We start from the raw sequence: 71624 nt of genomic DNA on the forward strand, positions 1-71624 counted from the left end.
CGTTAACACACATACAGGCACGCACTGACCATCGTTACCACACGTACAGGTGCGCAGAACATCCTTACCACATGTATAGGTGCGCACATGTACATATACGCACACAGACCATAGTTACCACAGGAACAGGTACACAGACCATCGTTACCACACCTACATGCGCGCACAGACCATTGTTACCACATGTACAGGTGCACACAGACCATCGTTACCACACGTACAGGTGCACAGACCATCGTTACCACGCGTACAGACCATCGTTACCACGTGAACATGCACGCACAGACCATCGTTACCATGAGAACATGCGCACACAGACCATCGTTACCACACGTAACGGCACACAAAGACCATCGTTACCACACGTACAGGCGCGCACAGACCATCATTACCAAATGCGCGCACTGACCATCGTTAACACACATACAGGCACGCACTGACCATCGTTACCACACGTACAGGTGCGCAGAACATCCTTACCACACGTATAGGTGCGCACATGTACATATACGCACACAGACCATAGTTACCACAGGAACAGGTACACAGACCATCGTTACCACACCTACATGCGCGCACAGACCATTGTTACCACATGTACATGTGCGCACAGACCATCATTACCACATGTACAGCCGCGCACAGACCATCGTTACCACGCGTACAGACCATCGTTACCACGTGAACATGCACGCACAGACCATCGTTACCATGAGAACATGCGCACACAGACCATCGTTACCATGCGTACAGGCATGCATAAACCATCGTTACTACGCGACCATGCACGCACAGACCATCGTAACCACGCGACCATGTGCACAAAGACGATCGTTACCATGTGTACAGGCTCGCACAGACCATTGTTATCACGCGTACAGGTGAGCACAGACCATCGTTACCACACGTACAAGTGCGCGCAGACCATCATTACCAGATGCGCGCACAGACCATCGTTACTACACGTACAGGCGCACAGGCCATTGGTACCAGAGGTACAGGTGCACACAGACCATCGTTACCACACGTACAGGTGCACAGACCATCGTTACCACATGTACATGCGCTTACAGACCATCGTTACCACACGTACCGGCGCACAAAGACCATCGTTACCACACGTACAGGCGCGCACAGACCATCATTACCAAATGCGCGCACAGACCATCGTTAACACACATACAGGCACGCACTGACCATCGTTACCACACGTACAGGTGCGCAGAACATCCTTACCACACGTATAGGTGCGCACATGTACATATACGCACACAGACCATAGTTACCACAGGAACAGGTACACAGACCATCGTTACCACACCTACATGCGCGCACAGACCATTGTTACCACATGTACATGTGCGCACAGACCATCATTACCGCATGTACATGCGCGCACAGACCATCGTTAGCACATGTACAGACCATCGATACCACATGTACAGGCCCACAGACTATCGTTACCACACCTACAGGTGCATGGACTATTGTTACCACACGTACAGTTGCAATGACCATCGTTACCACGTGTACAGGTGGGGGGTATGCAGTGCCTAGGGTTGCCACCTCTCCTGGATTTTCCCTGAATTGGTGGCAACCCTCTAGGACGTTTTTGCAGTCTCCAGGATTCTGGGATTCTCCCGGAATCCGGATGACTTTGAAAGCCTCCACAGCTTCCAAACTGAGTGTGCACACTGTCAGGGGCGTAGGGATTTGTGTGTGTGTGGACGGTCAGTGTTTGGGCAGCTATGGTGTCAGGGTAAGGGGAGGATGTATGAGTTATCTCTGTGTAGGAGTTGTCAGTAGGGGAAATGTGTTATTAAATGTAACAATAGGGACTTCAAGTCTGTATTAGAGGCCACTTTTCTGAAGAGGTCACGTCCATTTTACAAAGCCACGTCCACTTTTCCAGGAGCGCGCGCGCACATGAAGATTGGAATCTCCAGGAATCAAAGATGCCTGAGGTGGCAACCCTAGCCATGCCTCAGACATACACAGAGGTAGGGGGTATGCCGTGCCTCAGACATACACAGAGCATACCTCCCAACTTTCGTCCGGAGGAAATAAAGCCGCGCGAGCGCCCGAAAAGGGGGCGGGACGTATGCAAATGAGGGTGTGGCTTATGCTAATTAGCCACGACCTCATTTTCATACGAGAATAGACGCTGTGCGCATGCGCACAGCGTCTATTCTACTAGATTGGGGGGTCTCCCAACTGCCACCCCCCGCAGCGGGACAATGCCTGCCGCGGGTGGGACGTCGGGACAGGACCCGAAAATCGGGACTGTCCCGACGGAATCGTGACAGTTGGGAGGTATGACAGAGCAAGTAGGAGGTATGCCGTGCCTCAGACATACACAGAGGTAGTAGTAGTTATTTTATTTATAAGGCGCCACAAAGTGTCCGCAGCCCCGTACATAGCAAACAGGAGGTATGCCGTGCCTCAGACATAGGGCGGGATGTTGTAACATCCGCGGCCCCCTTCGCCGGCTACCGCATTATTAATAACGGCATATGCTATAACATATGCCGTTATTCATGCAAGGGACAGCTCTTGCGGTAAGCGCTGTCCCTTGCGATGCGGTGCCGGCGCTGGACTTCCGGGTCTGTGACCCGGGAGTCCATCTGCGCATGCGCAGACCCCGGCGCCGGCCGCAGGGCACGCTGGGAGGGATCCGTGACGGATCCCTCAAACAGCGCTGCGGTAAGAAGCCCATAGGCTTCTGCAGGGATTCGCCAGCTTTAGCTGGCGATTCCCTCCGCAGCGCTGACACTGCGGAGGGGGCATATAGCATATAGAAATGCGGTAGAAACCCCGAAAACGGGGTTTTTACCGCATTTCTGCTATATAGCATCCCGCCCATACAGAGGTAGGAGGTATGCAGTGCCTCAGACATACACAGAGGTAGGAGGTATGCCGTGCCTCAGAAATACAAAGAGATAGGAGCGCAGTGCCTCAGACGATAAACAGAGGTTGGAGGTATGCCGTGCCTCTAGTCTGTACCGACTAATAAAAGGCTGTATATTATCGCTTCAGCTCAGCGGAATATGTGTGACACACTACAGTTCCCAGAGTGCTGTACGCCTGGGTCATGTGACCGGAGCGGCCGATCACGTGACCTATAATAAGCCGCATCCGCTGCCGCTGCCGAGTAGGTGAGATGTCGTGTGTGTTGCGGGGTATTGTGCTGTAATATACCCCTACAGGGTGCAGATAGTGACCGGTGGGTTCATTACACTGTAATATATCCCTACAGGGGGCAGATAGTCACCGAGCGGGTGCAACACACTGTAATATGCCCCTACAGCCGGCGGATAGTTACCGAGGGGGGTGCATCACACTGTATTATACCCCTACAGGGGGCAGATAGTCACCGGGGGGTGCATAACTCTGTAGTATACCCCTGCAAGGGGGGAGGGGGGGGGGCAAATAATCAGCGTGGACGTGCTACACACTGTAATATACCCCTACAGGGGGCGGATAGTGACCGGGGGAGGGGGCATCACAGTGTAATATACCCCTGCAGGGGGCAGGTAGTGACCAGGGTGTGCATCCCACTGTAATATATCCCTACAGGGGGCGGATAGTCAGTGGGGAGATGCATCACACTGTAATATACCCTTAAAGGGGGCAGATATTCAGCGGTGGAGGTGCATCACACTGTAATATACCCCTACAGGGGGCAGATAGTAACTGGGGGGAGGTGCTATGCATCACACTGTAATATACCCCTACAGGGGGCAGATAGTCAGCGGGAGGTGCATCACACTGTAATATACCCCTAAAGAGGGCAGGTCGTGACCAGGGGGGTGCATCACAGTGTAATATATCCCTACAGGAGGCAGATAATGACGGGGGTGGTGCATCACGTTGTAATATACCCCTACAGGGAGCGGATAGTGACTGGGGGGGGTGCATCACGCTGTAATATGCCCCTACAGCCAGCAGATAGTCACCAAGGGGGTGCATCACACTGTAATATACCCCTACAGCCAGCAGATAGTCAGCGGGGAGGTGCATCACACTGTAACATACCCCTACAGGGGGCGGAGAGTCACCGGGGGAAAGGGGGGTGCATCACTCTATTATATACCCCTGGGGGCAGATAGTCACAAGGGGGGCGCATCACACTGTAATATACCCCTGGGGGCAGATAGTCACGAGGGGGGTGCATCACACTGTTAGATACCCCTACAGGGGGCAGATAGTGACCAGGGAGTGCATCACACTGTAATAAACCTCTACAGGGGGCAGACAGTGCCAGAGGGGGTGCATCACACTTTAATATACCCCTACAGGGGACAGATAGTGACTGATGGGGGTGCATCACACTGTAATATACCCCTATAGGGGGCAGATAGTCACCGGGGGTGCATCTCACTGTAATCACCTTGGCAACAAGCATGTAATCCCCCTGTAAACAAGCTGGAACCCCTGGCCGTGAGCTGGAACCCCTGGAAACAAGCATGTAGGGAAGTGGCACCAACAATGCAATTAATTGCAGAAAAATCATGCGATTAATCGCGTTTAAAAACTGTATTCGTCACCCAGACCGTCGGTTGGGATACCGAAGGTCAGTATACCAATGTGGAACTCCTGACGTCGAAATCCCGATTGCCCGACAGTCAGGTTCCCAACCAACAGGAGCTATTCTCTCTCGTGGGATCCAAGACCATCATAGAGACAGAATAGAACCTGTGGCGAGCACATAGCCCGCAAGGGGATTTTCTCTTTCAATGGTCCTGGTGACACAGCTCAACACTGGGATGTAGGAGGGTCCGAAGGAGCCAGGCACCTATCCTAAAGCTTTTAGAGGGTAGGCTACTCCCCTACTGCATCCCGGACTCTCCAGTTCGTGTTAGGTGCCCACTGGAGTGGGTGCTATTCTAAAGGGCTGCGGGAGCAGCCGAAGAATTAGAGTAGTTAGGGGATTTTTATTGTTTTATTAACTTTCACTCTAGCTAGGTAGGCACAGTGTGAGGATTCTCATTAGTGAATCCTCACACTGCTAGCGCAGCAGGAGCTGACAGAAGCGCGTCCTGTCAGCTCACTGTGCACAAGGGAGACGCTGTCTGGCCTCCTTGTGCAGCACTTACAGCTTATTTTAAGAAGCTGCCTGGGCTCCGGAGCGCTCTGAAACCGGCTTCACGCTAGGTGGGGATCATGGGGGACAGGCGCTCCGTGATGGCGGTAGCCATTTTCTGCGGAGCTTACACACTGAGCTCCTGTTATGAGAGGACAGCAGGGTGTTACAGGCATGTTCCAAGTGGTCCCCAGCCGAGGGGGAGATACTGGAACTAGGAGATCCTACTAAGGGAGCGGCTGTCTGGGGGTGGTTGGCGCCAAAAGTCACGGACCCCGCAGCAGCAGGGACTTGGTCTCTTCCCTCACTCTGTTTTGGCGCCATTCGGAACGCTTGCAGCGGAGCTGAGCTGGCTTACAGATCCTGACAGAGTATTTGGATTTCCTGGGCATCGTTTCCCCGCATCTGAAACCGACAGACAGATAAGTGGCTGGGTGCATTGACTCTGTATAAGCACTGTTGTACATTGTATGCACTGTGTGGTTACTTTACATCATGTCTGAGCAACAAGCTGTGGTTTTGGGGGAGGGAGCCCTTAATACACTGAGCGCTTGTAATGTTTGTACACAAAAATTTGTACCTGAGCAGATGGCCAAGGGGGGTTTGTGTATTGCTTGCGCTGCTGTGAGACCCATGGGGAGTGAACCCCAGAGGGCAGAGCAGATTGAACCCGCGTGGGCTAGTGCCCTGGGCAGGTCGGTTAATGCTTTAGTGCAATTGCTGGACAGACAGGGTGATGCCTTGGTAGAATCTCAGAGACCTATGTCATCATCTCATCATTCCTCTGGCTCCTTGCCTCTTACCCAGGCAGATCCTGCCTTCATACAGGTGATGCAGGATACTGCAAAGGGGATCAACAGGTTTAGTGACTTGCTAGACAAAATTGATGTTGATGCTGTAGGGACCCCTAAAAGGTCTTACTCTGTACCTTTATTGGTAGATGAAGAGGAGGGAGCATATGCAGACATTCCCTGGGAGCAGGGTGATGATTCTGAAGATTCCTCAGCCGCAGGGGTGGAGGATTTGATTACAGCTGTTAAACAGGCTTTAAAACTTTCAGTGGAGGATAAAACTCCTGCTAAAGGTGTATTTAAACGGCAGCTTAAGGAAGCTGTTACATTTCCTTCAGATGAAGGTTTACAAGAATTGTTGGAAGGGGCTTGGAAAACCCCTGATAAAAGGCTGCAGATGCCAAAGAGATTCTTAAGTCTTTACCCCATGCCAGAGTCTCATGCGGAGCTCTGGGAAAAAGTGCCAGTAGTTGATGCTTCTGTGGCGCGTCTGTCAAAAGCTACTGTATTACCAGTGCAAGGGGGCGCAGCTTTTAAGGATCCTGTGGACAAAAAGCTGGAGGGTAATCTCAAAGCTATATTTGAAGGGGTGGGATTCACCCTACGTCCCCTTATTGTTTCAGCCCGGGTCTCTAAGGCCATGATTGAGTGGGCCAATGATTTATGCACCATTTTACATGCTGATCCTTGTGTGTTGTTGCTGGCGGAGAAGCTTAAGGCAGCAGCAGAGTATGTGTTGGAAGCGGAAGAGGAAGCTCTCAAAATGGCGACCAGAGTTTCCACAGTGTCTATCAATGCCAGGAGAGTACTCTGGCTTAAGGCCTGGGAGGCAGATGAGTCTAAGAAGGCCTTAGAAATGTTAGCTTTTAAAGGAAAGCTATTATTTGGATCTGAATTTGAAGAGATTATTAAGCAGGCCACGGGTGGCAAGAGTACCTTCCTGCCTGCCCCCGCAGCCAAGCAGACATCAAGATTTTCTGCTTTTAGGCCGTCCTTTTGGCCCTCCCGTAGAGGTAGTGCGTCCTTTCGAGGACAGTCATTTAGGGGGAAGTTTCAGTCCTCCAGGGGTAAGGCCCCAAAGTCAAAATTTGGTTCCTTTCACAAGAAACCTATCACCAAGGGAGAGGACAAACCCTCCGCATGACTGTCAGGGGATTTGCCCGGCAGTGGTAAAGGTGGGGGGTCGTCTATCACAGTTCAAGGAAGCATGGGCTTCACTAAACCAGGATTCCTGGGTGTTAGACATTATAGCCCAGGGCTACAGAATTCCCTTCAAAGGTCTTCCTCCGAGAAGATTCATTCCCACAGCTTTACCAAAGGAAGCTCGGCTCCGTACAGCTCTCTTAAGAGCAGCTCACTCTCTGTTAGAGAAGGGGGTGGTAATCCCGGTTCCCAGGGCAGAGTGGAAGAAAGGCTTTTATTCCACTCTGTTTCTGGTACCCAAACCAGACGGGTCTTTCAGACCAATACTGAATTTAAAGTCACTGAATGTCCATTTGTGGGTAGACCATTTCAAAATGGAGTCTCTACGGTCAGTGCTACTAAGCCTGGACCAGGGAGAATTTTTGGCGTCCATGGATGTCCAGGACGCGTACCTTCATGTCCCTATACACCCAGAACATCAGGCCCTGTTGAGGTTTGCGATAGGAGACCTGCACTTACAGTTCCAGGTGTTGCCCTTTGGTCTGGCCACAGCACCAAGGGTATTCACCAAAATAATGTCTGTAATGGCGGCTGTGCTTCGGCGAAGGGGAATCACAGTGATACCTTATTTGGACGACCTGCTGTTCAAAGCAGAGTCAGCAGACAGGTTGCAGAGTCACTTGGCAGAAGCCATCAGTTTTTTGCAGGCTCACGGCTGGCTTTTAAACTTACAAAAGTCTCAGTTGGTGCCGTCACAGAGACTCCAATTCTTGGGAGTCATTCTGGATACCCATCTACATCGGGTATTTTTACCGGAGGCAAAGGCCAGGGATCTGGTTGCCTTAGTCCAGGAGATTCTCAGCTCTCGGAGCACATCAGTGTGGAGGTGCCTCAAGCTGCTGGGGAAGATGGTGGCGTCTTTCGAGACGCTGCAGTTTGCCAGGTTCCACTCTCGGGTGTTTCAGTGGAACATTTTGACAGCTTGGTCAGGAAACACACAGACCATGAAGTCAGAACAGATAGTGCTGTCTTCGGAAACTCGAGCCTCCCTGAAATGGTGGACAGACGTGGATTCCCTTCAGTGGGGTCGGTCACTGCAGTCCTGGAGCTGGCTGGTAGTCACTACCGACGCCAGTCTCAGGGGCTGGGGGGCAGTAGTCTTGGACCTGCGTCTGCAGGGCTTGTGGACTCCAGAGGAGTCTGCTCTACCGATCAACATCTTGGAACTGAGAGCTGTCTGGAAGGTGATTTCTCTGGCGGGAGACAGGTTACAGAGACTCCCTTTAAGGATTCAGACCGACAACGCCACAGCTGTGGCGTATCTGAATCACCAGGGAGGCACACGCAGCAAACTGGCCATGTGGGAGGTGTCCAGAATCCTCCTGTGGGCGGAACAGAATGTTCCAGCAGTATCAGCTATATTCATACCAGGAGTGGAGAATATAGAGGCTGACTTCCTGAGCAGGGAGGAGCTGAAGGAAGGGGAATGGAGCCTAAATCCTCAAATATTTCATCAGATTACCTTGAAGTGGGGAACTCCGGATGTGGACCTGATGGCATCCAGGTTCAACCATCAGGTGCCCAGGTTTTATGCCAGGACAAGGGATCCACTGGCAGAAGCAGTGGATGCCATGACTATCCCCTGGGAGGGGAATCTCCTTTATGTTTTTCCGCCAGTTCCAATGCTGGCGAGAGTGTTGAAAAGGATACAGGCCCAGGCAATCCCAGTGATTTTTGTGGCCCCAGATTGGCCAAGGAGGTCCTGGTACTCGAGGCTTCAGAGATTGTCTGTGGACTCGTGGCGTCTACCTCTGAGGTCAGACCTGCTAAGACAAGGACCGTTCAATCATCTGGATTCAGCTCGATTAATTTTGACGGCCTGGCTGTTGAGACCGCCATTCTAAGGAATAAAGGATTCTCAGAGGCAGTGGTTAACACCATGATAAAAGCCAGAAAGTCAGTGTCTTCGGCAAATTATTATAGGGTCTGGAAGACCTATATTCGATAGTGTGAGAGACGGAAGTCACATACATCACGTTTTAAATTGACAAAAATTATGGAATTTTTGCAGGATGGTTTTTCCTCTGGGTTAAGCCTTCAATCTCTAAAGGTGCAGATCTGGCCTTGTCCATTTACTTCCAGAAAAGGATTGCATTATTGCCGGAGGTACAGACCTTCCTACAGGGGGTGTCTCGGTTGAAACCTCCCTACAAACAACCAGTAGCACCTTGGGACTTATCACTGGTTTTGGAATGCCTTCAGAAGGCACCTTTTGAACTATTAAGGTCGGCTGACCTAAAGTTTCTTACATGGAAATTGGTATTTTTGCTGGCAGCGGCATCAGCAAAGAGGGTGTCAGAGTTGGGAGCATTGTCATGCAAGTCTCCCTTCCTGATATTTCACGATGATAGGGCGGTTCTTCGGACGGTACCCCAGTTTTTACCTAAAGTAGTCTCTCCTTTCCATCTAAATCAGGAGATAGTTCTGCCTGTGTTTCAACCCCCAGAGGGTTCGAGAAAAAGGGATAAATTGAGGAATTTGGATGTTGTGCGTGCCTTACGCATTTATGTGGACAGAGTCAAGAGTGTCAGAAAGACTGATACCTTGTTAGTGTTGTATGACATACACAAAATTGGTTGGCCTGCATCTAAGCAGACCATTGCTAGGTGGTTGCGCTCTGTTATAGCGTTTGCATACACTAAAGTTGGTAGGCCTGTTCCGGCCAGGATTAATGCGCATACCACCAGGTCGGTTGCCACCTCTTGGGCGGTTCGACATGGGGCAACAGCTGAGCAGGTTTGCAGAGCTGCCAGTTGGTCATCTGTTCATACATTTGCCAAATTCTATAGGTTCCATGAGTTTGCGTCGGAGGACGCATCATTCGGGCGAGCAGTAATGAGAGCTGCAGACCTGAGCGTACCCACCCAAAGGACCGGCTCTGGAACGTCCCAGTGTTGAGCTGTGTCACCAGGACCATTAAAAGAGAAAAAGGGATTTTTGTAAGAACTTACCGTTCGAATCCCTTTCTCTGATATGGTCCTGGTGACACAGCAATCCCTCCCTTACGCTCAGTAAGTATGCCAGGTTCATGATGTTTCATGTTATTTGGTTAAAAGTTATTGTTGAAAAATGTGCATGTAATATGTGCAGGCGTTTGTACTGAGTTGATGTATTCCAGTGGCTTTGAAAGATTGAACTGAAGAGTCCGGAATGCAGTAGGGGGGGAGCCTACCCTCTAAAAGCTTTAGGATAGGTGCTGGCTACTTCGGACCCTCCTACATCCCAGTGTTGAGCTGTGTCACCAGGACCATATCAGAGAAAGGGATTCGAACGGTTAGTTCTTACAAAAATCCCTTTTTTTACGATTGCCCCTCTGTCAGAGTACCGGCGGGAAGGATTCCGATGTCTGTATACTGAAGATCGAGACACCCCTCTTTGGAAACACCCCCCCTTGCAAATCCTGCATTTGCCCCTGATTTGGGGAGTATATAATTTTGTCCAGATTCTCAGTCCCCCTCCTGTCACACGCCGCCGCGGTGGTACACGGCGGGTACTGTACTCACCCGCCCGTGTCCGCCGACGGCTGGCGTGTGTCGGCCTCCATGTCAGGTGAGACGGCAGGCAGAGGTCCGGCAGTGTTGGAAGGCAGCATGGGAATCTGCAGCATGGTCCTGCTCTAAGGCTATAGATGCCGGGAGGCCAGCTCCGCCATCTTGCTTGAGGGCAAACAGGGGATTGGGGCAGGTCAGGTATTCTCACCTGTTTTACTGTGACAGCCAATGGCAGCCGCCCTCTTTGCATAAAGGGGATCTGCCTAGGGAGCTCAGTGTCCGTGCAAAGAGTCTTCTGTGCTGTGCACTTCCTGGAAGGCCCCTGACTCATTGTGCCCTTGCTATTCCCGCTGTGCCTGTCATCTTGCTATTGGCTATTTGACCCCATCGCTCATTAATCCAGTCACGCTGGTTGCCAGCTTCTCCCTGGTACTCTTGGGTGCTCCCTCCTGGATTCCTAACTCCGGTCCCGCTCCTGGATCTTCCAAGAATCCGTCTCCAGCATCCTCAGGTCTCAGCCATTCCTCATCATTGTACTCTGGATATTCCTCATCATCTTACTCTGGATATTCCTCATCATTGTACTCTGGATATTCCTCATCATTGTACTCTGGATATTCCTCATCATTGTACTCTGGATATTCCTCATCATTGTTATCTGGACGTTCCTCATCATTGTTATCTGGACATTCTTTATCATTGCTACTCATTATTATTATTTTGCCTGCCTTTATCTCAAAGAAGTATTTGAGTCCCTGTATGACATCATTCATTAAACCCGCTCGTTTTAACCCTACTGCTACTGCCTCGTCTCCAGTCCCTGTGCATCACACGACCCCATCTGAATCTTCAACCGTGACAGTTTGCACTGACCCGATGGAGTCGGTTAAAAATCAGGGACCCTTGGGCAGGTGTGTTGCAAGGCATTATGGCTCGTCTGGAACAGTTGGAATCCTCACAGCGGCAAGTGGCGCAATTCCTACAAACACTGACACCTCCACCAGCAGTTGCTGAAGCAACATCGCAAGCCCCTTCAGGAGGTTCCCCTGCCACGCCGCCAGCCGGGTCTATTATCCCTCCTCATCTGCATTTGCCAACTCCCAGCAAATATGATGGGTCTCCTAAAGGATGTCGCGGGTTCTTGAATCAGTGCGATGTGCACTTCACCCTCCAATCGTCCAACTTCCCAACTGCCAAACCACGAGTAGCCTACATTGTCTCTCTCCTCTCTGGTCCAGCCCTGGATTGGGTTTCACCTCTATGGGAACGAGCAGACCCTCTGCTGAACAATTATGATGATTTTATCACTTCCTTTCGGCGAATATTTGACGAACCAGGTCGAGTGTCATCTGCTGCTACAGAGATTCTGAGAATTCGTCAAGGTAGCAGACCAGTGGGTCAATATGTTGTACAGTTCCAGACATTAGCATCTGAGTTAAGGTGGAATGAAGAGGCCCTCGTTTCTGCATTCTGGAATGGCCTAGCTGGTCGCCTCAAGGATGAATTGGCCAGTCGCGATACACCTACCACCCTGACAGACCTAATTTCCTTGTGCAATAAAGTTGATCTGCGGCTTCAAGAGCGCCAACTGGAGAGAGCTCGCTCTGATCGCTTTCGACCTTGTCCCACTCCTGCTGTTACACCTCCTGTAAAAAGTGGATCGTCTACTGCTTCTGCCACAGAAGAACCAATGCAAATAAATCGGTCTCGTCTCTCCCTCGAAGAGAAGAACCGACGACGTTGAGACATTCTTTGTATGTACTGTGCCTCATCTTCCCATCTCCTGGCCTCTTGTCCAATCCGTCCGGGAAACGACCGCTCCTAATCCCCACGAGGGAGGTCAGATTAGGAGTGTTATTGCCCTCTCCCTCCACCATAGACTCTACCATTTCTGTTATGCTGATTACCCCTCAGGGACAGATGTCCATCCAGGCCCTGTTGGACTCAGGCGCAGCTGGAAACTTCATTTCGGCTGATATCGCAGAACAGCTCTCCATACCCCTCCAGCCGTTAGAGCAGCCTTTGGTCCTGACAGCTGTTGACGGTAGCCACATCTCCAACGGTCATATCATCTCTCAGACTGTACCAGTACATCTTCAAGTCGGAGCTCTACACCAAGAAAGGTTAGAGTTTTTGGTCCTTCCTCAGTCTTCACACGCTGTAGTTCTGGGAATGCCATGGCTTATCAAGCACAATCCCCATGTCGACTGGCTGACCATGGAGATCAAGGCCTGGAGTAAAGACTGCTTCTCTTCTTGTTTATCTCGAGTCATACCCGTCCTTCTGAGTGAGTCACAAGTATCCTCTTCCGAACTCTGTCTCAGACATACCAGCTCCTTATTTGTCTTTTTCGGATGTCTTTAGTAAAGGAGGTGCCGATACTCTGCCGCCCCACCGGCCGTGGGACTGTCCCATCGATCTCATTCCAGGCAAGACTCCGCCACGGGGAAGAACGTATCCTTTATCGTTACCTGAGACAGAGGCCATGTCAAAATACATCCAAGAAAATCTGGAGAAGGGATTCATTCGGCCGTCCACCTCTCCTGCAGGGGCAAGTTTTTTCTTTGTCAAAAAGAAAGATGGCAGTTTGAGACCTTGCATCGATTACCGGGGGCTGAATGACATCACCATTAAAAATCGCTATCCGCTGACTCTCATCACCGAACTGTTCGATAAAGTTAAGGGGGCTATGGGCTTCTCCAAACTAGACTTGAGGGGTGCATACAACCTGATCCATATCCGCCAGGAGGATGAATGGAAGACGGCCTTCAATACCCGAGACGGTCATTATGAATATCTTGTCATGCCGTTTGGTCTATGCAATGCCCCTGCCGTTTTCCAGCAATTTGTGAACGACATCTTCCGGGACATGTTGTATGTATCTATTGTTGTTTATTTGGACGACATTCTCATCTTCTCTCCCAATCTCAGTACTCACCGGCACACTGTCCGTGAGGTGCTAAGTCGTCTTCGCCAGAACCAGCTTTTCTGCAAACTTGAAAAGCGCGTCTTTGAAGTCTCTTCGGTTCCCTTCCTTGGTCACATTCTTTCAAGTACTGGGTTGGAGATGGATCCTGAGAAGGTTTGTGCTATTCAAGATTGGACACCTCCTACCACCCTCAAAGGGGTGCAAAGATTCCTCGGCTTCTCCAATTACTATCGCCGCTTCATCCGAAATTTCTCCACCATAGCAGCACCTCTGACCGCACTCACCCGAAAGGGGGCCAATCCTGTCCAATGGCCACCCGAGGCCTCCGAGGCCTTTCCACAACTAGAACAGGCCTTTATAACCGCCCCAATCCTTCTTCAGCCAGATGTGAATAGACCCTTCATCCTGGAGGTCGATGCCTCTTCAGAAGGAGTAGGGGCAGTCCTTTCGCAAAAAGGAGACGATTCAGAGCTTCACCCTTGTGCATATTTCTCCAAGAAATTTCTTCCAGCAGAAAAGAATTACCCCATTGGAGAACAGGAGCTGTTAGCGGTTAAGTTAGCCTTTGAAGAGTGGCGGTACCTGTTGGAGGGGGCTCGTCACCAGATTACAGTCTTTTCAGATCACAAAAACCTTTCTTTCTTACATCATGTCCAGTGTCTCACTTCTCGACAAGCCCGCTGGGCTATGTTCTTTGAGCGATTTAACTTCCAAATCAAGTATCGTCCAGGGGTTTTAAACAACAAGGCTGACGCTTTATCTCGTTCCTTCGATGCCAGTTCAGACTCCGAACCTCTAAAGCAGCCCATCCTGAACCCAGTAGTCTTCGCTCATGTCACTCCTCATCCTACACCTCCTTCAGGCAAGTCCTTCGTGCCACCCAACTTACGCAAGAAGCTGTTGACCTGGGGTCACGCCTCCCGTTTTGCTGGACATTCCGGTATTCAAAAGACTTTGCAAATTCTCCTGTGTTCATATTGGTGGCCGACCATTCGGCAGGATGTGACAAACTTTGTATCATCGTGTGCCAAGTGTGCTCAGCACAAGACTTCTCGAACTCCCCCGGCTGGGGCTCTGCTACCACTGTCCATCCCAACGGAACCATGGACTCATCTTTCGATGGACTTCATATCCGAATTACCTCCATCTGGCGGTTACACTGTTATCTGGGTGATAGTCGATCGATTTTCAAAGATGGCCCACTTCGTGCCCCTAAAGTCTCTGCCTTCAGCTTCAGTACTAGCTCAACTCTTCATATCAACCATCTTCAAACTTCATGGGTTGCCTAAAGAAATTATATCCGACCGGGGTGTTCAGTTCCAAATTCTGGAGAGCACTGTGTGCGGCTGTTCAGGTGAAACTGAAATTCTCCACCGTCTTCCATCCTCAGACTAACGGGCAAACCGAACGTGTCAACCAGGATCTAGAGACATTCATTCGACTCTTCGTGTCCTCCTCTCAGGATGAATGGACGGATCTTTTGCCTTGGGCAGGGTATGCACACAACAACTCCTACCATTCCTCTTCAGGAACCACACCCTTCTTTACAGTTTACGGCAAACATCCACGCTCCCCTGACTTCACAAATCTGCCTTCTCCAGAGGTTCCTGCAGCTTCTTCCTCCCTTCATCGTTTTGCTAAAATATGGGCTGACGTCCATAAAGCTCTTCTTCAAGCTTCTGCCAGATATAAGAGTGCAGCTGACAAGAGAAGGAAAGCGGTTCCGCCATTAAAGGTAGGGGATCGAGTATGGTTGTCCACCCGCAATCTCCGTCTTCGTGTACCCTCCATGAAATTTGCCCCATGCTTTATTGGGCCATTTCCCATCACTCAAGTCATCAATCCGGTGGGTTACAGATTACAACTTCCATCTTCCATGAAGATATCCAATTCCTTCCACATATCTCTTCTTAAACCTTTAAAATTGAGCATCTTCCTAAACCTTCAAAAGTCAATACAGAGAGAGATACAGAGTTTGAAGTCAAACGAATCATAGACTATTGTTATCGTAATTCCCGACATCAATTCCTGGTGGAATGGGCTGGTTTCGGGCCAGAGGAGAATTCTTGGGTAGACCAAGCTGATTTACATGCTCCAAAACTCGTCAAACACTTCTTTCTGAAGAAGCACAAGCATCCTGAGGTTACCCGAAAAGGGGGGGTACTGTCACACGCCGCCGCGGTGGTGCACGGCGGGTACTGTACTCACCTGCCCGTGTCCGCCACCAGCTGGCGTGTGTCGGCCTCCATGTCAGGTGAGACGGCAGGCAGAGGTCCGGCAGTGTTGGAAGGCAGCATGGGAATCTGCAGCATGGTCCTGCTCTAAGGCTATAGATGCCGGGAGGCCAGCTCCGCCATCTTGCTTGAGGGCAAACAGGGGATTGGGCCAGGTCAGGTATTCTCACCTGTTTCACTGTGACAGCCAATGGCAGCCGCCCTCTTTCATAAAGGGGATCTGCCTAGGTAGCTCAGTGTCAGTGCAAAGAGTCTTCTGTGCCGTGCACTTCCTGGAAGGCCCCTGACTCATTGTGCCCTTGCTATTCCCGCTGTGCCTGTCAGCTTGCTATTGGCTATTTGACCCCATCGCTCATTCCAGTCACGCTGGTTGCCAGCTTCTCCCTGGTACTCTTGGGTGCTCCCTCCTGGATTCCTAACTCTGGTCCCGTTCCTGGATCTTCCAAGAATCCGTCTCCAGCATCCTCAGGTCTCAGCCATTCCTCATCATTGTACTCTGGATATTCCTCATCATCTTACTCTGGATATTCCTCATCATTGTACTCTGGATATTCCTCATCATTGTTATCTGGATTTTCCTCATCATTGTTATCTGGACATTCCTCATCATTGTACTCTGGATATTCCTCATCATTGTTATCTGGACATTCTTTATCATTGCTACTCATTATTATTATTTTGCCTGCCTTTATCTCAAAGAAGTATTTGAGTCCCTGTATGACATCATTCATTAAACCCGCTCGTTTAACCCTACTGCTACTGCCTCGTCTCCAGTCCCTGTGCATCACACGACCCCATCTGAATCTTCAACCGTGACACCCTCCCTCTGTCAGACATCACAGGGTGTACAGTTTTATGGTGCTGACATACCATCTGTGTGGTTTATTTTGGGAAATTGACCCCTACTCCTGCTGGCTGATATAAGTCATGCTGGAGGAGAAGTGGTTAATGAGAGGGCTACCAGTCAGCAATTTGTAGTATGGAAAAAGTCACAGGACGTAATGTACATGAGGACGGGTGTCAGTGAGGGAAGGTAATGGGTGTTAGTATGGGTATCGGGTAAGTGAGGGGAGGTTATGTGTGTGAGGATGGGTGTAAGTGGTAAGTGAGGGAAGGTAATGGATGGGTATCAGGGATAAGTGAGTGGAGGTTATGTGTGTGTGTGAGGATGGGTGTGAGCGTGAGGGGAGGGGATGGGTGTGAGCATGAGTGTCAGCTGTAAGTGAGGGGAGGGGAGGTGATGTGTGTGAGGACAGGTATCGGGTAAGTGAGGGGAGGTGATGGGTGTGAGGGCTAATTGAGGGGAGGTGAGTTGTGTGAGGATGGGTATCCGGTGAGTGAGAGGAGGTGATGTGTGTGTGTGTGTGAGGATGAGTGTGATCAGTAAGTGAGGGAAGGTAATGGTTGTGAGGACGGGTATCAGGGGTAAGTGAGGGGAGGTGATGTGTGTGCGGACCATTGTGATCGGTAAGTGAGTGGAGGTAATGGGTGTGAGGACGGGTATCAGGGATAACTGAGGGAAGGTGTGAGCGGTAAGTGAGGGAAGGCAATGGATGGGTATCAGGGGTAAGTGAGGGTTGGTGATGTGTGTGTGTGAGGATGGGTGTGAGGGGAAAGTGAGGGGAGGTAATGTGCATGAGGAGGGTGTTAGTGGTAAGTGAGGGGAGGTGATGCGTGTGTGTGAATGGGTGTCAGCAGTAAGTGAGGGAAGGTAATGGGTATGAGGACGGGTGTGTGTGGTAAGTGAGGGAAGGTAATGGGTGTGAGGCGAGGTGATGTGTGTGAGGAAGGGTGTGAGTGGTAAGTGAGGGAAGGTAATGGGTGTGACGACGGGTATCGGGTAAGTGAGGGGAGGTGATGTGTGTGAGGATTAATGTGAGCGGTAAGTGAGGGAAGGTAATGGGTGTGAGGTTGAGTGTGAGCGATAGGTGATGTGAGTGAGGATGAGTGTAAGCGGTTAGTGAGGGAAGGTAATGGATGTGAGGATGGGTATCGAGGTTAAGTGGGGGTAGGTTATGTGTGTGTGAGGATGGGTGTGAGTGGTAAGTGAGGGGAGGTGATGGGTGTGAGCATGAGTGTCAGCGGTAAGTGAGGGGAGGTGATGGGTCTGAGCATGAGTGTCAGCGGTAAGTGAGGGGAGGTGAGAATGAGTGTGAGGGGAGGTGATGTGTGTGAGGACGGGTATCGGGTAAGTGAGGGGAGGTGATGGGTGTGATCGGTAAGTGAGGGAAGGTAATGGTCGTGAGGACAGGTATCGGGTAAGTGAGGGGAGGTGATATGTGTGAAGATAGGTGTGAGCGGTATGTGAGGGAAGGTAATGGGTGTGAGGACGGGTGTGAGTGGTAAGTGAGGGGAGGTGATGTGTGTGAGGACAGGTGTGATCGGTAAGTGAGGGAAGATAATGGGTGTGAGGACGGGTATCAGGGATAAGTGTGGGGAGGTGTGAGCAGTAAGTGAGGGGAGGTTATGGGTATGAGGATGGGTATCAGGCATAAGTGAGGGGAGGTGATGTGTGTGTGTGAGAATGGGTGTGAGCAGTAAGTGAAAGGAGGTGATGGGTGTGAGGATGAGTGTCAGCTGTAAGTGAGGGGAGGTGAGGATGAGTGTGAGGGGAGGTGATGTGTGTGAGGACAGGTATCGGGTAAGTGAGGGGAGGTGATGGGTGTGAGGGCTAATTGAGGGGAGGTGAGTTGTGTGAGGATGGGTATCCGGTGAGTGAGAGGAGGTGATGTGTGTGTGAGGATGAGTGTGATCAGTAAGTGAGGGAAGGTAATGGTTGTGAGGACGGGTATCAGGGGTAAGTGAGGGGAGGTGATGTGTGTGCGGACCATTGTGATCGGTAAGTGAGTGGAGGTAATGGGTGTGAGGACGGGTATCAGGGATAACTGAGGGAAGGTGTGAGCGGTAAGTGAGGGAAGGCAATGGATGGGTATCAGGGGTAAGTGAGGGTTGGTGATGTGTGTGTGTGAGGATGGGTGTGAGGGGAAAGTGAGGGGAGGTAATGGGTGTGAGGACAAGTGTCAGTGGTAAGTGAGGGGAGGTGATGTGCATGAGGAGGGTGTTAGTGGTAAGTGAGGGGAGGTGATGCGTGTGTGTGAATGGGTGTCAGCAGTAAGTGAGGGAAGGTAATGGGTATGAGGACGGGTGTGTGTGGTAAGTGAGGGAAGGTAATGGGTGTGAGGCGAGGTGATGTGTGTGAGGAAGGGTGTGAGTGGTAAGTGAGGGAAGGTAATGGGTGTGACGACGGGTATCGGGTAAGTGAGGGGAGGTGATGTGTGTGAGGATTAATGTGAGCGGTAAGTGAGGGAAGGTAATGGGTGTGAGGTTGAGTGTGAGCGATAGGTGATGTGAGTGAGGATGAGTGTAAGCGGTTAGTGAGGGAAGGTAATGGATGTGAGGATGGGTATCGAGGTTAAGTGGGGGTAGGTTATGTGTGTGTGAGGATGGGTGTGAGTGGTAAGTGAGGGGAGGTGATGGGTGTGAGCATGAGTGTCAGCGGTAAGTGAGGGGAGGTGATGGGTCTGAGCATGAGTGTCAGCGGTAAGTGAGGGGAGGTGAGAATGAGTGTGAGGGGAGGTGATGTGTGTGAGGACGGGTATCGGGTAATGAGGGGAGGTGATGGGTGTGATCGGTAAGTGAGGGAAGGTAATGGTCGTGAGGACAGGTATCGGGTAAGTGAGGGGAGGTGATATGTGTGAAGATAGGTGTGAGCGGTATGTGAGGGAAGGTAATGGGTGTGAGGACGGGTGTGAGTGGTAAGTGAGGGGAGGTGATGTGTGTGAGGACAGGTGTGATCGGTAAGTGAGGGAAGATAATGGGTGTGAGGACGGGTATCAGGGATAAGTGTGGGGAGGTGTGAGCAGTAAGTGAGGGGAGGTTATGGGTATGAGGATGGGTATCAGGCATAAGTGAGGGGAGGTGATGTGTGTGTGTGAGAATGGGTGTGAGCAGTAAGTGAAAGGAGGTGATGGGTGTGAGGATGAGTGTCAGCTGTAAGTGAGGGGAGGTGAGGATGAGTGTGAGGGGAGGTGATGTGTGTGAGGACAGGTATCAGGGGTAAGTGAGGGGAGGTGATGGGGGTGAGGATGTGTGTGAGTGGTAAGTGAGGGAAGGTAATGGGTGTGACGACGGGTATCGGGTAAGTGAGGGAAGGTAATGGGTGTGAGGATGAGTGTGAGCGGTAGGTGATGTGTGTGAGGATGAGTGTAAGCGGTTAGTGAGGGAAGGTAATGGATGTGAGGATGGGTATCGAGGATAAGTGAGGGCAGGTTATGTGTGTGTGAGGATGGGTGTGAGCGATAAGTGAGGGGAGGTGATGGGTGTGAGCATGAGTGTCAGCGGTAAGTGAGGGGAGGTGATGGGTGTGAGGATGGGTATCGGGTAAGTGAGGGGAGGTGATGTGTGTGAGGATAGGTGTGAGTGGTATGTGAGGGAAGGTAATGGGTGTGAGGGGAGGTGATGTGTGTGAGGACGGGTGTGATCGGTAAGTGTGGGAAGGTAATGGGTGTGAGGACGGGTATCCGGGATAAGTGAGGGGAGGTGTGAGCAGTAAGTGAGGTGAGGTAATGGGTATGAGGACGGGTATCAGGCATAAGTGAGGGGAGATGATGTGTGTGTGTGAGAATGGGTGTGAGCAGTAAGTGAAAGGAGGTGATGGGTGTGAGCATGAGTGTCAGCGGTGGGAGGTGAGGTGTGTGAGGATGAGTGTCAGCTGTAAGTGAGGGGAGGTGGGGATGAGTGAGGGGAGGTGATGGGTGTGAGCATGAGTGTCAGCGGTAAGTGAGGGGAGGGGAGAATGAGTGTGAGGGGAGGTGTTGTGTGTGAGGACGGGTATCTTGTAAGTGAGGGGAGGTGAAGGGTGTGATCGGTAAGTGAGGGAAGGTAATGGTCGTAAGGACGGGTATCGGGTAAGTGACGGGAGGTGATATGTTTGAGGATAGGTGTGAGCGGTATGTGAGGGAAGGTAATGGGTGTGAGGACGGGTGTGAGTGGTAAGTGAGGGGAGGTGATGTGTGTGAGGATGGGTGTGATCGGTAAGTGAGGGAAGGTAATGGGTGTGAGGACTGGTATAAGGGATAAGTGAGGGGAGGTGTGAGCAGTAAGTGAGGGGAGGTAATGGGTATGAGGACGGGTATCAGGCATAAGTGAGGGGAGGTGATGTGTGTGTGTGTGTGAGAATGGGTGTGAGCATGAGTGTCAGTGGTGTGAGGGGAGGTGATTTGTGTGAGGATGAGTGTCAGCTGTAAGTGAGGGGAGGTGAGGATGAGTGTGAGGGAAGGTGATGTGTGTGTGAGGACAGGTATCAGGGGTAAGTGAGGGGAGGTGATGGGTGTGAGGACGGGTGTGATTGGTAAGTGAGGGAAGGTAATGGTTGTGAGGACGGGTATCAAGGGTAAGTGAGGGGAGGTGACGTGTGTGAGGATAGGTGTGAGCGGGGTGTGAGGACGGTTGTGAGTGGTAAGCGAGGGGAGGTGATGTGTGTGAGGACGGGTGTGAGCGGTAAGTGAGGGGAGGTAATGGGTGTGAGGAAGGGTATATGGTATAAGTGAGGGGAGGTGATGGGTGTGAGCATTAGTGTCAGCGGTAAGTCAGGGGAGGTAAGTTGGCGTGAGGATTGGTGTGAGTGGTGAGGGGAGGTGATGTGTGTGAGGATGGGTGTGATCGGTATGTGAGGGAAGGTAATGGTTGTGAGGACAGGTATCAGGGGTAAGTGAGGGCAGGTAATGTGTGTGAGGATAGGTGTGAGTGGTATGTGAGGGAAGGTAATGGGTGTGATCGGTAAGTGAGGGGAGGTAATGGGTGTGAGGACGGGTATCAGGGATAACTGAGGATAGGCGATGTGTGTGTGAGGACGGGTGTGAGCGGTAAGTGAGGGAAGGTAATGGGTGTGAGGATGGGTATCAGGGATAAGTGAAGGGAGGTGATGTGTGTGTTTGTGAGGATGGGTGTGAGCAGTAAGTGAAAGGAGGTGATGGGTGTGAGCATGAGTGTCAACGGTAAGTGAGGGGAGGTGATGTGTTTCAGGATGGGTGTGAGGGGAGGGTGATGTGTGTGAGGATGGGTGTTATCAGTAAGTGAGGGAAGGTAATTAGTGTGAGGATGGGTGTCAGTGGCAAGTGAGGGGAGGTGATGGGTGTGAGTGGTAAATCAGGGGAGGTGATGTGTGTGTGAGAGGTAAGTGAGGGAAGGTAATGTGTGTGAGGACGGGTATATCGCTTCCACCACCAAGTTCCTACTTAGGTCGCCTGGAATCACCGTTACCTTCTCAGGCCCAAATGCTGGCACCTGAGTACTACCTGCTGGAGTGTGTACGTCGACACGCTGCCGACTTGTGTCGGTTGGTTCCCCACTGGTCACAGGCCAGACCTCTGCTTCGGTAGCTGGCAGAGAGGAACTGGGAGGACGCTGGACCCTTGTACCCAGAACAGCTGGAGAACGGAAATTAGTGCAGCAATTCTGTTGGTCGCAAGATGAAAGTGTTTATTTGCTCATAGATCTTAAAAGGTCTCTTCTCCTATCTCTTGGAGGGATAGCATACAGATGTTACTGCATTGAAGTCAGGCAGATATACAATTTTACACAGGGCAGCAGCCCTCCTTTTATGCTACTCCAATACACATTATCACAGGGGGTAAGCCCACCCTGTTGTCTCCAACCAATCAGCTTAAGTGCCCGAGACGTGCGTGCGCTGGGCACATGCACACTCTGCATTGTTCTTATGGACAGATGGGAGGGGTTACTTTTCTGAGCCACAGCCCACCTGGGGGGCCAGGTAACACCCAGGTGCCGGTCTGTCTGGCTAGGGAGAAGGTTTCCCTCCAAAATCTACTTCCAGGAGCCTGCCAGGGGACCAGCTGAACACCTCTAGCCCAGGCTTGAGCTTCAGAGATGGGCAGCCCTGATCCCCTGCCCGGGTCTCATGCCCGTTGACGGAGAGCCCCATGGAGCTCCAAGGAACCACTCAGCTTGTTTGAAATCTGATGTTCCCTACTACCTTCCCTGCAGCTCCCAGCTTGGAGGCTGTCTGGGAAAGTATTCCGTTTTTGGGGTAAAGACTGGGGGCAACCCAGCAGCCCACACAGTACTCTGGATACCCCTGGGACACAGTAGTTCTAGTAAGTGCACTTTTCTTTTAAAATACATTTAAAGCACTCACGTGTTACACTGTGCACACTGAGCCTGTGTACTGCACAGGCTCCAAAAACCACACAACACATTTTAAATACATTGTACACTTTATACATTATCTTACACAGGCTTCATCCCCCTGCAGCACTGCAGCCTGGGACATGTAGTCCCAGCTCAGTGCCTGCACATATATTTTACAATATATGCTTTTTACTTTGTTATTGTGCCCCAGTGCTGGGCTCCTTACTAACTCCTTTACACAGGAACTACAGACACAAAGCTGTGCAGTGTTATTCCCCAGAAATTAGCAAAATGACTATTTAGCATCTCATTTCCTTGTCACAAAGACTGCTAAAATTCCTTCCTTACGGAAATTAACAATGTGCATTTTAAGTTTAGAATGCATTCCTCAATACTCAACAAAATATATAAAATCTATGGTGCAGTCCTAGCTCAGTGCTAAACATATATTTCATAAATACATATACTTTGTGCCTTGTGCCCAGCAGCAGGCTACAACTCACAGCAGCACTGCAGAAGGGGTCCTGTCCCAGCTCAGTGCTGCTCATTCAGTTTAAGACATGTCAAGTGCCCTTGTCCAGAATGACGGCGTAGCACGGAGGGTTAATCCCTTCAGTGCAGTGGCCACCATTAACCCCGTGTGCCGGGCTCTCCGGTCATGTGTGTGTGTGTGTGTGTGTGTGAGGATGGGTGTGAGCAGTAAGTGAAAGGAGGTGATGGGTGTGAGCATGAGTGTCAGCGGTGTGAGGGGAGGTGAGGATGAGTGTGAGGGGAGGTGATGTGTGAGGATGAGTGTCAGCGGTAAGTTGAAGAGAGGTTATGGATATAAGGACGGGTGTGAGTGGTAAGTGAGGGGAGGTGATGTGTGTGAGGACGGGTATAAGCGGTGAGGGGAGGCGATGTGTGTGAGGGGAAAGTGAGGGGAGGTAATGGGTGTAAGGACAAGTGTCAGTGGTAAGTGAGGGGAGGTGATGTGTGTAAGGATGGGTGTCAGGGGTAAGTGAGGGGAGGTAATTGGTGTGAGGACAAGTGTCAGTGGTAAGTGAGGGAAGGTGATGTGCGTGAGGACAGGTGTTAGTGGTAAGTGAGGGGAGGTGATGTGTGTGAAGACGGGTGTCAGCAGTAATTGAGGGAAGGTAATGGGTGAGAACGGGTGTGAGTGGTAAGTGATGGAAGGTAATGGGTGTGAGGACAAGTGTCAGTGGTAAGTGAGGGGAGATGATGTGTGTGAGGACGGGTGATAGTGGTAAGTGAGGGGTGGAGATGTGTGGATGGGTGCCAGCAGTAAGTGAGGGAAGGTTATGCGTGTGAGTAGTAAGTGAGGGGAGGTGATGTGTGTGAGGAAGGGTGTGAGCGGTAATTGAGGGAAGGTAATGGGTGTGAGGATAGGTTACAGGGGTAAGTGAGGGGAGGTAATGGGTGTGAGGATGGATGTGAGTGGTAAGTGAGGGAAGGTAATGGATGTGAGGCAGAGGGCCTTATTCTAGTTCACTCTTTCTGCCAAAATCCTTCTTAGATGGTCAAAACCATGTGCACTGCAGGGGGCAGATGTTACTTGTGCAGAGAGAATTATATTTGGGTGGGGTTTTACTTCAAAGTGATATCTATATTGCAGTGTAAAAATAAAGCAGTCAGTATTTACCCTGCACAGAAACAAAATAACTCACCCAAATCTAATTCTCTCTGCACATTTTACATCTGCCCCCTGCAGTGCATATGGTTTTGTCCATCTAAGAAGGATATTGTCAGAATGAGGCCCAATGTTCCCTCTAATTTTACGAAGGCTGTGTGCGTCAAAAGATATTGGCTCTGCAACTTTGGAAGGAAATAAAAAAAAAATGCTCGTCACTTATATATATATATATGTATATATAAAACAGGAATATGACGTTCAGCATTTGTGTTTACTTTACTTTAAACTGATATTAAACATTCAAAACATTTAAACATTCAAAACACAGGACACCATGTAGTTAATGGGTGAAACACACATTAAATGAGTCTACAACTGCAAAAAGGGGACCACTGCTGTTAACATTCTCTCCAGATTTTCTGTAAAGGTGCGCATACACTAGTAAGATTTATCTTCAGACCTGGCTGGTTGGAACAAAAACATGGTTATGGATGAGTGACAGTTTGTCAGTTTTCCAGCATTTCCAAGCTCTCATCCATAACCAGGTTTTTGTTCCAACCAGACCTGCAGATAAATCTGCGTGTGTATGGCCACCTTAAGAGTCTTAATTACCAGGGTCCATCACTCCGGCAGGTTTATGCTATATTAGCCTTTATCAAGGTGGGCGGGCGGCCTTTTTGCACTCTGTTGTAATATCTGTGTGCGCGCTCGGGGACTTGTGTGCACAGCTTAGAGGGAACACTGGTGTGAGGGGAGGCGATGTGTGTGAGGATGGATATCAAGGGATGTCACTTTTATTCTGGCTTTTGCACAGAGACTGATTGCACACTTTCTCTTCCCCATACAGGAAGAATACTCACGGATGTTGCAGTCATTCTCCCAACAAGATGTCCCTGGGGAATGTAGCGATCAATGCAGACTATTCGTGGGATGCGGGGGAACGTGCTCATCTCCTACAGAGCCCCATTGTCCCAGAGACCAGGAGACTGGCCGGAGGGACATCTTCCATCGGTGCAGTCTTCATTGTGGTAAACGCGGCTTTGGGTGCTGGGCTTTTGAATTTTCCCGCTGCCTTCAGTGCGGCCGGAGGAGTTACAGCTGGGATTGTGCTGCAGATGGTAAGTCCACATCATGCACCTCGAACTCTTCTTTTCTCAGAATGTCTTGTTTAATTTATTAGGGCAGTAATATAAAACCTTGTAATGAGATAGGGGGAGTAAGAGGGGCACTTTGTGCTGAGTAACGGGCCCTTTGTGTGGAGTGACATTTACTCATGCAGTGTCTGAAGAACACATCTAATTTGCACAGCTGGAAGCTATTAAGTAGCTCTTCACAATACTTCAGATTAACTAGGTGATTCATTCACACCGTTGTAAGGAGCTGCGCCCCATTAAAAGTAGAAATATATTTCAGTGTGATGTATGTTTGTTATTTGGTGAAGGATGTGCTTAAAGTCTATGGGCGGGATGTATTAAAATACATGGCGATTTTGTACCCTGCCATCGATAGTAGTAAAATATTACTTGGATAACCATTGATTGTTGTAGCTATCGATGGTCATCCATTATATCTGACTGAATAGGCCGTGGGTCAATCAAAATCGGTGGCGGGACTTCCGGGTGTGGGCGGTGGAGCTATGCTCCATGTCCCAGCACCTTAAAAATTTTTGAAACATGATCGGTTCTCCTTTGCCATTGATGTAGGGAAACCATCTGGTCCTCCCATATCGATGGCAAAAGTATTCAACATCGGCCATAAACCATGGATGATTTGAAATTATTGATGGTCGATGGGCATCCCTAGAACTGGAGGAGGGTGGGGGACAGTATGCAGCTCCCGGCAGTGGGTGAGCGTCTCCTCCCACTGGGAGGGAGTAAGGGTGCATGACAGCAGGAGGCTGTATAATAGTGGTATGTGGGAAAGACATTGATAAAAGTTGTGGCACTGGTGCAGAGGACCGTGGGGACACTTCTGGCAGTGTGGGGAACCTGCAGCGCGGCAGCCAGGGCCGGATTTCCCACCTAGGGGCGGAACCTGCTTGTGGCGGTACAGGATCCCCCATTCTCACGTGGGTCCGTGAAATGTGGGAGCGGAGTCCGCTGGGGGGGGCAGGAATCTGCGGTACTTGTTTCCTTGAACGGCGCCCACGATTTTGATCTTAGGCATCGCAAGGGATAAAATTGCGTCGGTCGCATCGCATGCGGCCAAAAAAATCGCAAGCGATGCGACCGACGCGATTACCACGATTTTACATAGGGAACAATGTTAAATGGCCCAATTGACCCGATTTCACATAGGGAACAATGTTAAATGGCCCACAGACCCCAAATACCCACCCTGAAGTGTGAAATGGCCCCCCCAATTGTTAACGCCACCCCACGATCAACGTCAACCCGAAGCGTGGCGAGCGGCGGCGGTACGCGTCCTCCGACCTTTTCACCGGAACACGCTCCCGAAGCGTGGCGAGCGGACACGGATTACTTAACATGTATTCCGCGTACCCTCGTGCGGCTCACTGCGCTCACCACGCTTCGGGCTCGTATTCCGCGTCCCCTGCGCTCGCCACGCTTCGGGCTCGGTGGCTCGCTGCGCTCTCCACACTTTCTATTCTCCACGCCGACGTGGATAGTGGTTGTATGAAAAGTTCGGAGGACGCGTACCGCGGGCTCGCTGCGCTCGCCACGCTTTGGGTTGACGTTGATCGTGGGGTGGCGTTAACAATTGGGGGGGCCATTTCACACTTCAGGGTGGCTATTTGGGGTCTGTGGGCCATTTAACATTGTTCCCTATGTAAAATCGGGTCAATTGGGCCATTTAACATTGTTCCCTATGTGAAATCGGTAATCGCGTCGGTCGCTTCGCATGCGATTTTTTGGCCGCATGCGATGCGACCGACGCGATTTACATTTTACCATTTATTTCTATGTAAAATCGCGGACATCGCATCGGACGCATCGCATGCCATTATAATGGCATGCGATGTACATGCGATGGGCGCCGTTCTAGGAAACAAGTACCGAATCTGCAAATCGCGGGAGGGGGCACGCGAATAGCGGAAGGGGGGGCACAAATTGCGGGGGGGTTTGGTGAATCACGGGAGGGGGGGTCGCGGGGGGCTGTGAATCGTGGGAGGGGGCGCGGGGGTGCCATGAGTTGCGGGAGGCGGGGGTGTGGTGAATCAAGGGAGGGGCGTGAATTGTGGGAAGGGGGGGTCGCGGGGGTCCGTGAATCGCGGGAGGGGGGGTCGGACTCCTGCGTTACACGAAAGGGCTCGGCTAGCTCAGAGCCGTGAGGGGAGGTGTTTGCGCCGGGCGCCACTGACCCGGGAAGAGAGGTGCGCTTAGCAGCCCCCGGCTTCTGCTCTTCTGCTCCGGGGGGGAGAGGTGGGGGCGGCAGCCGCTGCTAAGCAGCTGGGGGGGAGGTTGCAGGGGCTACCGCTCACCTGCTCCGTGAAAAGACGTACGCTGGAGGGGGAGAGGTGAGGTTGCCAGGCGCCGGCTGCAACTATCTATCTCAAGGGGAGAAGGGGGTTGTAAGCAATGCTGTGGAGGCAGCAGTGTCTTTGCCTGGCAGCATGGGGAGACAGAGGGTGTCTGTGTCTGGCACTGTGGGCTGGTTCTCTGTCACTATGTGAGTGAGCCTATGACTCCACCCAGCGTTATAGACACACTCACACATTGAGTGACAGATGTAGCCAAATATATAAGAGATTGCATTATATTGAATATCAGATTATTTTCACTAGGCACAAATCACACCAATGTAGCAAGATACTTGTAGCAAGAGTCCACGTAAACATCACCAATAAGAAATATCAGCAGGTAACAGGTTTTTCCAAGTGATACAGGCAGATAAACTTCACTTAGCAGCCCAGATCAGGAATACATTAGTGCATGAGGACAAAACATAATGGGGGAAATTTGCTAAGAATACTAAAAAAAATAGCGGCTAATCAGGAGCCGAATTTTGTGACCGGGACTACTTCAGGACAGAAGAGGACAGATCTTCGCCAGAGGAGACTTGTAAGTATAATTTCCTTCCACAGGTCCCCTATGGATTACTTCGGACCCCGGACCCTGACATGGACCAGGACACCGGACCAAGACCGAGGGCTACCTACGGGATCAAGATAGGTAAGTATCAGTATGTATGGGTTTTGGATGTAATAAAGCTTTATTTTTCTTTTGTGTCAGTGTGTTTATTTGACTATTTTTACTACTGTGGAACTATAAGTGCCAGCAGGCCCTTTAATGCCCCGCTTGCTGGGACTTGTGGTTCTCCAAGTCCCAGCTTGCGGGGGAGGCTTGCTGGGACTCATAGTTCCACAGTATTAAACAATAGTTTATTCTTTTTTTTTACACTGAATCAGCTCGATGCCCACTGCCCAGGGGCATCAAGGACAGCACCAGGCTTCAGCCTGATCAGGTAAGTCCTGGAGGGGGGGACCCCTTTATTGGGGGGGTCCCTACTCCCCCAGGGCCCCTAGCCAGGCTGACTGGTCAGTAGGGATGAATGCTTTGTCCGGGGGGACATGTATAAAAAGTCTCCCCCCGGCTTTGGCATTACCCTGCTGGCTGGTTTGGCCTGGGGCTGGTTCTTAAAACACGGGGGACTCCTAGTTATTTTGTCCTCCGTATTTTGGGAACCAGCCCCGGACCTGGAGCTGGTTTTAAAAAAATTGGGGAACCCCTATTTGGTTGGTTTCCTGATTTCTTAATTTCAGCCTAATTAATTTTTCTATTTTTTACACACTGAAGCCTGCACAGATCTGACTGATCATGCAGGCTTCTGCCAAATACAACAGGAAAATAAAGTGTATTTTCCTGCCGTATTTGGCACGCCATTCGCGGGCATTTTAAGCTAATTAGCGGCCGTATTTTCAATATGGCCGCTTAGTAAATCAGGAACCACCATTCTTTTGAATGGTGATTTCTGTCGTATTGTATCGATGGTGTAACCATTCGTATTTGTAAATACAAATACGAATGTCCCATCAATACGAATACGAAATATATACGTATACGCCCCAAAAATTTGTATTTCTCCTTCGGGAGACATCAGGGGCCACAGCCATTACAGTGGGTAATAGGAGTGGGAGAGAGCTCCAGCACCCTAGAGGTTAACTTTAACTGCCTCCAAGGCAGCCAGGCTCCTCCCCTCCTTTACCGCGCCTCCAGGCCAAGGACCTCAGTTTTTCAGGGTGCTGGCAGGAGCCAGATGCACCCAAAAGAGGGGCTTCTATATTAGCAGCCATCTTTTTTTTTTTTTTTTTTTTTTTTTTTTTTTTACACTGATCAGTGTCAGAGCAGCAGCTCCATCACCCGGGTCAGGCGCTGCATCGCCATCCGCGGGTGGGTACCTGCAGCGGCCCCTGGGCACTGGGGAGCCTTCAGCCGCCACCGGACGCCAGGGACCGCGCACAGTAAGTATCACGCTCCCCACCGGGAGCGCGTGCGATAGCGCAGTGAGGCACACAGAACAGCTGTTACAGCTGGCTAGGGGTGACCGCTGGCTGTGCTGACAAGCTGGACCACCAGGGATCCTAGTTTGTGGGCAGCAGCACCGGTATGCGGGGCCGCCCGGCGCGCGCCGTATCCCCACCATTTTACCGGCGCTGCAGGTGGACATTTTCCCTGGAGGTCATTTGTTAGCAGGGTGAGGTGGCTCCCCCACATCAGCCCCTCCCCCGGGGACAGTAGGCAGGGAACTGTGCTTGGCACACAGAGAGTTCCCGCCACTGAAATCCCTTCCTGTCTGCCTAGCTGCACGTGAGGAGGGACATGGAGAAGCTCCATTGCCACCTGGGGTTCCACTCCTTCACTGCTAGGAGGCTTGGGCAAGTCCCCCCTGTACCTCTCCTGCAGGTCACAGTTACTGAGTGCTCCAGCCAGCCATAGCTGCTGCAAGAGCCTAGTGTCATTTGCCTTCATTGCATTGGATGCCTATGTATGCTTGCTGTATTTTGTGTACTTATTAACCCAATAACTGCTGCAGTGTATTTGGTGTCATATTGTACTTAGCCCTCCTGTATTTCCAGTAATTATGCCCGTCAAGGGCAGATCCAAGAAGGGGGAGGCCCCAGCATTGCTGTCGTGCACAGCCTGTAATGTGGACCTATCTCCCCTGGACTATGTACAGGATGGCTTATGCGCAAGCTGCTACAATGCGCAGGCGCTGCCCACGCCTACGGCCTCCTCTCAGCAGCCTGCTTGGGCCTCATCCCTTGTGCAGATGATGGTGCAGATAGTGGACAAGGTCTCAGCTGCACTGCCCCGGCAGCCTGTGCCGTCCTCATCGGCAGTGGGTGTAGCCCACCCAGCATTGGATGCCCAGGGGGAGGGTTCATTGCCTGCAGATAGACGCAGGTCTTTTTTTTTTTTTTTAAATTGCGTCTTTATTTATATAGAAATTTTTAAAAAACTTTAGACAAAGACAATATACAGAAATACATAATATTACATAAAAAAAAAAAAAACCAATACAAATACAATACATCTAGCAGTTAACCATTCACAAAGAAAAATATTAGTAGCTTACTTTGGTGATATCAGATCAGCAAAATTGAAAAATATATGCATATTTTAGCAACCCGGCGGGTGTGTTTATTCATAAGACAAAAAAAATAGTGTTTAGTGAATTAAATTATTACTTACACCAATATAGATATTGGGGTAGAAAAATTAAAAACCCCTAGAAATAGTTCTACACTTATAAATATACTGTGCATACAGATTATAGAAAAGAAGAGAAAAAAAAAATAATATATATAAAAAAAAAAAAATATTAAAAATTTCAAACATAAAAAATTCTTGGTGCAATGATACTGTGCTACGACATTAACTTAATTAGCCACCGTGCCTTACCCTCCCTCCTCCCTCTCCCCCCCCCCTCCTTTTCAAATAAAGTGTGATATATTAACCCCTACCCGACATTTGACGTACATTTACGTCATGGCCGGGAGGTACTTCCCGACACATGGCATAAATGTACGTCATGAGTTTAAACTGTCACTGCGTCTCGAGACGCAGTGACAGAGGGACGATGTCTGCTGTCCCTGACAGCAGACATGTCCCTGCATGCCCAGGGGGGCTGCGATGCCGCCCCCCCGTCGGCGATCGCTGTGATTGGCTGTTCAGTGTGAACAGCCATTCACAGCGTTTTCCTGTGTTACCAGCGAATCAGACGCTCGGTAACACAGGTGTCAATCACCGCCGGGCGTCAGGGGGCATGAGGGGGTCATCGGTGACGATGACACCTCACCCCACCCTCACCCCACCTGCCCCCAAGGCTGTGATTGGTCCGTGGGACCCACGGACCAATCACAGCCAAGGCGCGACATTTAAACTGACGGTGACTGCGCTGCAGACGCCATTCCGGTCTGGAATAGCGTGCAGAACGGTCACCGTGCCTGCCTGCCGTGAATACCGACCTGATCCTTGCTAATACTTACCTGATCCTTGCAAATACCTTACCTGATCACCTTATCACTGCTTGTAGCGTGCTGGACGCTTCCTGGATCTGACTTCCTGAGACTTCCTGCTGCTGCTGCAGTGTGATAGAGAGATAGAGAGAGAGATAGAGAGAGATAGAGAGATAGTGACAGAGAGAGCTATATTTTGTGTCTGCTACCCCCCCTTTTTGGGGGTGCAGGGGTTTTCTATATATAAATAACTGTCAGTGCTGCTGCTGCAGTGTCATACAGTGATAGATAGTGATAGATAGTGAGAGGTAGAGAGATAGAGAGATTTGTGTCTGCTACCCCCCCTTTTTGGGGGTGCAGGGGTTTTATTTTATATATATAACTGTCAGTGCTGCTGCTGCAGTGTCATAGAGTGATAGATAGTGATAGATAGTGAGAGATAGAGAGATAGAGAGAGATAGTGACAGAGAGTGATAGAGAGTGTATATTTTGTGTCTGCTACCCCCCCTTTTTGGGGGTGCAGTTTTTTTTTATACATATAACTGTCAGTGCTGCTGCTGCAGTGTCCTAGAGTGAGAGATAGTGAGAGATAGAGAGAGATAGTGACAGAGAGTGATAGAGAGTGTATATTTTGTGTCTGCTACCCCCCCTTTTGTGCTGATCAGTATATCTGTGCTGATCAGCAACTTTTTGGGGGCGCAGAGGTTTTTTTTTTATATATATACCTGTCAGTTGCTGCCAGTTGCACTGTCAGTTGCACCAAAGGTTGTGCACCTGCTGTCCCTCACTGGTAATCAGTGTCGCATCACTGATCACCTTTTTTTTTTTTTGTGAGTGCTGTGGGGTCTTTTTTTAATTTTTTTTTTACACACACTGATTTTGTGGGTGTCCTGTGGCCACTGTGCGCCGATCAGTGACGTACATCACTGATCAGCTTTTTCGGCACAGGGTTGATCTATTATTTTTTTTTTTTTGATCAGATTCCTGTTGCCTTTGAGCGCTGTTCAGTGACAGACGTTACTGACCAACATCTGTGCTCAATTTTTGGCGCAGGACCTTTTTTTTTTTTTTTAACCCCTTCAATTTTTTATTTTTAACCCCTTCATTTTTTTTTTTTTTTTATTGGTATAAAGTATTTTTTTTTTCTGCACTACATACACACTACACACTACATACCCCCCGGGTTGAAATAAAGTTTGTACCCCCCCCTACACTATACACGTGTTGAAACATTTCACTACCAGTAACACAAAAATAAAAATGTCCTCCCAAATGTCCTCCCAAATGTCCTCCCAGTCATCCAGGAGAATGTATTCAGTGGAGGAGGCATATGCCATGCTTGCCTCTGACTCTGACACAGGCAGTGATGCAAGCGGGGAATTTGAAGGATTCGTCTTAAGCTCCTCTTCCTCCTCTGGTGATGAGGGACCCCCTCAAAGACGCCCCCGTAGATCAGCTGAGATTCCCCCCCCAATAATTGATCTAGTATGGACCCCACCACCAGACAATTTTGAGCCCCAGGTTCCTGAGTTTTTGGCCATGCCAGGAATCCAATTTGATTCCACAGGTCTCAGAGAAATTGACTTTTTCAAATTATTTTTCTCTGATGATTTTATAAATTTAATGGTGGACCAAACTAATTTATATGCCCAGCAGTTTATTGCTCAAAACCCCACGTCATCATTTGCTAGGTGGACCCCTGTAGATGCAGTAGAGATGATGACGTTTTGGGGTCTGGTGTTTCATATGGGCATAGTAAAAAAGCCAGAAATTAGGCAATATTGGAGTACAGATGTTCTGTACAGTACTCCATTTTACCGTATGGCCATGCCCCGGACTCGATTTGAGACAATTCTTAAATTTATACATTACACCGATAATGCACAGTGCCCACCCAGAGATGATCCCACCTTTGACCGGCTATTCAAAGTCAGGCCGGTCATTGATCATTTCAGTGCCAAATTTGAAGAGGTGTACATCCCTGAAAAATTTATTTGTATCGACGAGTCCCTTATACATTTTAAAGGAAGGGTTAAATTCCGCCAGTACCTTCCCAGTAAGAGGGCAAGGTATGGCATAAAAATGTATAAACTGTGTGAAAGCACCTCAGGGTACACCCACAGGTTTAGGGTTTATGAAGGGAAGGATTCAAGAATTCAACCGCCAGAATGCCCCCCCTCCCTCGTAGGTGTTAGTGGGAAAATTGTCTGGGATTTAGTGCACCCCTTCCTGGATAAAGGTTATCACCTCTATGTGGATAACTTTTACACTAGCATCCCCCTGTTTAAGGCCCTTGGTTCAAGAGGTACAGCAGCTTGCGGTACTGTGCGCAAGAACCAAAGAGGCCTCCCAAAAACGCACATTGCCCAAGTAATGAGAAGGGGTGAAAGCAGGGGAATATGCAACGAAAATATGTTGTTGGTCAAATATAAGGACAAGAGGGATGTCCTTATACTGACAACAATTCACGGAGACAGTACCACCTCCGTCCCTGTACGAGGTACCAGTACCCACACCTCAAAACCTAATTGTATCCTGGATTACAATAGGTACATGGGCGGAGTGGATCTTTCAGATCAGGTACTGAAGCCGTACAGTGCCCTGCGGAAAACAAAAATCTGGTACAAGAAGGTGGCCGTGTATATCATCCAGATGGCACTGTATAACGCTTACGTGCTATTCCGTTCTACCGGCCAGAGGGGGACATTTATGCACTTTCAAGAGGAAGTCATAAAGGGCCTAATATTTGGGAACCAGCAGGCAGAGGGCCCCAGTACTTCTAGTACTGGCCCCCGTATTGTACCAGGGCAGCATTTTCCTGATGAAATCCCCTCCACTGGAAAAAAGGGCAGGACACAAAAAAGGTGCAAAGTTTGCTATAAAAAGGGAATAAGAAAGCAAACTATTTTCCAGTGTGACACTTGCCCCGACAAACCCGGCCTATGTATAAAGGAGTGTTTTAAAATATACCACACATCTATGGAATATTAGGTTCATAATTTCACCGTGCTTCGGGGGTCTTGCTAATGCCACATAGCACCCACCATTCATTCCACCAGAATCTGAGCCGCAAAATCCAAAAATCACTCCTTCCCTTCTGAGTCCTGCCATGCACCCAACTGGTATTTTTTGGTCACATGTGAGGCATTGCCGTACTCGGGAGAAATTGGGGCACAGATTTTGGGGTGCTTTGTCTCCTTCATTCCTTGTGAAAATGAAAAATTTTGAGCCAGAACTGCATTTTTGTGTAAAAAAATGTAATTTTTCATGTTCACTGCCCAGTTTTATCAAAATTGGTGAAACCCCTGGGGGTTTGAAATGTACACTATACCCCTAGATGAATTCCCTGAGGGGTGTAGTTTGCAAAATGGGGTCACTTGTGGGGGGGTTCCACTGTATTGGTGCTTTGGGGGTCTTGCTAATGCGACATAGCACCCACCATCATTCCACCAGAATTTGTGCTGCAAAATCCAAATATCACTCCTTCCCTTCTGAGTCCTGCCACTTTTTGGTCACACATGAGGCATTGCCGTACTCGGGAGAAATTGGGGCACAGATTTTGGGGTGCTTTGTCTCCTTCATTCCTTCTGAAAATGAAAAATTTTGAGCCAGAACTGCATTTTTGTGTAAAAAAATGTAATTTTTCATTTTCACTGCCCACTTGTATCAAAATTGGTGAAACCCCTGGGGGTTTGAAATGTACACTATACCCCTAGATGAATTCCCTGAGGGGTGTACTTTGCAAAATGGGGTGACTTGTGGGGGGGTTCCACTGTATTGGTGCAACATAGCACCCACCATTCATTCCACCAAAATCTGTGCTGCAAAATCCAAAAATCACTCCTTCCGTTCTGAGTCCTGCCATGCACCCAACTGGTATTTTTTGGTCACATGTGAGGCATTTCCGTACTCGGGAGAAATTGGGGCACAGATTTTGGGGTGCTTTTTCTCCTTCATACCTTCTGAAAATGAAAAATTTTGAGCCAGAACTGCATTTTTGTGTAAAAAAATGTAATTTTTCATTTTCACTGCCCACTTGTATCAAAATTGGTGAAACCCCTGGGGGTTTGAAATGTACACTATACCCCTAGATGAATTCCCTGAGGGGTGTAGTTTTCAAAATGGGGTGACTTGTGGGGGGGTTCCACTGTATTGGTGCTTGGGGGGTCTTGCTAATGCGACATAGCACCCACCAAAATTCCACCAGAATCTGAGCTGCAAAATCCAAAAATCACTCCTTCCGTTCTGAGTCCTGCCATGCACCCAACTGGTATTTTTTGGTCACATGTGAGGCATTGCCGTACTCGGGAGAAATTGGGGCACAGATTTTGGGGTGCTTTTTCTCCTTCATACCTTCTGAAAATGAAAAATTTCGAGCCAGAACTGCATTTTTGTGTAAAAAATGTAATTTTTCATTTTCACTGCCCACTTGTATCAAAATTGGTGAAACCCCTGGGGGTTTGAAATGTACACTATACCCCTAGATGAATTCCCTGAGGGGTGTAGTTTTCAAAATGGGGTGACTTGTGGGGGGTTCCACTGTATTGGTGCTTGGGGGGTCTTGCTAATGCGACATAGCACCCACCAAAATTCCACCAGAATCTGAGCCGCAAAATCCAAAAATCACTCCTTCCGTTCTGAGTCCTGCCATGCACCCAACTGGTATTTTTTGGTCACATGTGAGGCATTTCCGTACTCGGGAGAAATTGGGGCACATATTTTGGGGTGCTTTTTCTCCTTCATACCTTCTGAAAATGAAAAATTTTGAGCCAGAACTGCATTTTTGTGTAAAAAAATGTAATTTTTCATTTTCACTGCCCACTTGTATCAAAATTGGTGAAACCCCTGGGGGTTTGAAATGTACACTATACCCCTAGATGAATTCCCTGAGGGGTGTACTTTGCAAAATGGGGTGACTTGTGGGGGGGTTCCACTGTATTGGTGCTTTGGGGGTCTTGCTAATGCGACATAGCACCCACCAAAATTCCACCAGAATCTGAGCTGCAAAATCCAAAAATCACTCCTTCCCTTCTGAGTCCTGCCATGCACCCAACTGGTATTTTTTGGTCACATGTGAGGCATTGCCGTACTCGGGAGAAATTGGGGCACAGATTTTGGGGTGCTTTGTCTCCTTCATACCTTCTGAAAATGACAAATTTGGAGCCAGAACTGTATTTTTGTGTAAAAAAAATAATTTTTCATTTTCACTGCCCAGTTGTACCACAATTGGTGAAACCCCTGGGGGTTTGAAATGTACACTATACCCCTAGATGAATTCCCTGAGGGGTGTAGTTTGCAAAATGGGGTCACTTGTGGGGGGGTTCCTAACTTTTAGCATCTTATGGTGCCTAGAAACCTACATGGTGCCTAAAAAATAATCTCATAAAAAGGAGGCTCCAAAATCAAGTAGGTGCTCCTTCTATTATGAAGCCTGTGGTTTGGTCACCGTGCACACTAGGGCCACATATAGGATATTTATGAAAACAAAAGAATTGGGGGAATCAATTTTCAGTCACATTTCTCTAGTAAAATGTACTGTGTTCCTTAGAAAAATGTATTAAAATTGCAAATCTGCAAAAAAAAAGAAATTTTGAAATTTCACCTACACTTTGTTTTAATTCCTGTGAAACACCTAAAGGGTTAACAAACTTCCAAAATGCTGTTTTGAATACTGTGAGGGGTGCAGTTTTTGAAATGGCATCATTTATGGGGGTGTCTCACATACAAGTCCCTCAAAGTCACATCAGAACTGAACTGGTCCCTAAAAAAATCAGTGTTTGAAATTTTCTTGAAAATTTGAGAATTTGCTATTCATATTGTAAGCCTCCTAGTGTCCCAAAAAATTAAAAGGAAGTTGAAATAATGATGTCAACATAAAGTAGACATATGGTCTATGTTAGTTATTCACTATTTTGAGTGGTAAGATTATTTGTCTCACAAGCAGAAAATTTAACATTTTGCAAATCGCTAAATTTTCCATTTTTTCACGATATTTTGGTATTTTTCACAAAAAAACACAGACTGTATCGACCCAAATTTACCACTAATTTGAAGTACAATGTGTCACGAAAAAACAATCTCAAAATCACTGGGATAAGTAAAAGCAAAAAAAAGTTATCCCCACTTAAGTGAGACATGTCAGATTTGAAAAAAAGGGCTCTGTCAGGAACGCAAAAACTGGCTCTGTCAGGAAGGGGTTAAACTGCTTGGAAATACTGTGATTCGTGCCAATAGTGCCATATAGAGTCAAAATAAACAATGCGACCCCTTGAAGCATATACATATCTTTCATAAAAATAGGTACTATTAACCAATTTGATCCATTCTCCACATTCAGGACCATTTTTTGCCATCCAATGGTGGGCAATAACTACTTTAGCCAATGCTGCTAGGTTTCTAGCGAGTATTTTAGCTTCTGGAGCTAAGGTATTCCCCTTCCAGATACCCAGGATCAAATTTAACCCTTTCTGATCTGGAACCGGTATACCTATGTTATCAAGTATGTCTATTACATTGGACCAAAACTTACAGAGCATTTTACACTCCCATAGCAGATGCCAAAAAGAGCCAGATGGAGCGGCACATTTGGGGCACAATTCAGATCTACATGAGTCAAATTTCTTTAGTCTACTCGGGGTTAAATAGCACCTATGTAAGATATTAAACTGAATAAATTGTGTACGGATAGAATTTGTAGTAGACATGGGCATAGCTATTGCCTTACTCCAATCAGATTGGGATAAGCTAGGAATATCTGTGCCCCATTTTTCCCTCAGGTCTCCTAAAGATTCCTCCTCACCACAGCCAATCAAATATTTATGAATCTTAGAGAGTCGTTTTCCTGGGCCTAACCCTTTCAAGAATATTTTTAATGGAGACTCTATTGGAGAAAAAGATCTCATATTAAATTCCTCCGACAGTGCCGATCTAAGCTGTAGATACCAGTAAAAACCGGAACGGGGGATACCAAATTCTCTTTGTAAAGCATCAAAGGGTTTAAATATGCCCTCCTGAAACATATGACCGATATTTATTAACCCATACCTAACCCACGGGGAACCCCCTTGAATATCAATTAGTCTTTTTACTGAACATATCAAGAACAAGGCCGTTTCGGGATCGGTATCATTATAGTGAGTCAAACCCTTTAACTCCCTCCAAACCTTAGCGGCCTGGACCAGCACTGGCGGATAATCTCCAGCATTTTTTTTATTTAATAGAAACTGTAAAGGAGTAAATCCATCTGTACTCAAAGACACCAGCTTATTAGTTTCTTTATAGGTCTCATTATCTTTCACCCAGTCACACAGATGAACTGCCTGGGCAGCCAGGTAATAATTTTTAAAGTCTGGACAGGAAAGACCACCCCTTTTACAGCTCCTACAAAGTGTCGCTAATTTAACTCTAGGGCGTTTATTAGCCCAAATAAAGGATATTATAATGCTATTTAGTTTTCTGAAAAAATGATCATTAATGTGCATGGGGGATTGTTGATATAAATATAACAATTTTGTCAGGATAGCCATTTTTACAAGATTTATTCTCCCGACAGGTGAAAGAGGAAATTTCAACCAGTTTTTGCATTTAGTGATTATCTGATCCAGTAGTGGTATAAGATTAAGCTCAACAAAGGCATTCGGGACAGCCGAGACTATAACGCCTAAATATTTAAATTTATCCACCTTAGGTATTACTATGTCATTTATTGGTAGCTCCGGGGGGCCCAAATTGGTAATTATTTGTGACTTCTCCCAATTAACTGTAAGTCCTGAAAAGGTACCAAAATCTTTAATTGTGCGTAGGGACACCTCCAGAGTCTCCCTTGGATTCCCTAGAGCCACCAACAAATCATCTGCATAAAGAGAAATAAAATTTTCAAAAAGTAATTGACCTGACCTGAAGCTCCGGATTCTAGCACGTAATAAACATGCCAGAGGTTCCATGGCAATCGCAAAAATCATCGGTGAAAGTGGGCAGCCCTGACGGGTACCACGAAATAAGGAAAAAGGCTCAGAGAAACAACCATTTATTCGCACTCTAGCTAAGGGACCGTTATAAAGTGCCTTTAAGCTCCTAATAAAGACAGAGCCAAAGCCCATCTCTTGAAGGGTGACCCAAATGTAATTCCATTCCAAACAATCAAAGGCTTTATTCATATCGAATGAGGCTACAGCATATTCTGAGCCATTTAAAACAGACCCCTGCAAGAAAGAAAAAACCCTGCGAATATTTATAAGGGAAGATTTACCCCTCATGAAGCCCGTTTGATCAGGGTTCACTACTTCGTGAATTACCTTAGATAATCTATTAGATAAGACCTTTGCAAAGATTTTTATGTCTGTTTGTAGTAGTGAAATAGGTCTATAGGATTCAACCTTTTTAGGGTCTTTCCCTGGTTTTACCATTACAGCAATGGTGGCTTCTCTCATAGAAAAAGGGATCTCCCCCCTAACCGTCATCTCCTGGAAAAGTTGGGTAAGGTATGGGGCCAGTACTACACAGTATCGCTGGTACACTTCTCCCGGTAAGCCATCAAGGCCCGGAGCCTTACCACGAGGGAGGGCTCTGATAGCGTTTACAACCTCTCCGACATTTATCGAGGCGTCCATACTAGCAGATGACTCGGGAGATAGTTTAAGAGGCGCACTTGCCCGTATATACTGACGCAGCTCTATCTCCGTGACACTCACTTTGGTGGAATATAGCTCCTTAAAGAAGCCCTTGAACTCCTCCATAACTGCCGGAGTAGAGGAAACAGTCTCACCAGATTTAGTATTTATCGTGGGGATAGACCTCGAGGGGGTATCCTGTTTTAATAGATAGGCCATGATTTTCCCGGCTCTATCACCTTGTGTATAATATAGATTCGACCTAACACGGTCCCTACGCCCCTGAACCTCGTACATGTATGCTGTCCAGTCAGCTTTTATCTTGTTCCACTCCTGTAAATCTTGATCACTACCTGAGGCTAAAAATTTCATTTCTTGTAGTTTAACTAGTCCCTCTAATTCTAGACATTTTTTCCGATGTTGAACTTTCTGATAACTAATTTTTTTAATGAATATTCCTCGCAGATAGGCCTTTGCAGCGTCCCAGATTCTAAAGATGGAGTATGTTTCTGATTGAAGATTTTCGAGGAAAAATTGTTTTAACTCATGCTCCAACTCTACATGATTCATTTGCTCAAGCCAAAAAGGTTGGAGTTTCCAAAACCTCGGACCTAAAGGGGTGTTTAATCCTAACCGCATGAGCAGGGGAGAGTGATCTGAAATCCCCCTAGGTTTATATTCAATAGAAGCTGTCAAATTCAAAATGTTATCAGTAGCCAAAATCATATCTATTCTGGAGAAAGCATTGTAACCGGGAGAGTAACATGAGAATTGCTTCACGTTAGGATTACAATTTCTCCAGATATCATGCCATCCCAGAGACTCTATAAAATTAGAAAATTTCTTAGCTTGACTGGCGTTACATGTACCCCGCGCATTACATCTATCAAGGTCGGGTGACACTATCTGATTAAAATCCCCCAGGCAGATTACCTGGGCGTCATCATGTTCTGCCGCAAATAACGCGGCCTTCTTTAACCCCTTCCTGACACAGCATGTTTTTGCCTTCCTGACAGAGCCCTTTTTTTCAAATCTGACATGTATCACTTAAGTGGGGATAACTTTTTTTTGCTTTTACTTATCCGAGTGATTTTGAGATTGTTTTTTCGTGACACATTGTACTTCAAGTTAGTGGTAAATTTTCGTCGATACAGTCTGTGTTTTTTTGTGAAAAATACCAAAATGTCGGAAAAAAATGGGAAATTTATCAATTTGCAAAATGTTAAATTTTCTGCTTGTGAGACAAATAATCATACCACTCAAAATAGTTAATAACTAACATAGACCATATGTCTACTTTATGTTTCCATCATTATTTCAACTTCCTTTTAATTTTTTTGGACACTAGGAGGCTTACAATATGAATAGCAAATTTTCAAATTTTCAAGAAAATTTCAAACACTGATTTTTTTAGGGACCAGCTCAGTTCTGATGTGACTTTGAGGGACTTGTATGTGAGACACCCCCATAAATGATGCCATTTCAAAAACTGCACCCCTCACAGTATTCAAAACAGCATTTTGGAAGTTTGTTAACCCTTTAGGTGTTTCACAGGAATTAAAACAAAGTGTAGGTGAAATTTCAAAATTTCATTTTTTTTGCAGATTTGCAATTTTAATACATTTTTCTAAGGAACACAGTACATTTTACTAGAGAAATGTGACTAAAAATTGATTCCCCCAATTCTTTTGTTTTCATAAATATCCTATATGTGGCCCTAGTGTGCACGTTGACCAAACCACAGGCTTCATAATAGAAGGAGCACCTACTTGATTTTGGAGCCTCCTTTTTATGAGATTATTTTTTAGGCACCATGTAGGTTTCTAGGCACCATAAGATGCTAAAAGTTAGGAACCCCCCCACAAGTGACCCCATTTTGCAAACTACACCCCTCAGGGAATTCATCTAGGGGTATAGTGTACATTTCAAACCCCCAGGGGTTTCACCAATTGTGGTACAACTGGGCAGTGAAAATGAAAAATTAATTTTTTTACACAAAAATGCAGTTCTGGCTCCAAATTTGTCATTTTCACAAGGAATGAAGGAGACAAAGCACCCCAAAATCTGTGCCCCAATTTCTCCCGAGTATGGCAATGCCTCACATGTGACCAAAAAATACCAGTTGGGTGCATGGCAGGACTCAGAAGGGAAGGAGTGATATTTGGATTTTGCAGCACAGATTCTGGTGGAATGTTGGTGGGTGCTATGTCGCATTAGCAAGACCCCCAAAGCACCAATACAGTGGAACCCCCCCACAAGTGACCCCATTTTGCAAACTACACCCCTCAGGGAATTCATCTAGGGGTATAGTGTACATTTCAAACCCCCAGGGGTTTCACCAATTTTGATACAACTGGGCAGTGAAAATGAAAAATTACATTTTTTTACACAAAAATGCAGTTCTGGCTCCAAATTTTTCATTTTCATAAGGTATGAAGGAGAAAAAGCACCCCAAAATCTGTGCCCCAATTTCTCCCGAGTATGGCAATGCCTCATATGTGACCAAAAAATACCAGTTGGGTGCATGGCAGGACTCAGAAGGGAAGGAGTGATTTTTGGTGGTGGAATGTTGGTGGGTGCTATGTCGCATTAGCAAGACCCCCAAAGCACCAATACAGTGGAACCCCCCCACAAGTGACCCCATTTTGCAAACTACACCCCTCAGGGAATTCATCTAGGGGTATAGTGTACATTTCAAACCCCCAGGGGTTTCACCAATTTTGATACAACTGGGCAGTGAAAATGAAAAATTACATTTTTTTTACACAAAAATGCAGTTCTGGCTCAAAATTTGTCATTTTAACAAGGAATGAAGGAGAAAAAGCACCCCAAAATCTGTGCCCCAATTTCTCCCGAGTACGGCAATGCCTCACATGTGACCAAAAAATACCAGTTGGGTGCATGGCAGGACTCAGAAGGGAAGGAGTGATTTTTGGATTTTGCAGCTCAGATTCTGGTGGAATGTTGGTGGGTGCTATGTCGCATTAGCAAGACCCCCCAAGCACCAATACAGTGGAACCCCCCCACAAGTGACCCCATTTTGCAAACTACACCCCTCAGGGAATTCATCTAGGGGTATAGTGTACATTTCAAACCCCCAGGGGTTTCACCAATTTTGATACAACTGGGCAGTGAAAATGAAAAATTACATTTTTTTACACAAAAATGCAGTTCTGGCTCCAAATTTTTAATTTTCATAAGGTATGAAGGAGAAAAAGCACCCCAAAATCTGTGCCCCAATTTCTCCCGAGTATGGCAATGCCTCATATGTGACCAAAAAATACCAGTTGGGTGCATGGCAGGACTCAGAAGGGAAGGAGTGATTTTTGGTGGTGGAATGTTGGTGGGTGCTATGTCGCATTAGCAAGACCCCCAAAGCACCAATACAGTGGAACCCCCCCACAAGCGACCCCATTTTGCAAACTACACCCCTCAGGGAATTCATCTAGGGGTATAGTGTACATTTCAAACCCCCAGGGGTTTCACCAATTTTGATACAACTGGGCAGTGAAAATGAAAAATTACATTTTTTTACACAAAAATGCAGTTCTGGCTCAAAATTTGTCATTTTAACAAGGAATGAAGGAGAAAAAGCACCCCAAAATCTGTGCCCCAATTTCTCCCGAGTACGGCAATGCCTCACATGTGACCAAAAAATACCAGTTGGGTGCATGGCAGGACTCAGAAGGGAAGGAGTGATTTTTGGATTTTGCAGCTCAGATTCTGGTGGAATGTTGGTGGGTGCTATGTCGCATTAGCAAGACCCCCCAAGCACCAATACAGTGGAACCCCCCCACAAGTGACCCCATTTTGCAAACTACACCCCTCAGGGAATTCATCTAGGGGTATAGTGTACATTTCAAACCCCCAGGGGTTTCACCAATTTTGATACAACTGGGCTGTGCAACTGAAAAATTACATTTTTTACACAAAAATGCAGTTCTGGCTCAAATTTTTTCATTTTCACAAGGAATGAAGGAGACAAAGCACCCCAAAATCTGTGCCCCAATTTCTCCCGAGTATGGCAATGCCTCACATGTGACCAAAAAATACCAGTTGGGTGCATGGCAGGACTCAGAAGGGAAGGAGTGATTTTTGGATTTTGCAGCTCAGATTCTGGTTGAATGTTGGTGGGTGCTATGTCGCATTAGCAAGACCCCCGAAGCACCAATACAGTGGAACCCCCCCACAAGTGACCCCATTTTGCAAACTACACCCCTCAGGGAATTCATCTAGGGGTATAGTGTACATTTCAAACCCCCAGGGGTTTCACCAATTTTGATACAACTGGGCTGTGCAACTGAAAAATTACATTTTTTACACAAAAATGCAGTTCTGGCTCCAAATTTTTCATTTTCATAAGGTATGAAGGAGAAAAAGCACCCCAAAATCTGTGCCCCAATTTCTCCCGAGTATGGCAATGCCTCATATGTGACCAAAAAATACCAGTTGGGTGCATGGCAGGACTCAGAAGGGAAGGAGTGATTTTTGGTGGTGGAATGTTGGTGGGTGCTATGTCGCATTAGCAAGACCCCCAAAGCACCAATACAGTGGAACCCCCCCACAAGTGACCCCATTTTGCAAACTACACCCCTCAGGGAATTCATCTAGGGGTATAGTGTACATTTCAAACCCCCAGGGGTTTCACCAATTTTGATACAACTGGGCTGTGCAACTGAAAAATTACATTTTTTACACAAAAATGCAGTTCTGGCTCAAATTTTTTCATTTTCACAAGGAATGAAGGAGACAAAGCACCCCAAAATCTGTGCCCCAATTTCTCCCGAGTATGGCAATGCCTCACATGTGACCAAAAAATACCAGTTGGGTGCATGGCAGGACTCAGAAGGGAAGGAGTGATTTTTGGATTTTGCAGCTCAGATTCTGGTGGAATGTTGGTGGGTGCTATGTCGCATTAGCAAGACCCCCGAAGCACCAATACAGTGGAACCCCCCCACAAGTGACCCCATTTTGCAAACTACACCCCTCAGGGAATTCATCTAGGGGTATAGTGTACATTTCAAACCCCCAGGGGTTTCACCAATTTTGATACAACTGGGCTGTGCAACTGAAAAATTACATTTTTTACACAAAAATGCAGTTCTGGCTCCAAATTTTTCATTTTCATAAGGTATGAAGGAGAAAAAGCACCCCAAAATCTGTGCCCCAATTTCTCCCGAGTATGGCAATGCCTCATATGTGACCAAAAAATACCAGTTGGGTGCATGGCAGGACTCAGAAGGGAAGGAGTGATTTTTGGTGGTGGAATGTTGGTGGGTGCTATGTCGCATTAGCAAGACCCCCAAAGCACCAATACAGTGGAACCCCCCCACAAGTGACCCCATTTTGCAAACTACACCCCTCAGGGAATTCATCTAGGGGTATAGTGTACATTTCAAACCCCCAGGGGTTTCACCAATTTTGATACAACTGGGCAGTGAAAATGAAAAATTACATTTTTTTACACAAAAATGCAGTTCTGGCTCAAAATTTGTCATTTTCATAAGGTATGAAGGAGAAAAAGCACCCCAAAATCTGTGCCCCAATTTCTCCCGAGTACGGCAATGCCTCACATGTGACCAAAAAATACCAGTTGGGTGCATGGCAGGACTCAGAAGGGAAGGAGTGATTTTTGGATTTTGCGGCTCAGATTCTGGTGGAATGAATGGTGGGTGCTATGTGGCATTAGCAAGACCCCCGAAGCACGGTGAAATGATGAACCTAATAATCCATAGATGTGTGGTATATTTTAAAACACTCCTTTATACATAGGCCGGGTTTGTCGGGGCAAGTGTCACACTGGAAAATAGTTTGCTTTCTTATTCCCTTTTTATAGCAAACTTTGCACCTTTTTTGTGTCCTGCCCTTTTTTCCAGTGGAGGGGATTTCATCAGGAAAATGCTGCCCTGGTACAATACGGGGGCCAGTACTAGAAGTACTGGGGCCCTCTGCCTGCTGGTTCCCAAATATTAGGCCCTTTATGACTTCCTCTTGAAAGTGCATAAATGTCCCCCTCTGGCTGGTAGAACGGAATAGCACGTAAGCGTTATACAGTGCCATCTGGATGATATACACGGCCACCTTCTTGTACCAGATTTTTGTTTTCCGCAGGGCACTGTACGGCTTCAGTACCTTATCTGAAAGATCCACTCCGCCCATGTACCTATTGTAATCCAGGATACAATTAGGTTTTGAGGTGTGGGTACTGGTACCTCGTACAGGGACGGAGGTGGTACTGTCTCCGTGAATTGTTGTCAGTATAAGGACATCCCTCTTGTCCTTATATTTGACCAACAACATATTTTCGGTGCATATTCCCCTGCTTTCACCCCTTCTCATTACTTGGGCAATGTGCGTTTTTGGGAGGCCTCTTTGGTTCTTGCGCACAGTACCGCAAGCTGCTGTACCTCTTGAACCAAGGGCCTTAAACAGGGGGATGCTGGTGTAAAAGTTATCCACATAGAGGTGATAACCTTTATCCAGGAAGGGGTGCACTAAATCCCAGACAATTTTTCCACTAACACCTACGAGGGAGGGGGAACATTCTGGCGGTTCAATTCTTGAATCCTTCCCTTCATATACCCTAAACCTGTGGGTGTACCCTGAGGTGCTTTCACACAGCTTATACATTTTTATGCCATACCTTGCCCTCTTACTGGGAAGGTACTGGCGGAATTTAACCCTTCCTTTAAAATGTATAAGGGACTCGTCTATGCAAATGAATTTATCTGGGATGTACATCTCTTCAAATTTGGCACTGAAGTGATCAATGACCGGCCTGACTTTGAATAGCCGGTCAAAGGTGGGATCATCTCTGGGTGGGCACTGTGCATTATCGTTGTAATGCAAAAATTTAAGGATTAACTCAAAACGATTCCGGGTCATGGCCATACGGTAAAGTGGGGTGCTGTACAGAACATCTGTACTCCAATATTGCCTAATTTCTGGCTTTTTTACTATGCCCATATGAAACACCAGACCCCAAAACGTCATCATCTCTACTGCATCTACAGGGGTCCACCTAGCAAATGATGACGTGGGGTTTTGAGCAATAAACTGCTGGGCATATAAATTAGTTTGGTCCACCATTAAATTTATAAAATCATCAGAGAAAAATAATTTGAAAAAGTCAATTTCTCTGAGACCTGTTGAATCAAATTGGATTCCTGGGATGGCCAAAAACTCAGGAACCTGGGGCTCAAAATTGTCTGGTAGTGGGGTCCATACGAGATCAATTATTGGGGGGGGGGGTCTCAGCTGCTCTACGGGGGCGTCTTTGAGGGGGTCCCTCATCACTAGAGGAGGAAGAGGAGCTTAAGATGAATCCTTCAAATTCCCCGCTTGCCTCACTGGCTGTGTCAGAGTCAGAGGCAAGCATGGCATATGCCTCCTCCGCTGAATACATTCTTCTGGATGACTGGGATGACATTTGGGATGCCATTTTTATTTTTGTGTTTCTGGTAGTGAAATGTTTTAACACGTGTATAGTGTAGGGGGGGTACAAACTTTATTTCAATGTAGTATGTAGTGTGTAGTGTGTATGTAGTGCAGAAAAAAAAAAAAAGGTCCTGCGCCAAAAATTGAGCACAGATGTTGGTCAGTAACGTCCGTCACTGAACAGCGCTCAAAGGCAACAGGAATTTGATCAAAAAAATTTGATTAAAAAAATACCCCACAGCACCCTCAAAAACAAAAAAAAAAGGTGATCAGTGATGCGACACTGATTACCAGTGAGGGGCAGCAGGTGCACAACCTTTGGTGCAACTGACAGTGCAACTGGCAGGTATATATAAAAAAAAAAACCCTGCACCCCCAAAAAGTTGCTGATCAGCACAGATATACTGATCAGCACAAAAGGGGGGGGTAGCAGACACAAAATATAGCACTCTCTATCACTCTCTGTCACTATCTCTATCTATCTATCTCTCTCTATCTATCTCTCTATCTCTCACTATCTATCACTCTATGACACTGCAGCAGCAGCACTGACAGTTATATATATAAAAAAAACCCTGCAGCCCCAAAAAGGGGGGGTAGCAGACACAAAATATAGCACTCTCTATTACTATCTCTCTATCTCTCACTATCTATCACTATCTATCACTCTATGACACTGCAGCAGCAGCACTGACAGTTATATATATAAAAAAAAACCCTGCAGCCCCAAAAAGGGGGGGTAGCAGACACAAAATATAGCACTCTCTATCACTATCTCTCTATCTCTCTATCTCTCACTATCTATCACTATCTATCACTCTATGACACTGCAGCAGCAGCACTGACAGTTATATGTATAAAAAAAACCCTGCAGCCCCAAAAAGGGGGGGTAGCAGACACAAAATATAGCACTCTCTATCACTATCTCTCTATCTCTCACTATCTATCACTATCTATCACTCTATGACACTGCAGCAGCAGCACTGACAGTTATATATATATATAAAAAAAAAACCTGCACCCCCAAAAAGGGGGGTAGCAGACACAAAATATAGCACTCTCTGTCACTATCTCTCTATCTCTCTCTATCTCTCTCTATCTCTCTCTCTATCTCTCTCTATCTCTCTATCACACTGCAGCAGCAGCAGGAAGTCACAAGAAGTCAGATCCAGGAAGCATCCAGCACGCTACAAGCAGTGATCAGGTGATCAGGTAAGGTATTTGCAAGGATCAGGTAAGTATTTGCAAGGATCAGGTCAGTATCACGGCAGATAGGCACGGTGACCGCTCTGCACGCAATTCCAGACCGGAATGGCGTCTGCAGCGCAGTCACCGTTAGTTTAAATGTCGCGCCTTGGCTGTGATTGGTCCGTGGGTCCCACGGACCAATCACAGCCTTGGGGGCAGGTGGGGTGAGGTGTCGTCGTCACCGATGACCCCCTCATGTCCCCTGACGCCCGGCGGTGATTGACACCTGTGTTACCGAGCGTCTGATTCGCTGGTAACACAGGAAAACGCTGTGAATGGCTGTTCACACTGAACAGCCAATCACAGCGATCGCCGACGGGGGGGCGGCATCGCAGCCCCCCCTGGGCATGCAGGGACATGTCTGCTGTCAGGGACAGCAGACATCGTCCCTCTGTCACTGCGTCTCTAGACGCAGTGACAGTTACAAGTCATGACGTACATTTATGCCATGTGTCGGGAAGTACATCCCGACCATGACGTAAATGTACGTCAAATGTCGGGAAGGGGTTAAGACCTCGAAAGAGAATGGAGGGGGGACATATATCGCCAGAATGCATAACCTAAAATTATCGATAGTACAATAAACAAACGTGTAGTTTCCATTAGGGTCTATAGTAGTAGAAAAACATTCAAAATTGACAGTTTTTTTAACCAGTATTGACACCCCTCTAGAGAGGTTCGTAAATGTAGAGTGAAAACTATAACCTATCCATGGTCTTTTAAGCGTATCTATGCGATGCTTAGTAAGATGGGTTTCTTGTAAACAAACAATATCAGCACCCCATTTTTTACACTGATTCAGCACTATAGATCTCTTCAGCTTATTATTTAGTCCCCTAGTATTCCATGTCACAAAGGTAACCATATTTTAAGAAGAGAAAAGGGATTTTTACACTTTCCTATCCTGACCACCAAATCTGTACATAATACTGCTAGAATCCAAGAACAAGACTGACAAACATACATAAAACACGGACCCCCATCCCCCCTCCCCCACCCTGCATGACGACACCCCGTCGGCACACCTACCCCCATAACAACGTAACCCCTGGCTCTAATAAATCCTTGAGCTATCCATACGTGGCCGGCTCCCCAGCCAAAGGTTTTAAGGACTCAATTACATACAAATTTTATATTTAACTGATCCCCCTTTCACGTTAACCCCCTTCACCATGAACTCAACCTTATTTTAATGCAGCTAATTGAAGAGGGCCTGGAAATGTAATGTCCAACCACCTAGCTGCTTCTTCAGGAGAAAAGAAAAATTTAACAGCTCCATCCACGTCAACCCTTAATTTTGCAGGATATAACATTGCATATTTCAATTTAAGATGCCTAAGCTTTACTTTAATGTCACGATATTTAGCTCTTGCCCGCTGAGTCTCTATAGGAAAATCTGGGAAGACCGCGATCCTCGCTCCATTGTAGGATAGATTTTTTTTTTCACGGGCTAAGCGTAAAATGGTAACTCGATCTTGATAATGAAAGATCTTTGCAATGATCGTGCGAGGAGGGGACCCAGGAGGAGGGGGACGTGCTGGGACACGATGGGCCCTCTCGATTGAGAAATAGGGACTGAGGGAGTCTTTCCCTAATGCATTCAAAAGCCAATTATACAAAAAGTGTTCCGGGGAGTCTCCCTCTATCCTCTCCTCAAACCCCACGAAACGAATGTTATTCCTCCGCATTCTGGCTTCAATATCTGTAATTTTTGCCCGCATATCAGCGGCTTCACCCGTTAAAGCTTTAACTTGGGCTTTTAGAGGGTTAACCTCATCCTCCACTAGCGATATACGTGTCTCCATCTCAGTCAAACGATCACGTATGGATTGTACATCATTTCTGAGAATTGAGGTGTCGGCTTGTACTTTATTGATTTGATCTGTTAAGTGTGATTCACATTTACTCACTGCTTCCAGCACTTGTGATAGAGTTACCTCCGGAGTGTCACTTACTGGAGGCGGCTTTGCTGGTGAGGCTTGGGGGGTATCTGTGAGGGAAGTATTAGCTGTCAGCGAGCTATTAACAGATTGTGGCTGTGACTGAGGTCTAGCATACTTTGCCAGACGTGCCGCGGCCGAATTCTGGCCCGTTTTCCCCATGGCTGTATTTGGTATCAGGCCTGTGCCTCTACGTCAATTCACAACACGTTGGAGTTCTCTTGCTGATGTCTATCAAATATATCAGAGGATGTCCCAAAATGAGCCAATTTCCAGCAATGCGTATACTGAAGAAAGTTAATCGTGTAACTAACAGGCACTCCGCACAGCAAGATAATACCTCTTTTCCAGCTTATCCTCGGGTGTAACCACGACTCTTCCGCTCCAGGTTTCCCCTCTGCTTACCAGGATGATAGCTGTAGTCTTACGGAACCGGGCTGTGTGGACGTTTGAGGCGTCTCAGCGGTGTGCTGGAGCGCCTCAGTCGTCTGCTTGAGACTCCGGACTCTTTCCCCTGTTATGCTCTCCGAGCGGGAGAAGGGAGCTGTTAGACTGAGCGGCGAGGTGCCTGGTGACTGCTGTCATCCCCGACGTGGGGCCGCGGCATCAGACGGTATCCACCGGCAGCAGGCGGCTTCAGGAGGCTCAGGCGGCTTCAGGCGCGAGTCAGGAGGACGCTAGCATGTCCACCTCCGCTGGGGAGCCAGGCCGTGACGGGCTTACGTCACGTCCACGTCGCCATAGCTCCGCCCCCATGCTTCCTAGACGCAGGTCTTTAGTTAAAAAGCTGCGGCACTCCGGCCCCTCCTCATGCATGATTCGGATGATGACGAGGAGGACGAGGATCAGAATGACGATTATTTGGAGGAGGCCTACTGTCCTGGCGGCAGGGGTGTCTGAGGGGACCCCAGCAGAAACTCTACTGCCTACTATAGAGTTGATACATCAGGCTGCCCTCTACTTAGGCGAGGCAGCTCTTGATTCCGCTACTCTCTCCTCTAGGGTGTCAGCTTCAGCAGTGGCTGCCCGCAGATCCCTATGGCTGCGTTCCTGGAAGTCTGACACTGACTCTAAGAAGACTTTGGAGGCTCTTCCCTTTCGACAGTTCCCTCTTATTCGGTCCTAAACTGGATAAAATGGTCGCTACGGTGACAGCTTCAAAAACTGCCTTCCTACCATCCACCCCGGCTACACGGCTCCGGCCTGCTTTTCAGTCCTTTCGTTTCCAGGGCCGTGGTAGGGGACAGGCCTTCTCCTCCAGATCTTCCCAGGGGGCCAGCTCCTCCCGTCCTAGAGGCAAGCGTCCCTGGGCCACCAGACACCCGACCCCAAGCCTGCGGACAAGCCCTCCGCATGACGGGGTGGGTCCCCACCTGGGAGATCCCAAGGTGGGCGGCCATCTGTTGGGGTTTTCGGCCATCTGGCTGGAATCCACCACAGACGCTTGGGTTCAGGAGGTGGTCTCTCGGGGCTACTCCTTAACTTTTTGGCATCGCCCACCGAGATCATTCTTTTCCATGAGTCTACCATCAGACCTGGAAAAGTGCAGAGTGTCAGTTCAACGTTTGCTCCAAACAGGAGTCATCTTTGGCCCAAAGGGGTTCGGGGTTTTACGCCAGCCTTTTCCTGGTCAGGAAACCAAACGGTTCCTACATGCCCATCCTCAACTTAAAGAAGCTCAACAAGTTTGTACATGTTTCCAAGTTCAGGATGGAGACCCTACGCGCAATTGTCTTGGCCCTTCAGCCAGGGGACTTCATGGCATCCATGGTCATTCAGGATACGTATTTGCACATCCCCATCCGTCCGGAACATCCACGGTTCCTGCGCTTTGCCATCCTGGACCGGCATTTTCAGTTCCGGGCCCTACCATTTGGTCTGTCCACTGCCCCCGTGTATTCACGAAAGTGATGGGCAGCAGTCTGCGCAGCCAGGGTATCCGGATACTTCCATATTTGGACGACCTGTTGATTCTCGCGCATTCTGCAGACCTTCTCCTGGACCACCTGACTGTGGTGATACAGCTCCTGGAACGACACCGCTGGATCATCAATTGGTCTTCAAAAGTCTTCACTGATTCTGGCCCAGTCGATGGTTCACCTGGGGGCCAGGTTGGACACCATCCATCAGAGGATCTACCTGCCAGAGGACCGTCGTCGGACTCTGCAGTCCCGAATTCGTCGGCTCCTCTCTCCTCGACGGGTGTCCATGCATGCTTGCATGAAGGTACTGGGTTCCATGGTGTCGGCCTTCGACATGGTGGAATATGCCCAGTTTCACTCCCGCCCCCTTCAGAAGGAGATCCTCTCCAAGTGGTCGGGATACTACCGTTTTCTCCGATCTCAGATGATTACCTTATTGCTGACAGTCCATCTCTCTCATGGTTGCTCCTGGACCAGAACCTCACGACGGGACGGCCATTCTGGATCCACCAATGGACCCTCCTCACCACGGATGCCAGTCTCCACGGTTGGGGAGCGGTCACTTGCCAGAGGTCGTTCCAAGGCCTTTGGTCTACCTCGGAGGCCAAGCTTCAAATCAATGTCCTCGAACTGAGGTCGGTCTTCCGAGCTCTTTGCCTGGCGGAACCCTGGCTGAGGGGTCGCCCGGTGCAGGTCCAGTCGGACAATGCGACCACTGTGGCTTATATCAACCACCAGGGCGGCTCTCGCAGCCGGGCCGCAATGGTGGAAGCATCCCGCATCTTTCAGTGGGCGGAAAAGAAGATTCCGGCTCTTTCAGCGGTCTTTATCCCATGAGTCCAGAATTGGGAAGTGGACTTCCTAAGCCCTCAAACATTGAATGCTGGCGGATGGTGCCTCCATCAGGAGGTGTTCCAGATGCTGGTACGACGGTGATGTTTACCCGAGGTGGACTTGATGGCCTCTCAACACAACCACAAGGTCCCTCTTTACGGATCCAGGGCTCGCGACCTGGCCGCCATCTTGTTGGACGCCCTGTCCGCCCTGTGGCCGTTCAGGCTGATGTATGCCTTCCCGCCATTCTCCCTCCTCCTGCGAGTGGTTAAACGCAAACTGAAGGCAGAGGGGGCACATTAATCCTGGTGGCTCCGCATTGGCCCAGACGAGTCTGGTTCTCAGATCTTCAGGCTATGTCGGTGGCCCCCCCGATTTGCCTTCCATTGCGCCTGGACCTTCTCTCTCAGGGTCCGTGTCTGCATCCAGATCTGAGGCGTCTGGCTTTGATGGGGTGGCTATTGAGACCTCCCTGTTGAGAGCCCTGTTTAATGCACGAGTAATCTCCACCATGCTTAGAGCAAGGAAGGCTTCCTCAGCGAGGGCTTACCATCGTGTTTGGCGGGCCTACTTTGTTTGGTGTAGAACTCGCCACTTCAATCCTAGGACTTACCGCCTGACTCGGATTCTATCTTTCTTACAGAAGGGTCCGAAGGCCGGAATGCACTTATCTACCTTAAAGGTTCAAGTCTCAGCTTTGTCCATCTGGTTTTGCCACAGATTAGCACTTTTGCCGGATGCCCGCACATTCCTGCAGGGTGTTTTGCATATCCAGCCTCCCTTTGTCCCCCTGGTTGCTCCGTGGGACCTTTCCCTTGTGTTATCTGCGCTTCAGAAACGACCATTTGAGCCTTTGCGGTCCGTGGACCTGTGTTGGCTTACCTGGAAAACTGTTTTCTTATTGGCAATAGCATCAGCCGGAGGGTGTCGGATCTGTCTGCTCTGTCTTGCAAGTCCCCTTTCCTGGTCTTGCACACTGACCAGGCGGTTCTTCGCACCGTCCCTTCTCACTTATCGAAGGTGGTGTCCAGTTTCCACGTTAACTAGGAAATCGTGGTTCTGGCCTTTCAGGGGTCAGATGAGTCTCCGGATCAGTCCTCTTTGGAGGTTGTCTGGGCATTGCGCATCTACGTGCGCCACTCTCTGTCTTTTCGCAAGTCTCTTTGTGCTGTATGGCTTTCAAAAGAGAGGATGGCCGGCCACTAAACAAACTATTGCCCCCTAGATTTGTTCTGTCATCAGGCAGGCATACCTGGGCACCTCCCTTCCGGTTCCGGGTGGTATCCAAGCACATTCCACTAGATCTGTGGGGGCGTCTTCGGTTGTTAGGGGCGGTGCAACAGCTGAGCAAATTTGCAGAGCCGCGACTTGGTTGTCAGTTGCTACTTTTCTTGCTTTTTTTACGCTTTTGATACGTTTGTCTCCCAGGACTCGGCCCATAGGTGGCTGCTTTAGGATGTCCCACTGTAATGGCTGTGGCCCCTGATGTCTCCCGAAGGAGAAAATTAGATTTATGTCTTACCTGGTAAATCTTTTTCTTCAAGGACATCATGGGCACAGGGATCCCTCCCTGCCGCGCCTGCTTCAGTTACGTTAAAGTTACGTTTCATTGGTTATATTATTCCTCTGTTGAGGGTACTAACATGTTTCAGAATGTGTTTCTGTGTGGTGCTTCTCTTCCTTCTCTCTTGTCTCCTTCCTTGGCTTGTTAAAAAAACTGAGGTCCTTGACCGGGAGGCGGGGTAAAGGAGGGGAGGAGCCTGGCTGCCTGGGAGGCAGTTAAAGTTAACCTCTAGGGTGCTGGAGCTCTTACCCACTGTAATGGCTGTGGCCCCTGATGTCCTCGAAGAAAGAGATTTACAAGGTAAGACATCAATCTCATTTTTCGTATGGAAATACGATATTTTTTTCACGAATATTTCTTAGTAAATTTCCCCCATCAGTCTGATTAAAGCCCTCAAAATAGTGTCCAGGGAGGCACCCTATAATGGTGAACATCCAATCAGCACCCTTCAAAGAACCTTGAAATCTTTCTCATCATACTATCTGTCTACACTAAGTTACACTCATATAGTTTTTTATACAAATCTTAATTATTCAATGTTTATGTTCTTCTTTTTTTGAACACTTGCTGATCCGGTGATCAATACCAATGCGAGAATAATTCCAGTCAATTCGAAAGAGGAGCCTGTAATACAAAAAGAATATCAAGTATCTTACTGCGCCATTTTTCTATTTCCCTATGTTGTCTTGGTGTATGGTTTGTGAAGTTAGGGTGTAACTTCTGGGGATTGTGAATTAAGGCAGCACTGCGCCACGTACCTTCTGTCACTTGTTTTGCGAAGATTCCTAATCTGGCTACAGCAATATGGAGTCAGAACGAAGCCCAGCACAATGAGATCTAGTCTGCACAGTTGACTGGTTAACAGAAGACTGTGCTTATTACAAATACTAACATCACTTTGGGAAAGCACAAATGCACTTATTAGGAACAGAATACCTGGATGTATGACATGTAATATTTATGTTTCTGTGTAAATAATGGACCTATTCCTCTGTGATCCCCACCTAGGTTCTGCTGCTCTTTATTATCAGTGGTCTGGTCATCCTGGCACACTGTGCGGATGCCTGCAGTGAACGGACGTACCAGGAGGTTGTGCGAGGGATCTGTGGACGCATTGCTGGAGTCCTGTGTGAGATGCTAATTGCTGTGTACACGTTTGGTACCTGTATCGCCTTCTTCATCATTATCGGGGACCAGCTGGACAAACGTGAGTGAAATTAAATCTTTTTCCTTTATCACTATGACCACACTGACCTCTCATGTTTCCCTCTCGGGCGTTTTGCTACATGTCCTCCGCTCCTTCTGATCTTGTGTCTCTGTTTGTATTTGATCCGGATGTGCAGTTCTAAGCGCGATGATGCATTCTCAGCCTGGTAGTGTTATCCCATGGTACGCAGACCGGAAATTTACCATCACAGTCACTGGAATTCTACTCATCCTGCCACTCTCGCTGCCACGGGAGATCAGTGTCCAGAAATATGCAAGGTACGTGGATGTGGGGGCCTGGGGTGTCTCACCCTGTTTGCTGTGCATTTGTTCTTATTACCTCAGCTGTTCTCCATGCAAAGTCTTGTTATCTCCGCCAGCTCCCTCAGCGTCCTCGGGACATGTTATGTCACCTTCATTGTTATCTTCCGATGTGTCCATCCAAGCAATGAGGTTCCGTCTAATATCGCCACATCTAGGTACTGCTCCTCACCTTACTACATTCTCACTTTTCTGTTTGCTTTCTACCTTTTTCTTCTATTTCTGTCCCGCCTGAGGATGCTCTCTCTTTGTCCCGCCTAATGATGCTCTCTCTCTCTGTCCCGCCTGATGACATCTCTATCTCTAGTCCGCCTGATGACGCCCTCTATCTCTGTCCCACCTGATGATGCTCTCTATCTTTGTCCCACCTGATGACGCTCTCTATCTCTATCGACGCTCTCTCTGTCCCGCCTGATGACGCTCTCTCTGTCTCGCCTGATGACGCTCTCTCTCTCTGTCCAGCCTGATGACGTTCTCTCTCTCGGTCCCGCCTGATGACGTTCTCTCTGTCCTGTCTGATGATGCTCTCTCTGTCCCGCCTGATGATCCTCTCTCTCTCTCTGTCCCGCCTGATGACGCTCTCTCTCTGTCCCGCCTGATGACGCTCTCTCTCTGTCCCGCCTGATGACGCTCTCTCTCTGTCCCGCCTGATGACGCTCTCGCTCTCTGTCCCGCCTGATGACGCTCTCGCTCTCTGTCCCGCCTGGTGACGCTCTCGCTCTCTGTCCCGCCTGGTGACGCTCTCGCTCTCTGTCCCGCCTGATGACGCTCTCGCTCTCTGTCCCGCCTGATGACGCTCTCGCTCTCTGTCCCGCCTGATGACGCTCTCGCTCTCTGTCCCGCCTGATGACGCTCTCGCTCTCTGTCCCGCCTGATGACGCTCTCTCTCTGTCCCGCCTGATGACGCTCTCTCTCTCTGTCCCGCCTGATGACGCTCTCTCTCTCTGTCCCGCCTGATGATGCTCTCTCTCTTTCCCGCCCGATGACGCGCTCTATCTCTGTCCCGCCCGATGATGTTCTCTCTCTTTGTCCCGCCCGATGACGCTCTCTCTCTGTCCCGCCCGATGACGCTCTCTCTCTCTGTCCCGCCCGATGACTTTCTCTCTCTGTCCCGCCCGATGACGCTCTCTCTCTCTGTCCCGCCTGATGACGCTCTCGCTCTCTGACCCGCCTGATGACGCTCTCGCTCTCTGACCCGCCTGATGACGCTCTCGCTCTCTGTCCCGCCTGATGACGCTCTCTCTGTCCCGCCTGATGACGCTCTCTCTGTCCCGCCTGATGACGCTCTCTCTCTCTCGGTCCCGCCTGATGACGCTCTCTCTCTCTCGGTCCCGCCTGATGACGCTCTCTCTCTCTCTGTCCCGCCTGATGACGCTCTCTCTCTCTCTGTCCCGCCTGATGACGCTCTCTCTCTCTCTGTCCCGCCTGATGACGCTCTCTCTCTCTGTCCCGCCTGATGACGCTCTCTCTGTCCCGCCTGATGACGCTCTCTCTGTCCCGCCTGATGACGCTCTCTCTGTCACGCCTGATGACGCTCTCTCTCTCTGTCCAGCCTGATGACGTTCTCTCTCTCGGTCCCGCCTGATGACGTTCTCTCTGTCCTGTCTGATGATGCTCTCTCTGTCCCGCCTGATGATGCTCTCTCTCTCTCTGTTCAGCCTGATGACGCTCTCTCTGTCCCGCCTGATGACGCTCTCTCTCTGTCCCGCCTGATGACGCTCTCTCTCTGTCCCGCCTGATGACGCTCTCTCTCTGTCCCGCCTGATGACGCTCTCTCTCTCTCTCTCTGTCCCGCCTGATGACGCTCTCTCTCTCTCTGTCCCGCCTGATGACGCTCTCGCTCTCTGTCCCGCCTGATGACGCTCTCGCTCTCTGTCCCGCCTGATGACGCTCTCGCTCTCTGTCCTGCCTGATGACGCTCTCGCTCTCTGTCCTGCCTGATGACGCTCTCTCTCTCTGTCCCGCCTGATGACGCTCTCTCTGTCCCGCCTGATGACGTTCTCTCTGTCCTGCCTGATGACGCTCTCTCTGTCCCGCCTGATGACGCTCTCTCTGTCCCGCCTGATGACACTCTCTCTGTCTCGCCTGATGACGCTCTCTCTCTCTGTCCAGCCTGATGACGTTCTCTCTCTCGGTCCCGCCTGATGACGTTCTCTCTGTCCTGTCTGATGATGCTCTCTCTGTCCCGCCTGATGATGCTCTCTCTCTCTCTGTCCCGCCTGATGACGCTCTCTCTCTCTTTCCCGCCTGATGACGCTCTCTCTCTCTTTCCCGCCTGATGACGCTCTCTCTGTCCCGCCTGATGACGCTCTCTCTGTCCCGCCTGATGACGCTCTCTCTGTCCCGCCTGATGACGCTCTCGCTCTCTGTCCCGCCTGATGACGCTCTCGCTCTCTGTCCCGCCTGATGACGCTCTCTCTCTGTCCCGCCTGATGACGCTCTCTCTCTCTGTCCCGCCTGATGACGCTCTCTATCCCGCCTGATGACGCTCTCTATCTCTGTCCCGCCTGATGATGCTCTCTCTCTTTCCCGCCCGATGACGCGCTCTATCTCTGTCCCGCCCGATGATGTTCTCTCTCTCTGTCCCGCCCGATGACGCTCTCTCTCTGTCCCGCCCGATGACGCTATCTCTCTCTGTCCCGCCTGATGACGTTCTCTCTCTGTCCCGCCCGATGACGCTCTCTGTCCCGCCCGATGACGCTCTCTCTGTCCCGCCCGATGACGCTCTCTGTCCAGCCTGATGACGTTCTCTCTCGGTCCCGCCTGATGACGCTCTCTTTCTCTGTCCCGCCTGATGACGCTCTCTTTCTCTGTCCCGCCTGATGACGCTCTCTCTCTCTGTCCCGCCTGATGACGCTCTCTCTGTCCCGCCTGATGACGCTCTCTCTGTCCCGCCTGATGACGCTCTCTCTGTCCCGCCTGATGACGCTCTCTCTGTCCCGCCTGATGACGCTCTCTCTCTGTCCCGCCTGATGACGCTCTCTCTATCCTGCCTGATGACGCTCTCTGTCCCGCCTGATGACGCTCTCTCTGTCCCGCCTGATGACGCTCTCTCTCTCTGTCCAGCCTGATGACGTTCTCTCTCGGTCCCGCCTGATGACACTCTCTTTCTCTGTCCTGCCTGATGACGCTCTCTTTCTCTGTCCCGCCTGATGACGCTCTCTCTCTGTCCCGCCTGATGACGCTCTCTCTGTCCCGCCTGATGACGCTCTCTCTGTCCCGCCTGATGACGCTCTCTCTCTCTGTCCCGCCTGATTACGCTCTCTCTCTCTGTCCCGCCTGATTACGCTCTCTCTCTCTGTCCCGCCTGATGACGCTCTCTCTGTCCTGCCTGATGATGCTCTCTCTCTCTCTCTGTCCTGCCTGATGACGCTCTCTCTGTCCCGCCTGATGACGCTCTCTCTGTCCCGCCTGATGACGCTCTCTCTGTCCCTCCTGATGACGCTCTCTCTCTGTGTTCACCCTGATGACGTTCTCTCTCGGTCCCGCCTGATGACGCTCTCTCTCTCTCTTTCTCTGTCCCGCCTGATGACGCTCTCTCTCTCTGTCCCGCCTGATGACGCTCTCTCTGTCTCGCCTGATGACGCTCTCTCTATCTGTCCCGCCTGATGACGCTCTCTCTCTCTGTCCCGCCTGATGACGCTCTCTCTCTCTGTCCCGCCTGATGACGTTCTCTCTGTCCTGCCTGATGACGCTCTCTCTCTCTGTCCCGCCTGATGACTCTCTCTCTGTCCCGCCTGATGACGCTCTCTCTGTCTCGCCTGATGACGCTCTCTCTCTCTGTCCAGCCTGATGACGTTCTCTCTCTCGGTCCCGCCTGATGACGTTCTCTCTGTCCTGTCTGATGATGCTCTCTCTGTCCCGCCTGATGATGCTCTCTCTCTCTCTGTCCAGCCTGATGACGCTCTCTCTCTGTCCCGCCTGATGACGCTCTCTCTCTGTCCCGCCTGATGACGCTCTCTCTCTCTGTCCCGCCTGATGACGCTCTCGCTCTCTGTCCCGCCTGATGACGCTCTCGCTCTCTGTCCCGCCTGATGACGCTCTCGCTCTCTGTCCCGCCTGATGACGCTCTCGCTCTCTGTCCCGCCTGATGACGCTCTCTCTCTCTGTCCCGCCTGATGACGTTCTCTCTCTCTGTCCCGCCTGATGACGCTCTCGCTCTCTGACCCGCCTGATGACGCTCTCGCTCTCTGTCCCGCCTGATGACGCTCTCTCTGTCCCGCCTGATGACGCTCTCTCTGTCCCGCCTGATGACGTTCTCTCTCGGTCCCGCCTGATGACGCTCTCGCTCTCTGTCCCGCCTGATGACGCTCTCTTTCTCTGTCTCGCCTGATGACGCTCTCTCTGTCCCGCCTGATGACGCTCTCTCTATCTGTCCCGCCTGATGACGCTCTCTCTCTCTGTCCCGCCTGATGACGTTCTCTCTGTCCTGCCTGATGACGCTCTCTCTCTCTGTCCCGCCTGATGACGCTCTCTCTGTCTCGCCTGATGACGCTCTCTCTCTCTGTCCAGCCTGATGACGTTCTCTCTCTCGGTCCCGTCTGATGACGTTCTCTCTGTCCTGTCTGATGATGCTCTCTCTGTCCCGCCTGATGATACTCTCTCTCTCTCTGTCCAGCCTGATGACGCTCTCTCTCTGTCCCGCCTGATGACGCTCTCTCTCTGTCCCGCCTCATGACGCTCTCTCTCTGTCCCGCCTGATGACGCTCTCGCTCTCTGTCCCGCCTGATGACGCTCTCTCTCTCTGTCCCGCCTGATGACGCTCTCGCTCTCTGTCCCGCCTGATGACGCTCTCGCTCTCTGTCCCGCCTGATGACGCTCTCGCTCTCTGTCCCGCCTGATGACGCTCTCTCTGTCCCGCCCGATGACGCTCTCTCTCTCTGTCCCGCCCGATGACGCTCTCTCTCTCTGTCCCGCCTGATGACGCTCTCGCTCTCTGACCCGCCTGATGACGCTCTCGCTCTCTGTCCCGCCTGATGACGCTCTCTCTGTCCCGCCTGATGACGCTCTCTCTGTCCCGCCTGATGACGCTCTCTCTGTCCCGCCTGATGACGCTCTCTCTGTCCCTCCTGATGACGCTCTCTCTCTGTGTCCAGCCTGATGACGTTCTCTCTCGGTCCCGCCTGATGACGCTCTCTCTCTCTTTCTCTGTCCCACCTGATGACGCTCTCTCTCTCTGTCCCGCCTGATGACGCTCTCTCTATCTGTCCCGCCTGATGACGCTCTCTCTCTCTGTCCCGCCTGATGACGTTCTCTCTGTCCTGCCTGATGACGCTCTCTCTCTCTGTCCCGCCTGATGACGCTCTCTCTGTCTCGCCTGATGACGCTCTCTCTCTCTGTCCAGCCTGATGACGTTCTCTCTCTCGGTCCCGCCTGATGACGTTCTCTCTGTCCTGTCTGATGATGCTCTCTCTGTCCCGCCTGATGATGCTCTCTCTCTCTCTGTCCAGCCTGATGACGCTCTCTCTCTGTCCCGCCTGATGACGTTCTCTCTCTGTCCCGCCTGATGACGCTCTCTCTCTGTCCCGCCTGATGACGCTCTCTCTCTGTCCCGCCTGATGACGCTCTCTCTCTCTGTCCCGCCTGATGACGCTCTCGCTCTCTGTCCCGCCTGATGACGCTCTCGCTCTCTGTCCCACCTGATGACGCTCTCGCTCTCTGTCCCGCCTGATGACGCTCTCTCTCTCTGTCCCGCCTGATGACACTCTCTCTCTGTCCCGCCCGATGACGCTCTCTCTCTCTGTCCCGCCTGATGACGCTCTCTCTCTCTGTCCCGCCTGATGACGCTCTCGCTCTCTGACCCGCCTGATGACGCTCTCGCTCTCTGACCCGCCTGATGACGCTCTCGCTCTCTGTCCCGCCTGATGACGCTCTCTCTGTCCCGTCTGATGACGCTCTCTCTGTCCAGCCTGATGACGCTCTCTCTGTCCAGCCTGATGACGCTCTCTCTCTCGGTCCCGCCTGATGACGCTCTCTCTCTGTCCCGCCTGATGACGCTCTCTCTCTCTCTGTCCCGCCTGATGACGCTCTCTCTCTCTCTGTCCCGCCTGATGACGCTCTCTCTCTCTCTGTCCCGCCTGATGACGCTCTCTCTCTCTCTGTCCCGCCTGATGACGCTCTCGCTCTCTGTCCCGCCTGATGACGCTCTCGCTCTCTGTCCTGCCTGATGACGCTCTCGCTCTCTGTCCCGCCTGATGACGCTCTCGCTCTCTGTCCCGCCTGATGACGCTCTCGCTCTCTGTCCCGCCTGATGACGCTCTCTCTCTGTCCCGCTTGATAACGCTCTCTCTCTGTCCCGCCTGATGACGCTCTCTCTCTCTGTCCCACCTGATGACGCTCTCTCTCTCTGTCCCACCTGATGACGCTCTCTATCTCTGTCCCACCTGATGATGCTCTATCTCTTTCCCGCCTGATGACGCACTCTATCTCTGTCCTGCCCGATGATGTTCTCTCTCTCTGTCCCGCCCGATGACGCTCTCTCTCTGTCCCACCCGATGACGCTCTCTGTCCCGCCCGATGAAGTTCTCTCTCTCTGTCCCGCCCGATGACGCTCTCTCTCTCTGTCCCGCCCAATGACGCTCTCTCTCTCTCTGTCCCGCCTGATAACGTTCTCTCTCTGTCCCGCCTGATGACGCTCTCTCTGTCCCGCCTGATGACGCTCTCTCTCTCTGTCCAGCCTGATGACGTTCTCTCTCGGTCCCGCCTGATGACGCTCTCTTTCTCTGTCCCGCCTGATGACGCTCTCTCTCTCTCTGTCCCGCCTGATGACGCTCTCTCTCTGTCCCGCCTGATGACGCTCTCTCTGTCCCGCCTGATGACGCTCTTTCTCTCTGTCCCGCCTGATGACGCTCTCTCTGTCCTGCCTGATGACGCTCTCTGTCCCGCCTGATGACGCTCTCTGTCCCGCCTGATGACGCTCTCTCTGTCCAGCCTGATGACGTTCTCTCTCGGTCCCGCCTGATGACGCTCTCTCTCTCGGTCCCGCCTGATGACGCTCTCTCTCTCGGTCCCGCCTGATGACGCTCTCTCTCTGTCCCGCCTGATGACGCTCTCTCTCTGTCCCGCCTGATGACGCTCTCGCTCTCTGTCCCGCCTGATGACGCTCTCGCTCTCTCTGTCCCGCCTGATGACGCTCTCTCTGTCCTGCCTGATGACGCTCTCTCTCTCTCTGTCCTGCCTGATGACGCTCTCCCTGTCCCGCCTGATGACGCTCTCTCTGTCCCGCCTGATGACGCTCTCTCTGTCCCTCCTGATGACGCTCTCTCTCTGTGTCCAGCCTGATGACGTTCTCTCTCGGTCCCGCCTGATGACGCTCTCTCTCTCTCTTTCTCTGTCCCGCCTGATGACGCTCTCTCTCTCTGTCCCGCCTGATGACGCTCTCTCTGTCCCGCCTGATGACGCTCTCTCTATCTGTCCCGCCTGATGACGTTCTCTCTGTCCTGCCTGATGACGCTCTCTCTCTCTGTCCCGCCTGATGACGCTCTCTCTCTCTGTCCCGCCTGATGACGCTCTCTCTGTCTCGCCTGATGACGCTCTCTCTCTCTGTCCAGCCTGATGACGTTCTCTCTCTCGGTCCCGCCTGATGACGTTCTCTCTGTCCTGTCTGATGATGCTCTCTCTGTCCCGCCTGATGATGCTCTCTCTCTCTCTGTCCAGCCTGATGACGCTCTCTCTCTGTCCCGCCTGATGACGCTCTCTCTCTGTCCCGCCTGATGACGCTCTCTCTCTGTCCCGCCTGATGACGCTCTCTCTCTGTCCCGCCTGATGACGCTCTCTCTCTCTGTCCCGCCTGATGATGCTCTCGCTCTCTGTCCCGCCTGATGACGCTCTCGCTCTCTGTCCCGCCTGATGACGCTCTCTCTGTCCCGCCCGATGACGCTCTCGCTCTCTGACCCGCCTGATGACGCTCTCGCTCTCTGTCCTGCCTGATGACGCTCTCGCTCTCTGTCCCGCCTGATGACGCTCTCTCTGTCCCGCCTGATGACGCTCTCTCTGTCCCGCCTGATGACGCTCTCTCTGTCCCGCCTGATGACGCTCTCTCTGTCCCTCCTGATGACGCTCTCTCTCTGTGTCCAGCCTGATGACGTTCTCTCTCGGTCCCGCCTGATGACGCTCTCTCTCTCTTTCTCTGTCCCGCCTGATGACGCTCTCTCTCTCTGTCCCGCCTGATGACGCTCTCTCTATCTGTCCCGCCTGATGACGCTCTCTCTATCTGTCCCGCCTGATGACGCTCTCTCTCTGTCCCGCCTGATGACGTTCTCTCTGTCCTGCCTGATGACGCTCTCTCTCTCTGTCCCGCCTGATGACGCTCTCTGTCTCGCCTGATGACGCTCTCTCTCTCTGTCCAGCCTGATGACGTTCTCTCTCTCGGTCCCGCCTGATGACGTTCTCTCTGTCCCGCCTGATGATGCTCTCTCTCTCTCTGTCCAGCCTGATGACGCTCTCTGTCTGTCCCGCCTGATGACGTTCTCTCTCTGTCCCGCCTGATGACGCTCTCTCTCTGTCCCGCCTGATGACGCTCTCTCTCTGTCCCGCCTGATGACGCTCTCTCTCTCTGTCCCGCCTGATGACGCTCTCGCTCTCTGTCCCGCCTGATGACGTTCTCTCTCTGTCCCGCCTGATGACGCTCTCGCTCTCTGACCCGCCTGATGACGCTCTCTCTGTCCCGCCTGATGACGCTCTTTCTGTCCAGCCTGATGACGCTCTCTCTCTCGGTCCCGCCTGATGACGCTCTCTCTTTCCCGCCTGATGACCCTCTCTCTCTCGGTCCCGCCTGATGACGCTCTCTCTTTCCCGCCTGATGACCCTCTCTCTCTCTCTGTCCCGCCTGATGACCCTCTCTCTCTCTCTCTGTCCCGCCTGATGACGCTCTCGCTCTCTGTCCCACCTGATGACACTCTCGCTCTCTGTCCCGCCTGATGACGCTCTCGCTCTCTGTCCCGCCTGATGACGCTCTCGCTCTCTGTCCCGCCTGATGACGCTCTCTCTCTGTCCCGCTTAATGACGCTCTCTCTCTGTCCCGCCTGATGACGCTCTCTCTCTCTGTCCCACCTGATGACGCTCTCTATCTCTGTCCCGCCTGATGATGCTCTATCTCTGTCCCGCCTGATGATGCTCTCTCTCTTTCCCACCTGATGACGCACTCTATCTCTGTCCTGCCCGATGATGTTCTCTCTCTCTGTCCCGCCCGATGACGCTCTCTCTCTGTCCCACCCGATGACGCTCTCTGTCCCGCCCGATGACGTTCTCTCTCTCGGTCCCGCCCGATGACGCTCTCTCTCTCTGTCCCGCCCAATGACGCTCTCTCTCTCTCTGTCCCGCCTGATAACGTTCTCTCTCTGTCCCGCCCGATGACGCTCTCTGTCCCGCCTGATGACGCTCTCCCTGTCCCGCCTGATGACGCTCTCTCTCTCTGTCCAGCCTGATGACGTTCTCTCTCGGTCCCGCCTGATGACGCTCTCTTTCTCTGTCCCGCCTGATGACGCTCTCTCTCTCTCTGTCCCGCCTGATGACGCTCTCTCTCTGTCCCGCCTGATGACGCTCTCTCTGTCCCGCCTGATGACGCTCTCTCTCTCTGTCCCGCCTGATGACGCTCTCTCTGTCCTGCCTGATGACGCTCTCTGTCCCGCCTGATGACGCTCTCTCTGTCCCGCCTGATGACGCTTTCTCTCTGTACCGCCTGATGACGCTCTCTCTCTCTGTCCCGCCTGAAGACGCTCTCTCGGTCCCGCCTGATGACGCTCTCTCTGTCCCGCCTGATTACGCTCTCTCTCTCTGTCCCGCCTGATGACGCTCTCTCTGTCCTGCCTGATGACGCTCTCTCTCTCGTTCCCGCCTGATGACGCTCTCTCTCTGTCCCGCCTGATGACGCTCTCTCTCTCTCTGTCCCGCCTGATGACGCTCTCTCTCTCTGTCCCGCCTGATGACGCTCTTGCTCTCTGTCCCGCCTGATGACGCTCTCGCTCTCTGTCCCGCCTGATGACGCTCTCGCTCTCTGTCCCGCCTGATGACGCTCTCTCTCTGTCCCGCCTGATGATGCTCTCTCTCTGTCCCGCCTGATGACGCTCTCTCTCTCTCTGTCCCACCTGATGACGCTCTCTATCTCTGTCCCGCCTGATGATGCTCTATCTCTGTCCCGCCTGATGATGCTCTCTCTCTTTCCCGCCTGATGACGCACTCTATCTCTGTCCTGCCCGATGATGTTCCCTCTCTCTGTCCCGCCCGATGACGCTCTCTCTCTATCCCGCCCGATGACGCTCTCTCTCTCTGTCCCGCCCAATGACGCTCTCTCTCTCTGTCCCGCCTGATAACGTTCTCTCTCTGTCCCGCCCGATGACGCTCTCTGTCCCGCCTGATGACGCTCTCTCTGTCCCGCCTGATGACGCTCTCTCTGTCCCGCCTGATGACGCTCTCTCTCTCTGTCCAGCCTGATGACGTTCTCTCTCGGTCCCGCCTGATGACGCTCTCTTTCTCTGTCCCGCCTGATGACGCTCTCTGTCTCTGTCCCGCCTGATGACGCTCTCTCTGTCCCGCCTGATGACGCTCTCTCTGTCCCGCCTGATGACGCTCTCTCTCTCTGTCCCGCCTGATGACGCTCTCTCTGTCCTGCCTGATGACGCTCTCTGTCCCGCCTGATGACGCTCTCTCTGTCCCGCCTGATGACGCTCTCTCTCTGTCCAGCCTGATAACGTTCTCTCTCAGTCCCGCCTGATGACGCTCTCTCTCTCTGTCCCGCCTGATGACGCTCTCTCTCTCTGTCCCGCCTGATGACGCTCTCTCTGTCCCGCCTGATGACGCTCTCTCTGTACCGCCTGATGACGCTCTCTCTCTCTCTGTCCCGCCTGATGACGCTCTCTCGGTCCCACCTGATGAGGCTCTCTCTGTCCCGCCTGATTACGCTCTCTCTCTCTGTCCCGCCTGATGATGCTTTCTCTGTCCTGCCTGATGACGCTCTCTCTCTCTGTCCCGCCTGATGACGCTCTCTCTCTCTGTCCCGCCTGATGATGCTCTCTCTCTCTGTCCCGCCTGATGACGCTCTCTCTGTCCCGCCTGATGACGCTCTCTCTCTCTGTCCCGCCTGATGACTCTCTCTCTCTCTGTCCCGCCTGATAACGCTCTCTCTGTCCCGCCTGATGACGCTCTCTCTGTCCCGCCTGATGACGCTCTCTCTGTCCTGTCTGATGATGCTCTCTCTGTCCCGCCTGATGATGCTGTCTCTGTCCAGCCTGATGACGCTCTCTCTCTGTCCCGCCTGATGACGCTCTCTCTCGGTCCCGCCTGATGACGCTCTCTTTCTCTGTCCCGCCTGATGACGCTCTCTCTCTCTGTCCCGCCTGATGACGCTCTCTCTGTCCCGCCTGATGACGCTCTCTCTGTCCAGCCTGATGACGTTCTCTCTCGGTCCCGCCTGATGACGCTCTCTCTCTCTGTCCAGCCTGATGACGTTCTCTCTCGGTCCCGCCTGATGACGCTCACTCTCTGTCCCGCCTGATGACGCTCACTCTCTGTCCCGCCTGATGACACTCTCTCTCTGTCCCGCCTGATGACGCTCTCTCTCTCTCTCTGTCCAGCCTGATGACGTTCTCTCTCGGTCCCGCCTGATGACGCTCACTCTCTGTCCCGCCTGATGACGCTCACTCTCTGTCCCGCCTGATGACGCTCTCTCTCTGTCCCGCCTGATGACGCTCTCTCTCTCTGTCCCGCCTGATGACGCTCTCTCTCTCTCTCTGTCCCGCCTGATGACGCTCTCGCTCTCTGTCCCGCCTGATGACGCTCTCGCTCTCTGTCCCGCCTGATGACGCTCTCGGTCTCTGTCCCGCCTGATGACGCTCTCGGTCTCTGTCCCGCCTGATGACGCTCTCGCTCTCTGTCCCGCCTGATGATGCTCTCTCTCTGTCCCGCCTGATGACGCTCTCTCTCTCTGTCCCACCTGATGACGCTCTCTCTCTCGGTCCCGCCTGATGATGCTCTATCTCTGTCCCGCCTGATGATGCTCTCTCTCTTTCCCGCCTGATGACGCGCTCTATCTCTGTCCTGCCCGATGATGTTCTCTCTCTCTGTCCCGCCCGATGACGCTCTCTCTCTGTCCCGCCCGATGACGCTCTCTCTCTCTGTCCCGCCCGATGATGCTCTCTCTCTCTGTCCCGCCTGATAACGTTCTCTCTCTGTCCCGCCCGATGACGCTCTCTGTCCTGCCCGATGACGCTCTCTCTGTCCCGCCTGATGACGCTCTCTCTCTCTGTCCAGCCTGATGACGTTCTCTCTCGGTCCCGCCTGATGACGCTCTCTCTCTGTCCCGCCTGATGACGCTCTCTCTCTCTGTCCCGCCTGATGACGCTCTCTCTGTCCCGCCCGATGACGCTCTCTCTCTCTGTCCCGCCTGATGACGCTCTCTCTCTCTGTCCCGCCTGATGACGCTCTCTCTCTCTGTCCCGCCTGATGACGCTCTCTCTGTCCTGCCTGATGACGCTCTCTGTCCCGCCTGATGACGCTCTCTCTGTCCCGCCTGATGACGCTCTCTCTCTCTGTCCAGCCTGATGACGTTCTCTCTCGGTCCCGCCTGATGACGCTCTCTTTCTCTGTCCCGCCTGATGACGCTATCTCTCTCTGTCCCGCCTGATGACGCTCTCTCTGTCCCGCCTGATGACGCTCTCTCTGTCCCACCTGATGACGCTCTCTCTGTCCCGCCTGATGACGCTCTCTCTCTCTGTCCCGCCTGATTACGCTCTCTCTGTCCCGCCTGATGACGCTCTCTCTGTCCCGCCTGATGACGCTCTCTCTCTGTCCTGCCTGATGACGCTCTCCCTGTCCCGCCTGATGACGCTCTCTCTGTCCCGCCTGATGACGCTCTCTCTGTCCCTCCTGATGACGCTCTCTCTCTGTGTCCAGCCTGATGACGTTCTCTCTCGGTCCCGCCTGATGACGCTCTCTCTCTCTTTCTCTGTCCCGCCTGATGACGCTCTCTCTCTGTGTCCCGCCTGATGACGCTCTCTCTGTCCCACCTGATGACGCTCTCTCTATCTGTCCCGCCTGATGACTCTCTCTCTCTCTGTCCCGCCTGATAACGCTCTCTCTGTCCCGCCTGATGACGCTCTCTCTCTCTCTGTCCCGCCTGATGACGCTCTCTCTCTCTGTCCCGCCTGATGACGCTCTCTCTCTCTGTCCAGCCTGATGACGTTCTCTCTCGGTCCCGCCTGATGACGCTCTCTCTCTCTGTCCAGCCTGATGACGTTCTCTCTCGGTCCCGCCTGATGACGCTCACTCTCTGTCCCGCCTGATGACGCTCACTCTCTGTCCCGCCTGATGACGCTCTCTCTCTGTCCCGCCTGATGACTCTCTCTCTCTCTGTCCCGCCTGATGACGCTCTCTCTGTCCCGCCTGATGACGCTCTCTCTGTCCTGTCTGATGATGCTCTCTCTCTTTCCCGCCCGATGATGCGCTCTATCTCTGTCCCGCCCGATGATGTTCTCTCTCTCTGTCACGCCCGATGACGCTCTCTCTCTGTCCCGCCCGATGACGCTCTCTCTCTGTCCCGCCCGATGACGTTCTCTCTCTGTCCCGCCTGATGACGTTCTCTCTCTGTCCCGCCCGATGACGCTCTCGCTCTCTGACCCGCCTGATGATGCTCTATCTCTGTCCCGCCTGATGATGCTCTCTCTTTCCCGCCTGATGACGCACTCTATCTCTGTCCTGCCCGATGATGTTCTCTCTCTCTGTCCCGCCCGATGACGCTCTCTCTCTGTCCCGCCCGATGACGCTCTCTGTCCCGCCCGATGACGTTCTCTCTCTGTCCCGCCCGATGACGCTCTCTCTCTCTGTCCCGCCCAATGACGCTCTCTCTCTCTGTCCCGCCTGATAACGTTCTCTCTCTGTCCCGCCCGATGACGCTCTCTGTCCCGCCTGATGACGCTCTCTCTGTCCCGCCTGATGACGCTCTCTCTCTCTGTCCAGCCTGATGACGTTCTCTCTCGGTCCCGCCTGATGACGCTCTCTTTCTCTGTCCCGCCTGATGACGCTCTCTCTCTCTGTCCCGCCTGATGACGCTCTCTCTGTCCCGCCTGATGACGCTCTCTCTCTCTGTCCTGCCTGATGACGCTCTCTCTGTCCTGCCTGATGACGCTCTCTGTCCCGCCTGATGACGCTCTCTCTGTCCCGCCTGATGACGCTCTCTCTCTGTCCAGCCTGATGACGTTCTCTCTCAGTCCCGCCTGATGACGCTCTCTTTCTCTGTACCGCCTGATGACGCTCTCTCTCTCTGTCCCGCCTGATGACGCTCTCTCGGTCCCGCCTGATGACGCTCTCTCGGTCCCGCCTGATGACGCTCTCTCGGTCCCGCCTGATGACGCTCTCTCTGTCCCGCCTGATGACGCTCTCTCTCTCTGTCCCGCCTGATTACGCTCTCTCTCTCTGTCCCGCCTGATGACGCTCTCTCTGTCCTGCCTGACGACGCTCTCTCTCTCTGTCCTGCCTGATGACGCTCTCCCTGTCCCGCCTGATGACGCTCTCTCTGTCCCGCCTGATGACGCTCTCTCTGTCCCTCCTGATGACGCTCTCTCTCTGTGTCCAGCCTGATGACGTTCTCTCTCGGTCCCGCCTGATGACGCTCTCTCT

General features: G+C 50.5%; 1 protein-coding gene across 3 annotated transcripts; it reads left to right on the top strand.

The window, feature by feature from the left end:
• The first annotated feature begins 3058 nt into the window (after positions 1-3058).
• SLC38A7 (solute carrier family 38 member 7) lies at positions 3059-57377 on the top strand. 3 transcript variants are annotated; one of them, XM_083165756.1, is made up of 5 exons: positions 3059-3155; positions 25361-25631; positions 56496-56694; positions 56831-56972; positions 57074-57375. In XM_083165756.1, exons 2-5 carry the CDS (start codon positions 25401-25403, stop codon positions 57273-57275), a joined length of 774 nt encoding a protein of 257 aa, XP_083021882.1. In that variant the 5' UTR covers positions 3059-3155; positions 25361-25400; the 3' UTR covers positions 57276-57375. The 3 variants fall into 3 exon arrangements, with proteins under 3 accessions (XP_083021882.1, XP_083021884.1, XP_083021883.1); XM_083165758.1 differs by having other exon boundaries at positions 3112-3151; positions 57074-57377; XM_083165757.1 differs by having other exon boundaries at positions 3146-3223; positions 57074-57376.
• The last annotated feature ends 14247 nt before the right edge of the window (positions 57378-71624 follow it).

This window comes from Crinia signifera, chromosome 11 (genome assembly GCF_055691185.1).
Source record: "Crinia signifera chromosome 11, ASM5569118v1, whole genome shotgun sequence".
Lineage (NCBI taxonomy): Eukaryota > Metazoa > Chordata > Amphibia > Anura > Myobatrachidae > Crinia > Crinia signifera.

Bases quoted from the DNA above. Each gene is read 5' to 3' on its own strand.
- SLC38A7 (XM_083165756.1), top strand. From the start codon at position 25,401: ATGTCCCTGGGGAATGTAGCGATCAATGCAGACTATTCGTGGGATGCG. The intron at 56,695-56,830 runs GTGAGTGAAATT...CCGGATGTGCAG, and splicing joins CGGGGACCAGCTGGACAAAC to TTCTAAGCGCGATGATGCAT. The intron at 56,973-57,073 runs GTACGTGGATGT...TATCTCCGCCAG, and splicing joins AGTGTCCAGAAATATGCAAG to CTCCCTCAGCGTCCTCGGGA.